Genomic DNA, 71,820 nt, shown 5'->3' on the forward strand with positions numbered 1-71,820 from the left:
CTTCCAGGTATGTAACAAAAGCTCTATCCTGCCTTTCTGCTAAAAGCTTTTGATGAGGCTGTGACACTTACTGGTCAAATGCCTTGCTCTACATGCTACTTGCTTCGAGTCTAAATATATTTTATGTTTTCCTCAGACACCAGGAAAAATAGAATATGTGCTGGGCCTATGTAGCATTAGGCTTCAGATCTGCTCCCAGGCCCAGGAGCAGAACAAGAAGTCTTTTAGGTGCTTCCAAAGGCAGACTCAAAGCTCCCCCCCGCCCCCACTCATAGAAACATTTGACATAGTGTGTCTGCTTTCTCCCCACACGCATTTTTTAAAATCAGAAAAGGAAAGAAAAATGAGAATGAAAAGAGAAAGGTGATAGAGATTGGCAGGAAGGAAGAGAAAAAAATAAGTTGAAAAATGGAATCACCTTGAAAACAATGGAGGAGCGGAGGGGGCACTTCCCCCTACCCGAGGGTTGACAATTTAAGAATGGGGAAAGTGTACAGATTTGAGGACAGAGTTTGGGAAAGGAAGGGAGCTGAGCAGGGGTGTGTGGCCATAACAGTCTGTCCTCCCAAGCTGCCTTTGTCTCAAGGTAGATTCAAGTCCAGTAGTACCTTCGAGACCAAGGAGTAGAAGCTATCAAAGTTGAAAGCAACTTTGGTCATTTTTTAAGGTGCTACTGGACTAAAATCTAACTGTTGTACTGCAGACCAGCATAGCTAACCCTCTGAAACTTTTCTCCAGAGGAAATGATCCATGTAGTCTGGAGATCAGTTGTTATTGCACCTGGAAGTTGACAGCCCTACAGCTCCCTCACAGCCATTATTTGGGAAAAAGATTTTCTCCCTTTCCTAAACTGTATTTGAGTTCTGAGACTCCCTTAAAAAAAAATGAAGGGCTGACTGACTCCCCCCTTATTATAGTTCTGATTACCAAAATTTTTCCCTCCAGTTCTTGTCCCTGTAAATTTTGTGGAAGCTGTGTATGTCTGCTATGGATAAAAGAGTGGGTGACATTGTTGAATAGAAAACTTTTAGCATTGGAAGGTCATGGAAATATATTTGGTTGGCACTAGGCTTCCCAACACTCCCGCCCTGGCGGGGAACTCCAGGATTTCCAGCCTCTTCCCCCGCTCCCCAAAAAAACGGAAGCGGAGGGAGAGGGGGGAAACGGCGCCAAGGAGCGTGGGTCCGTGGCGAGCCGCGAATCTGAATTTGCAGAAGGCAAAAAGAGAAAGAGGTGTGCGTGCGTGAGAAAGAGGTGTGCGTGTGTCAAGCGGCATGCGCAGATTTCTGCCGCATGCGCAGTGGCTCCGTCCGAGAGCGCGTGCTGTGCAGTTGAGGCGCAGGCTGAGGGAAGGCGGGCCGACCGGCTCGCGGCTGTCTGGCCTTGGTCTGTGGCGGCGGCACCCTCAGGATGTTCCGAAGCCCCCGGGGCTATGACCTGCCTCCCTGGCTTCCTCAGCGGCGGCTCTCCCTGCGCCGCCCTCCGCTCCCTGTTCAAATCCTCGCGGCGGCGCCAACAGCATCATCACCATCAATGGCGCTTCACCGCCCGGCGGAGGCGAGGAGGGGAAGCTTGGACGTTAAGGTGAAGCGCCGTTGATGGTGATGATGCTGCTGGCGCCGCCGCGAGGATTTGAACAGGGAGCGGAGGGCAGCGCAGGGAGAGCCGCCGCTGAGGAAGCCACGGCACCTCAGCGCGGATGCTTCCTCCTAGCTCCCCTCGAAAGCCGCCAGCGGGGGGTTCCGCCCCTCTCGGGTGGTGGTGGTGGCCAAGACCACCCGCTATGAGTTCGAGCAGCAGCCGGCCGGCCTGCCTTCAGGAGGACCTTAAGCAGCTGGTGAGCGGCCTTCCTTGGGTTGACCCAGTGCAGGGGTGGCCAAACTGTGGCTCAGGAGCCCCATGTGGCTCTTTCACACATATTGTGTGACTCTGGACGCCCCCACAGCCTCATTAAAACTAAAGTTACTTTCTTTCCCCCTCCCTCCCCCTCCATCTATTTGCATCCCTTCCTTGTCTTGCAGCTCTCGGACATCTGACGTTCATGGCTTGCAGCTCCCAAACATCTGATGTTTATTCTATGTGGCTCTTGCATTAAACAAGTTTGGCCACCCCTGACCCAGTGCGTGGGGGTGGTGGTAGAGTCCTCAGGTGCCTTGTGGGGAGGGCTGTACCACCTCAGAGAACAAGTGCATGATAGCAGTTGGGGGATGATAGCCTAGACAAAAAGTGGAGGGGGTTCTTTACACACACAAAAATCTGGACTGGAGGGTTTCAGTCTCTTCTCCCTGGGCTGCTGGTATTGTGTTTGCAGAAATTCCCTTTTTCTGTGCAAGGAGGAGCATTCAGAAACAATACCATCTCATTGGACTACTGTGTGGTCCCTTTAATTGTGACGGACAGAACTCCCTTTGGAGTTCAATTGTGCTTGTCACACCCTTGCTCCTAGCTCCACCCCAATGTCTCCTGGCTCCACCCCCAAAGTCCCCAGATATTTCTGGAATTGGACTTGGCAACCCTAGTTGGCACGCTTATATGTACTATGGGAAGAAAAAGATGGATGTTTTTTTCTCTCATCACTATATAAGAAGTAATCTGTTAAATATGTGGATGAAATATAAAAAATATGGAGATGAAAGGAAGCCGTTGTAGATAGTGCCAGCAGAAGTAATTAAAATATCCGCGGAGACAGGTGAAGCAAGATGGTTGTCATATAATCAATTATTAAAAATACAAGGTGTCAAGATAAAGTTGAAAACAGCTGAAGAATTGAATAATAAGTATGACTGGTTCCAAATACAACAAATAAAGAGCTTGGTGGAAACCGATATTAAAAATGAAGGAATAAGGAAAGAGAAGAAGAAGAAGAAGAAGAAGAAGAAGAAGAAGAAGAAGAAGAAGAAGAAGAAGAAGAAGAAGAAGAAGAAGAAGAAGAAGAAGAAGAAGAAGAAGAAGAAGAAGAAGAAGATGATATTGGATTTCTATCCCGCCCTCCACTCCGAAGAGTCTCAGAGCGGCTCACAATCTCCTTTACCTTCCTCCCCCACAACAGACACCCTGTGAGGTGGGTGGGGCTGGAGAGGGCTCTCAAAGCAGCTGCCCTTTCAAGGACAACCTCTGCCAGAGCTATGGCTGACCCAAGGCCATCTCAGCAGGTGCAAGTGGAGGAGTGGGGAATCAAACCCAGTTCTCCCAGATAAGAGTCCGCACACTTAACCACTATACCAAACTGAATTAGAAACTGTTCTGCTTGGAAACAATGATAAATTGATTTCAAAACTATATAAACTATTACTGAAATGGTCTACTGAAGATGAAGTAGTAAAATCTCAAATGATAAAATGGGCAATTAATGTAAATAAAGAAATACAGATGGAAACATGGGAATACTTGCAGAAGTACTCTATGAAAATTTCGACATGTTATAGTATTAAAGAAAACTGTTATAAAATGATGTATAGATGGTATATGACTCCTAAAAAGTTAGCAAAAATGAACAATAAGATGCCGGATAGATGTTGGAAATGTAAAAAAACATGAAGGTTCTTTCTACCATATGTGGACGACTTGCAAAAGAGCGAAACAGTTTTGGCGATTCAACAAGAAATTTCTAGAATCTTGGGATATCAATTTAAGAGAACTCCAGAGACTTTCTTATTGGGATTACAAATGGAGAAATTTCCAAAAGAAGATAGAACTGTAATCTGGTACTTGCTTTCAGCTGCTAGGACATTATATGCGCAGTTATGGAAGCAAGATAAAATACCAGAAAAATGGGACTGGATTGTAAAAGTTATGTCATGGAGTTAAATGGATAGACTTACAAGAATCTTGAAAGACTATGATTTAGAGGGATTTAAAATGGACTGGGATAAATTCAGAAGATATATAGAAAAAGAATGGAAAGTAAAAGGACATTGGGTGATTTTTGAGAATACCAATTAGGCTTTTAGAAGAAGAAGGAAGATGAACTATAATAACTGAGTGGGACTTTATAAAGTATAAGAAATGTGTTTTTTATCTTTTTTGTAAAATGATATATATTTTTTCTCTTTTTATTATTAAGATTCTTTTAAAGTTAAAGATACCTTTTGATATTAGAATTTTAAGTAATTGGCATCGGCGGAAGTTAAGATTTGGGGGGAGGGGAGGAGGGGAAAGAGTAATGTATGGGGAAGGTAGTAAGTGTATATTAATATTTTATTAGTATTGGATATAATTACCATATATTACCAAATAAATTGTTTAATAAAAAAAATTTGTGGAAGCTGCCTTGAGTCTGAGGCAATCACACACAATACAAATGTTTTAAACAAAACCTCTTTTTTCTATTTACTGTGGTGGTTAAACAACGGAGGCTCTTCACAAAATGGCTGCTGACAAACTACCTTGTGTTGTATCTGGAATCAGGTCCAGGGCACAAACACTATTAATAATACCTCTGCTCTAACTCTCATTCCGTGTGTTGTGAAGACTTCATCCTTCTTGCTTTTCGGCCTACCTAGTTCAGTCAGTCAACACTTGCAATCCCGCCAGGCCTGGCTGAGAGAATTGTTGCCCATCTGGGAGTCAGAGGATATCAGTTATGTTCATGGGTCAGTTCTAAAAAAAAATACTAGCCAATAGGAACAAAACCCCAGAAATCCTGGGAATTGTACTTTGGCACGGACAGCCTGCCCTGTGTGATGCAGCTGATGTTATAATAGTAATAAACGTCAGACAGAAGCCTGCCTGCATTCTGGGCCTCTGACTCTGGGTCAGGAAATTAAGGACTTTAAGGTTTGGGGGTCAGGTGGAACCTGAGGAGGGCAGGTCTTAGGGCAGGATCTCAGCTGACAGTGGGGTATAATGTCACCTGTGTTCCCTCTGAGTTAGTGGGAGCTAGCTCACAGATTTTTAGCCCAGCAAGGCTTCTCATTGGCTATGCAACTTTTTAAAAACACTTTTGCAGTAGCTGCCACCCCAACACAAGGATCTTCACTATGTGGCTGAAGTAAGCCATGGCAGCCATTTTGTATCTTGCGTCACCTTCTGAGGCAGCCATTTTGTGGTGCTTCAAAATTCCAAAGGTGCTCACAAGCTTTAAAAGTTTGGGTACCTCTGCCCTAAGCCATTAAAAAAAAAAAGTTGCTGCTCTATAGAGCTGTGCAACCAACCAGGGTGGTTTACTTTCTCTATTGCCCCAGGAGCAGTTTGTTCCCAAGAGCACACAAACGGATTTATATGAACAGGTAATCAATGATAATGCTGCTGGCAAAGAGTAAGCCAAGATCTGAATGTCTTCCCCAAGACAAGTCTCAAGGCAGGGATCTGCGGGAGTGTGGGGAATACACTGCCCTAATAGGGTAACAACATATAAACTGGTCTGTGCTGGTTAGGAAAAGTTTGCAAGCTCAGTTGCCCTGTGAAAAGCACCCCTGTTGTGGATACAGAAGGGAGACCAAAAGCAAGGGAGGAAGAGGTTTCCATGATCCTCAGACTGGATAAAACGGCTTTTTTGTATTCAGAATGATTCAGGTTACATCCAGGTTTATGCACATTCTGCAGCTCTACACAAGCCACAAGGTCAGCTATTGCTCGGATCTTGAGGACTGCAGAATTAATCTTTAAGAAAAAGCTCTGCTTCTCAGACCAGCAACATCTCTGAGGTCAGAAAGGGACAGAATAATGTCAAGGAACTAGGTACATAGTTGAATTCCTGGTTCTTCTCCAGCATCAGCAGAACACACTGAAGAGATAGGTAGGTACACAATTGCTCACTGTTCATTTTGAACTGTCTGTCAATTTGTACATCCCCTTTTTCAGGAGAGAGGCTGTGGCTCAGCAGTAGAGGACCCAGTAGAGGGGCTGGATAAACATCTGGAGCAGAGGTCCATCAGTGGCTATTAGCCAGAGTATTGTTGGAGCTCTCTGTCTGGGGCAGTGATGCTCTGTATTCTTGGTGCTTGCGGGGGGCACAGTGGGAGGTCTCCTAGTGAACTGGCCCCACTGTTGGACTTCCTGATGGCACCTGGGTTTTTTGACCACTGTGTGAGAGTGTTGGACTGGATGGGCCACTGGCCTGATCCAACGTGGCTACTCTTATGTTCACTATGTATGCGGAAGGTACATACATATATCTCCAGTTCAGGGATCTTGGGCAATAAGTACTTTGTTTGCCTGAGAACCTGGAAAGGTGTTCCATCAAAAGAGACAACACCAAAGTTAGCTGGACCAATGATCTCACTCTTGTAGAAGGCAGCTTCATAATATGGTCAGACTTTCTTATTTTGAAGAAGACTGCACCCGGCTCTTCAGGATTACTTCCAAGTAAACATGAATAGGACAAGCTTGTAAATGCCTTTAAGCAATGACAAACGACTAAGCAGCAACCATTTTCCTGACAGCCATTAAGCTTATTAGCTGCTGCCAGAGAGCCCTCTAGTGTTACTATCATGGGTGTCCCCATGCTCCTGAATGTGCACTTCTGTTTTTGCTGCCAAGATACAGCATCTTTACCCAACCACTCTAACAAAACAACATGAACAAGATAAGCTGTTTGTAGCTTGATTTTTCCATACTAAATTCCCCAGAGGAGTTATTAATATCGGAAGAAGCAGGTCACCAACTGTTACAAATTCCTCTCCAGATCAAGAGAGAAGTTTTGCAATAAACACAGCTTACTTGAAAAAAGTTGCTACTTTTTTAAAGCTGAGAGCACTACCAAAGCTCTGCAGAACAGGACAAGAGCAGGGACTCGAAGAACATGACCAAAGACTAAGCCTTGTGCATCACCACTTAGTTGCGGTCAATGGAAATGACTTACAGGCTGCATCCAGACCAGCAGCCTGGGGCACACAGGAGGCGTCCCAAACTGGGTTGGCACAAAATGGAGTGGCAGAAGCCAGTCAACACACTCCACCGCAAAGCACCCATATTCCGCACAGGACATGGTCAGATGGCTGTCGCATACCATCCGTGTAGCTTGGTTTGGGTTTCTTTCCCCGCCCCATTCATTTATTGGTCATGCACATGTGCACCCTGCACTTGGAAGCAATGTATTTTTTTTTTAAGCTGGAAGCAGCTTGGAGCAGCCAATGCGCCTCATATGCACTCCAGCATTCAGACACCCAGAAGGCAGATGCCATGTGGTGCAAAAATTTGCTCACACTTCGGAACTGGTAGCTCTTTGAGCTGCTGCAGAGATGCCTAACAACGCTGTGAGTAGGGAAGTGGGATGGGAGGCAGATGTGCACATTTGGATTTGATTTTTTGATCTGTCTGCAAGCTGTCCCTGCGTCAGCTTAAAGTGCTGGTCTGGACAGAAAGCCTAGCCTGTGGATTGTTGTAAACAGATCACATGGTATTGCTTCACTCTTATCAGAAAGCTTCCACATTGGGATTCCTTGAGTCTCTGCAACAAGGAGATTCTGTTACTATTTTTTTTCCTGTGATGAACCACCTTAAGGGTTCCACCTCTACCTAGACTTGGATCTGACTGTGAACCCTGGTCCAAAGAAATGCTCCAGAAAAATGGCATCCGCCTACCCAAAAGACTTAATCACTCTCAAGTCTTTGGAAAATATTCTGATGTTTCTTCGCCCTGTTCCCAAGGGTCTGCAGGCCCAAAATGTTGCAAGGCTCAGCTGGAAAGCTGCAGGAGAGAGGAAGTCCCACTCCATAAAGTCCACAGGGAGTTGGATACACTCAAATTGAGCCAGGAGCTCAAATTACATTGGTACCCAAACTGCTCACAGTGCCCTCACACATGTACAATGAAGCCGAAATGAGCCACCAGAAGTTCACGCTATCAATGCAAAAATGTTTTAATAGCATAAAAATACTGGTTCAGAAAATAAGTATTAAAAATTTATTGTGCAACACCTGTGTGTGCCAGTAGATTTCCAGTATCTGCATTTTCCGCGTATTGTAATAGTAAACATTATTTAACAAGAAAGCTTATTTTTATGTAAACAAGTCCACAAAGGGAGATGTGCAAACATGACATCCCATGTATCATGCTGGAAAAAAATAATAAAAAGAAGCAAAGAAAAGCGAAAACTCAATATAAAAATCTTAAATGAGGCAGGATACACTGAAATAAACTACTTCCCAAATCAGGGCTGCAACACTGAAGCTTTTGGAACATGGAAGTTTAAATGGAGACATTTAGAGTCTTTTAAAGTACAAAAGTGGATGTGTCAAGCCCACAGGTGTGGGGGACCATTTAGACGACAAACCTCCAACATGCTTTCCTTGCCTCTGGGGCCATCTGATGGTCATGCACTGGAGCAGGAGACCGTGCACATGGATTCCTACACACAAAGGCTCAATCCATGCCATTTCTACTATGCCCCCAAAGAGGAAGGCAAGGACCGTGCCTACAGGCTTTACATGTGCATCCATCCCCCAAGCTCTTGTGTGTGAATATCAGACAGCTCCAGAGGCAAAGCACATGTGATGGGGCAACCACAGGCTCCACACAGTCAGATTTGCACAAATTTAAATTCTGTTACTAAAAAAAAGACACCTCTAATCCAAATAACATCTATTTTTTTTTAAAAAAGAGTAAAAACCTGGGTCCGTCTAAAATCTCTGGTTTGGATTCCGTGGACTGAGTTGCATTAGAGGAAGGGAACTTCCTCAGTCTTTTCCCCTACCACCACTGTTGTCTTTTTTGCCCTCTGAAATTGTCCTCCTGTACTCAGTGGACCCTTCCTCCCACCCATGAACAATGCTAGGAGGCAACAGTGGGAGAGGGGAAATTGGAGAAAATCTCCTTCCCCTCCACTCCCAACAGAAATGCTGTTCCATCAGAGGAACTGCTCTTACACTGACAGAACAGCAGTTCAGGATCCAAGCCGTGGCATTTACGTCTGTCCTAATTTCCCATTTATTTATATAAAAAAGTGTGGTATGCATACTCACACACATTTAAAAAAAAACACATCAATTGGAAAGAATGTCAAACTCAGGTCTAACATTTCTAGCTGCCTTTTTGATCGAATTTCAAGCAGAGGTAGATGCGTGATTGTTATTGGCTGATCTCTAGCTGAATGAGAAGTATTGCCAACTTTTGTATACCTAGGGTATGAACTTCACATCAAGAAGGAAGTCTTTCAAAAAGCCAGCCAGAAGACCTGTGCTGCTGCGGAGGGGATTCCCCTAGCTAAGGGCCACTCTGCATATTATGTGATTTACAGAATACACCAAACATGTTTCCAGAGCCTGAGAATACGTAACGCTTTCAGTGTTTGCAAAATACTTCATGCATGCTGTCAAAATTTGGAAGCTGAGCAGAACTGACTCTGGCAAGTAACTGGATGGGAGATCTCCTGGAAATACCAGAGCTGGGACAGCAGAGGCAGGCTTTATTTAGCCACCTCTATGAATAGCCTCCAAGCCCCCAGTAGGGGTCAGTCACCAGAGGTCATGATGATTTCCATACACACATTAAAAAAACACCATGTCAAAATTCTTAGAACATCCTTGTAAGTTAGACCATTTTTAAGAACTCCATATTGCTGGGACTGAGAGATTTATGGCTTGTCCTAAAACCATGTGGCAACATTGGGGCCAACATGAGCTTCAGAATGGCTTAAACCTGGACTGCAGTTTCTTCTTAAGGGCCAAAACTGCACAACACTGGGAACTCACTACTGGGTCACCCGATTTGTACTTCAGCCTCAAACCACCACTGCATCCATGCATGGATCAAGGCCACAATGCTCAGGGAAGGTTTTTTAAAAACTCTCTCTTCCTTGCTCCTATGTATGCTGTTTTCCAGATTTAAACTAGGCTGCCTTGAGCCCTGGTAAGCAAAAAGACAGGTATAACATCACCCATCTTTTTTTTAATTATCAGGGCTAAATGCAGCTAAAGGATGAGAAGAGGAGGTGCCTTCCCTAAGCACCTGAACTCACACCTCTAAGTGCACTGAAAACTTAGAAGAGTGTGACCCTGCTTAGGAGTGCCCTGTTAATGTGATACAGCAGGGGAAGCCAAAAGTTAGCACACACACCCATTCATCCCCCAAGCACTTAGGTGTGAATATCAGGCAGTTCTAGAAGCAAAGCAGATGTGATAGGGCTACCACTGGCTTCACACAGTCATATCTGCACAGAATCTAAATTCTGTGATATAAAAAAAACCCTAATCCAAATAACATCTATTTTTAAAAAAAGAGTAAAAACCTAGGTCCTTCTAAAATCTCTGGCTTGGATTCTGTGGGCTGAGTTGCATTAGAGGAAGGGAACGTATCTGAATAAAGGAAAGGAACCCTAGTGTGGTAGCTCTGATTGACACCGATCATCAACAAAGTGGCTGCTTTTTTGAGGCTAAATTGCATATCAGGTAATCCAACAGGAGATCCCAAGTGCCCTGTATAATTTGGCTGTGTGTCAGACCTTTAATCCTGGTTCAGCCCTGTCCCCAAACTGTCGACACTTGAATCATGTAATCACAGAAACCAACTCCATGAGTTTACAATCCTATGATTCTAGTGTAGAAAATCAGTTTGGGGACAGGGTTGAACCAGGATTAAAGGTCTAGTACGGAACTGGCCATTATACCAGCTCTCCTCAAGTGCACACCCAGGGCAGGAGCACTTTCAAGACAGGTGTTTCTCTATAAAAGGAGTAGGTAAAGAAAATGAATTCTACAGTTTAAACTGCAGTGCTAACTTCCGAAAGGCAGTCTGCATTTGTACACCGAAAAGCGTTAAGCAGGGCTGTGACAAACACATATAATTATGCTTCTATCAGGTGACTGGCTTGTTGGGCGTCTGCTCTGTGGCTGTCTTCCACATAATGTGCACACTGGCCCTTTGAACGAACTGTCTGCAGGACCTCTGTTAAGGGCACCATTGTTCCAAGCTCTACAGCTCATGCATTCACATTCTGTATTTTAAAGCAGAAAGATGAAACCGATCTCTTCACCCCATGCTTATTTCGCGCAGGCTGAACCATGGGAGGGCTAACTCAGCCCATGTCTAATCAAAATATGACTTCAGGGTGCCACGGCGACGGATGTCACAGGTCCAGCAGTGGAAACCTCCTCCCAGCGAATTGGCATGGCGGATGTTGACTTTAATTGTCGAAATCCCTGTAAGGTAAAGGGGAGGCAAGACACTTTTGAGGAATCCTGGCTCAAGCTCTCCAAGAATGATCAGGGAGCTTTGCTATCAGAGGCAAAGGGTGATGCAATGGACAGAGTGCTGGACTGGAGAGATCTGGGCTTAGATCCTGGCACAGCTATGAAGCTGAAATACAAGAAAAGGCATGCAGGAAGCACTTGACCTAATTGTTTACCCCTCTTTCTGCCTTGCAGGGTTCTGTCTTATAAGCCTCAGAGTGCTGGGATTGCAACCAACATTTGAGTGCTGGAGGGAACAGCTAAAAGGATCATGTGCAGCTCTGGAGGCCTCACTTCAAAAGGGATGTGGACAGAATGGAGGGAGTGCAGAGGAGAGTGGTGAGGATGATCAGGGACCTGGAGACCAAGCCCTATGAGGGAAGGCTGAGGGATCTGGGAACGTTCAGTCTGGAGGAGAGGAGGTGGAGGGGGGACATGATTGCTCTCTTTAAGTATCTGAAGAGCTGTCACTTAGAGGAGGGGGGCAGGGAGCTATTCCTGTTGTCAGCAGAGGTGAGGACTCCTAATAATGGGTTTAAATTAAGGGCACGAAGGTACTGGCTGGATATCAGGAAAAGCTTCTTTACAGTAGGAGTCATTCAACAGTGGAATCAGCTCCTGAGGGAAGGGGGTGAGCTCCCCCTCACTGGCAATTTTTAAGCAGCAGCTTATCAGAGATGCTATAGGCCAGGGGTGCCCAAGCTGTGGCTCTTTCACCCCACTACTCTATCGGTCAGCTTGGAAAAGGCATTTGTCTCTTAAAATCACCTCTCCATGCCAAGCCAGCTAGTGGCTTGGAGAATGCACGTAAAGTTAAAGTTGCTTTCTTCTCACCTTTACCTCCCTTCCCCATCTATTTGCTTTATTTCTACTTTTCTTTCCAACTTTCCTTGCTTGTGGCTCTCACACATCCGACATTTATTTTATGTGGCTCTTACGTTCAATAAGTACGGCCACCCCTGCTCTAGGCTGATCCTGCATTGAGCAGGGGTTGGACTAGATGACCTTTGTGGCCCCTTCCAACTCTGTGATTCTATGATTCTAAAAGGATTTCAGGTACCATGTGTTGAGAAGGATCAGATCCTGGAGATCCTGCCATACTGGGCTAATGAGGGTTGTTTAATGGTATTAAAATGTAATTTTATCATGTATGTTTTACCAACTATATATTATTACCAGCCTTGATAGCCCTTGTAAGGGCAGAAAAGTTGGATACCAGTTTTGTAAATAAATAACAATAAACAAACAATGGGCTGCCTCAGTGCAAGGCAGCTTCACATGGAGAATGCTGGAGTGGGCCCAGGGCTTAGGAGAAGAGCAAATGCATGTAGGCATCAACACTTTAAGCCTGGTTTGCATATGCCAGAGAATGCGGTAGTAGAATGGTTTACCCAGGGGCAGCCCTAGCCAGCCCCACCCTCCACCTTTGCCTGCGTGGGGCCGGTGGGTGCTGCGGAAGAGGCTGGGCAACATGTGGCTCTTCCCAGCTCCCAGGGGCTCTCCTCCCAGGCAATATGAATTGCCCTGGAGGCAGGGGTGGTTGGGGAGGCACAATCTGGTGCCCTTGCCTGGCCTGCGCCCTAGGCAGCTACCTAGGGCTGCCTAGTGAATGGGCTGGCCATGGGTATACCTTACTTCAGATTGCAGGTGGTGGATTCTAGTTTTACTTCTTTGCATAAAGAAAACTCCGTAAAAATAGAGAAGTAACATTGCGAAGAGAGAGGTTCTACTTGCTCCCCTCCCCACCTGGCTTGCTGTGCTGGTTTTCCATTTGCAGGGAGCTTGTAAACATACGGGAGTATTCTGAAAATGTGATCTTCCCCTTGCAGCTTCAAGCAGTACAATCCATTCTGCCCTCCCAGCATTCTGCCCCCTTAGCCACTTCCTTCTGTGGCATTAACAGTCTGGGCTCAGTAGCAGGTGCTGGGAAATGACCTCTATTAATTTAGATATTTATACTCTGCTCTTTCCAATGGGAACCCAAAATGGCTGAGAGCACTGTTCTCTCCTCCTCCATTTTATCTTCACAAGAGCCACCATGAGAGGTCAGTTAGGCTGGGAGGGGGTGACAGGCCCAAGGTCGTCCAGCAAGCATCCATGGCAGAGTCAGAGTTTGAACCCAGGTCATCCAGATACTAGTCCAATGCTCTCCATGCCTGAGATCCTGAGGAGCTCCAGAAAGTTACCCTCACATTTTTAGCTCAGTATGGCCTGGTTTATTTAAAACTTGTGTCTGCTGCCCTCCCATCCAGCTCACAGGACCCAAAGGCAGTGAACAATCCCAAATCAATTTTGCATGAGGCAAGGGCCTGCAGTGTTCCTGGGAAGGCCAAGCTTCCCACAGACTCTCTCCCCCAACCTTGGCTTCTTTCCCATCACTCATCCTACCTAGGCTTTCAAACATCTTCTGGATTGGGAACTCATTGGCATCCACCATCACGCGTTTTTCATCCAGCATCAGGACGTTCATGGAGAGCCATTTGGAGGACATCCACAGCGGGTGGTCTAGATGCAATCATACAGACCTCTGAGTGCTCAGGGTGCAACAGCGAGACAAGCCTTCTGGGCCTTGGGTTATAAAACAAGACTGGTCTTCAAAGGGGGAACCAGAACGTACCGTCAGGAATGAGGGGCAACGGAGGGTGAACCACTGTCCAGCCTGCCTTCTTGAAGAGTTCGATCTGAAAACAGAGAAATTCTAAAACTTGACATTTTGAATCTGGTAAGCATGGTTCTCTGAACCTGTTCTAAGTGTTCTTCTCTGCTCCTTTTTATTGCACACAACAACTTTTCCTCTTCAGTTTCACCAGTCATGTGTTGTCTCATGATACTTTCCCATCACTAGATGGATCACAACTAAAAGGTAAAGGTAAAGCACCAGTCATTTCCAACTCTGGGGTGACGTCACGTCACGACATTTTCACGGCAGGCTTTTTCAGGGTGGTTTTCCATTGCATACCCTTTCCCCCAGCAAGCTGGGTACTCATTTTACCAACCTCGGAAGGATGGAAGGCTGAGTAAACCTTAAGCCAACTACCTGAACCCAGCTTCCGCCAGAATTGAACCCAGGTCATGAGCAGAGCTTGGACACCTTACCGATCATTCTTATTCCTTATCCAGGGGATAATTCTTGCAGCCCACCTATCCACAAAGGAGGTGTGAGGCTACCAGATACAGGGCCTTTTCTATAGTACTTCCTCATTCAAGAAACTCCTGACATTCAGCTATTCACCTACCACCTGATCTTATTACCTTTTAGTGCTTGAGCTGGCTATTTTGCTTGAGTTGTCTCCCCACCCCATCCCACTATGTAATGTTCTACTGCTAAAAGACAGGTCTGTGCCACTGGAACTTCCTTCCAATTTAAATTAAAGAGAAAAAATTCAGAAAACGTTCTACAAGAAATGACCCCAGAGTTGGAAACGACCGGTGCTTTACCTTTACCTTTTAGTTGTGATCCATCTAGTGGTGGGAAAGTATCATGAGACAAATCTAACCATTCAGGGTACTGTTAGAGCACAGCAAAGACAGGCTCCCAAATAATTATATAGTAAACAAGAAAACAGGAATCTGAAAAAAACACTGTAATTTCACTGTGCTGTCATCTGGAAGGGGATAGTTAAAGGGAGAGAAGGGACATCTTTGATCTGTTCTATTTTTAGGCTCAATGGGTTTTTTAAATCTTCCCCAGGCTTCTCAGAACTAAGCTCTTAACTTTTAGAAAGAACCGTGACTTATTTCTTTAACATGCTTTAAGACCTCTCTACCTTCATTTTTATCACAAGGGGGAGCTCTGGTTCTGTAGTAACAAACTGGATTATTCCAACAACTCAGCTTCCTTTCTTGGCCACAAACAGATATGACCCTGAGAGTCGCATGTCCACAGCTACTTCCTAGCTTTAAAAAAAAAATAACTTAATAGAAGATCTTCAGGATGGATTTGAATGGAACAGGAGAAGAGGCGGCTTTAAGCCTTTCCCTCAGCACAGTTTTTCTAGCCTGAAATGGCCTAGTAGAGCCAGACCGATTTCCCACTCACCTTACGCCGCTCTCACGTTCCTCTTCTCAGCAGGGCTTCCTTCCAATTTCACACTATCTGCCCCAGGGCTGCAGCTAGCGTCAGCTTTTTTGCATGGCAAACAGAAACTGGTTTTTAGAGGTTTCTGTTCGCCCCGTGAAGCGATGCTAGCTGCAGCCCTGGGGCAGACAGTGTGAAACCGGAAGGAAGCCCCACTGAGCAGAGGAATGTGAGAGCGGCGTAAGGTGGGTGGAAAATCGGTCCCAGTCTTTGTCCTGTCAAAACTAACATACAGGAAGAGCAAGATCTCAAACAGGTTGAGGCTGACCATTATCTCAAATCCAGCTGTAACCTCTATTATCAAAGACCGTGTGACCATTCCTCATCGCCTGTTCCTGTTGGCAGCAGACGAGAGGACTTGCAATTATGAGTTTCAATTAAGGGTGGGAAGGTACCAAGTGGCTATTAGGAAAAGCTTTTTTACAATAAGAGGTGTTTGACAGTAGAATCAGCTACCTAGAGAGGTGGTGAGCTCCCCCTCACTGGAGGTCGTTAAGCAGCGACTGGACAGTCAGGGATGCTCTGCACTGACCAGGGGGGTGGACTAGATGGCCTTTAGGGCCCCTTCTAACTCAGTAATTCTCTGACCCCTCTGATCAGCAGTGCTTTTCTTAAAAAAAAAAAAAGTCCATATTTTTATCCAACACAGATTGTGCCCACGGATTCACTTCCACAAAAACCAAGATCCAGGCTAAGGGCTCTTTTAATGCTCTCCTCTCCCAGAGTGAACAGCAAGGGAGGCTTTGGCAGAGCTCTCCCCTGACCATACAGAGAGGCAAAGGGCTCCTAAATTTCCCCTTGCTGGGTGTGAACAGACAGAGGGCTCTCCCTGTATGCTCCTTTGTTTGGTTTCTTCTGAGTATATAAGGACTGAACAGTGGCAAACCTGCTGCTATCGCTGCTTGTGTCAAAGTGGGGGTGGGGAAGAGAAGAGGGCTCCTATTGGAAAGGGCTGTGGCTCCCAGCAAGAGCTTCTGCTTGGCATGCAGAAGGTCCCAAGTTCAGTCCCTGGCATCTTCAGTTAAAAGGACTGTAGATGATGTGAAAGACCTCCACCTCACATCCTGGAGAGCTGCTGACAGTCTGAGAAGGCAAAATACTGACCTTTGATGGACAAACATTTAGATTCAGTATAGGGCAGCTTCAGGTGTGTTTATCTTGACTCTTATGCAAGAAAATTGCCTTTAAAAGGACTGTCCTTGGATCAGGGCTATGCTGAGGGCCAGACAAGAAACTCCCAGGGCTGAACAGGACTGCCAGTTGCTTACTCCGGCCCTGCACCACCAATCTGTTAATTTAACTTAAAATTTTAATGTGAAAAGATCATACTCTCTAAACCAGGGGTGTCAAACATGAATTCCAGGGGCCGAATCAGGCCCCCGGAGGGGTCCTATCAGGCCTCCAAGCAACAGACTCTTGTCTGTTTCCTCCTCCTTCCCTCTTGCTTCCTTCTGCATCACAGCTTGCTTTGCAAGGCTTACTCCATTGCACATGAGCTACAAAGCAAAACCTCGATTTTCTCCATTGGTTAAGGCTCCTCCCCCTCCAGGGCTCCTGGGAAGGCAGGGAAAGAGCTTCCTTTGCCCAGTTCCTTAGATCCCATGCACGAAATACAAAGACCAACAAGTGCTAATGTTTTAAGCATGTTTTATTTTAAGTTTATATATTAAAAAAACTTTAACTGTGTTTGTCTGTGTCCTTTAAAAAGTTTATATCTCTGCTACCTAATCTTAAATAGGTACACACATGGCCCAGCCAAACACAACCTGGCCCAACAAGGTTTCATTTATGTCAGATCCAGCCCTCATAACAAATGAGTTTGACACCCCTGCTCTAAACCAGGGGTGGGGAACCTTCATCCCAAGGGCCATATGCGGCCCTCGAGGTCACTTGGTGTGGCCCTCGGGGATTGCTGGACCAAACCAAGCCATGTGGCAGCCTCCCTGGGGCCTGGCTGGCCAGCAAGATCATGGGGCCTAGCCGCGTTGTGCTGCAGACTCCCCAGGGCCAGGCAGGGATCACAGGGCTCAGATGTACTGTGCAGCAGTCTCCCTGGGGCCTGGCTGGCCGGCCAGAATTGCTGTAGGGCCTGTTACTGTCACCGTTCAGTTTGCACTTGATTATCTCAGATGGTGTTGCCTAATATGCTAATGAGTGTGTGACCTAATATGCTAATATTAGGGGATGTGGTCTAATATGCTACTGAGTTCCTGCTGGGCTTTTTCTACAAAAAAGCCCTGGACCTATGCATTTGCCTAGGGCAGTGGGCCATGTGTGTGTGTGTGTACCAAATTAGGCTCTCCCCATGACTTCAAATAGAAAAACAATTATTTGCATTAATTTTGCTGGCCTGAATCATTCTCCCTTGGCGGAGCACTGTTTGTTAAGTTGATCATTTTTTATGGCCCGCGAATGATGTTATAAATATCCAGATGGCCCTTGGCTGAATAAAGGTTCCCCACCCCTGCTTTAAACTATATAGTGTTTGCTGCAGTCATTTCCCCATCGAGGAGGAGGAGGAGAGCAGCTTACCCAATCTCCAGGGAAGGATCAAAACAAGTGGCTGACAAGGGAGCACTTCTTCCTCTATAGAACCAATGAGTGTTCCAGTGCCCTCTCCTTGCCCTGCTGATAAAGTACTGCACATGTGCCAGGTGTCCACAATTCTTTCTCCCTAAGGAAACTAAACAGGCACACAGAGAGCACAGCCTGATGACTATTCTGCTAATGTATTTTTAAAGAAGATAAGAAGTTGGAGGAAGAGCCTGTTCAGATTAAAAAGCTGTAAAAATGGGTCACAACCTTTGTACCCAGCTCTCTTCTGATTGCTGGAAAAACAAGAGCTCCTTTTTAGTAGCTCCTGAAAAGTCGAAAGAATTTATTCAGACAGACAAGGGGTGGGGTGGAGGGGGAGTCCTGGAATGCTTCTGCCTTGTGTACCTTGAGAAGGACACTTCTGGCCCTGCTGGCTAGCCACACACTGGTAAGAGAAGCATTTAAAGACAGAAACTCCACCTCCCGCTTATATTCTGAAGGAGTTTAATGCTGGGAGGGCTGTACCACTTCAGGCCTGTTGCCAGAAGTGTGGTGAGGGTGAGAGAGCAAACTAGTATTCCAGTGGCCAACTGTGTTTAAACTCATTTCACTACATTAAAACATATAAATTGTATAATGTGAAAAAATAAGTACTTAAGTTATTCCAGTGCCTTTGCATTCGTTGAAAAGAAGAACAGGAACACATTTACTTCTTAACTGAGTAACAAAAGCCATAAATCCTCGGAAGGGAATATCCCTGAGGAGGTCTGATCTTCATGCCCCCTCCTAAAAGCTATAACCTTAAACCATGTGCTTGTTCTAAGCTTTTGAAGGTTACCATATAGTTCCCCCCCACCGTCCTGCACACACTGCCTTTCCTCCTCACCTCATTGCATGGGCGATCGGGATTGGAGAGCACAAGGCCTGGCCCAATGATGTTGAATGTGGCATCGATGTGCATGGGATTGGGATCTTTAAAAGAGATGGTGTGCACTCTGTACTCCGGAGCAAGGTGCCTTCGCATCCATTCAATACCTAAGTAGTTGGTCACCTAGAGCAGAAACAGAGAGCTTCCTGGCAATGAAAAGAACAACCATCTGGGTCCACAGTCTTTCATTCCTACATTTCCCACAGTTCCCCCTCAACAGCCGTTGACTTCGACACATTTCAGATATACAAGCAGCCCAGTCCTCTTGCTGTTAACAGCAAGGGGAAAGGAAAAAGTAGGGGGGGGTATCCTTTCCCTCCAAGAATGTGTGTTTTTGTGGAGGGAGAGGACACAGAGTATGTCTCAAATTGTTGAAAGTGTTCTATAACATCAATCCATAAGAACATAAGAGAAACCTTGTTGGATCAGACCAAGGGCCCATCCAGTCCAACATTGTCATATGGTGGCCAAAAAACCCCCCAGGTACCATCAGGAGGTCCATCACTGTGCCCACCCCACCAAGCACCAAGAATACAGAGCATCACTTGCCCCCGACAGAGAGTTCCAACAATACGCTGTGGCTAATAGTCACTGAAGGACCTCTGCTCCAGATGTTTATCCAATCCCCTTTTGAAGCCGTCTATACTTGCAGCAGCCGCTACCTCCTGTGGCAGTGAATTCCATGTGTTAATCACCCTTTGGGTGAAGAAGGACTTCCTTTTATCCGTTCTAACCTGACTGCTCAGCAATTTCATAATTTCTCGTATTTGACAAGTATTATCTTCTTGGAAATACACTTTCCTAATTGCCTGCTCCAGTCAGTGGTAGGGCTCCCAACACTGCCTCAGCAAATGCCAGAAGATCTGAAGGGCAGTGCATGGGGAGGGAGTAGTTTGGGGAAAGATGTGATGTCACTTCCGGGTGGAGTTCTACACTGCCTCTTCTAGTCTTGATGGTCTTTACTGTAGAGATTAAGGGAAATTTCAGAATGTCACTAGGTGGAGGCCATTTTTTTCTCCCACTCCTCAATTCCTGGAGAGAATGGGGAATTGGGGCTGTGGCTGGGTAAATCCCCACTCTGAGCAGTCTTGAATCTCCATTTCAGCCCAGGGGGTTATGGGAAGATGGCTGCCTGCTTCTAAGATCAAGGCTGAGTGTTTAGACTAAGATCTGGGAGAACTCAGTTCAGATCACTGCTCTGCTGCCTTGAGCCAGTCACACTCTCTCAGCCTGACCTAACTCACAGTCACACTCTCTCAGCCTTATCTAACTCACCTTCTCAAGAAAACAGAACAGAGGAGAACAATGCAAGCTGCTTTAGGTTCCCACTGGGGAGAAGGTGAGGTATAAATGAAATAAGAAAATGGAAGATCTGCTCTGTCTTTAGAAGCCTTCCATATGTGTGTTGCATTTCTTCTGTACTGCTGCAACATGTTTTGTGTTGTAAGCTGCTTTGAGTCCCCATTTGTGAGAAAAGCAGCATATGAATAAACAAATAAATGTCAGATCAACTAAGCTTACTGAACAGTCCTCAAAAGCAGCCCGATGGCCACAGCAGTCTACCAAGGGTGGAATTCTAGCAGGAACTCCTTTGCAAATTAGGCAAAGGAGTGTGATCAGGGGTGTGTGGCCTAATATGCAAAGCAGCTCCTGCTAGAATTCCACCCCTGCATCTAACACAGAGTTTATCAAAAGAACAGATAACCCAGGAAAGGTGCAAGCAACAGATCTGCCCACCTGACTTCTTTGCACAAAGATGTCTCTTCCCGCTCTTATGAAGTCAGCTGCATCAAAGCACGGCTCAAATTCTGTTGTGACAAATTTTCCCTGGGCAGCCAGCTTGTGCCTGTCTTCCACGGTGCGGATGGGATAATCCTAGCGAAAGAGAGAAGGGAGACAAGGCACGTCTCAGATGCTGGTCAGGTGGCCTGTTGGGTGAGGAAAGGCTGAAACAAAACTGATGCACAGAGAGACGGGGGGCCAGTTGCAGATTTTGGGGGTCCTGGGCAATGCCCAAGACCCCTCTCCTCTCTGCCTGCCACTAGGCTCCCTGCTCATATCTCCCTTCTTACCTACTGACCCACAGGACTGTGCACCCTTCCCCTAGCCCCCCATGAGCCCTCTCGCCACCCAAGCACACAAATGCTTGGACCACCCACACTCCTTTTCCCCAACAATGCCGGTCCTGTTGGCCTCCCATATAAGTGGGAAAATGTTTGGGGTTCAGCACACTTGGCTAACATTTTCTGCTCATGTATGTACGCAAAAGTGTTGGCCAAATTGATATTCAGCCTCTGCTCCACCCTGTATGTAAAATGGGAACTGCACTGTTAAGAGGATGAAGATTTGAACTGTAAAGCCACCTTCTCTTCCACCCCTTGTGCTATGTTTGCCCAAGTAGTCCAGCGCTGGCACACCAGAGATACAAAGTCAACTGCTGGTGCAGCTGTGACTAGCCAGCAAGCAGGAAATAGAAGGAAATGAGATGCCATGGGCACCACCTAGCCACAGCCACCAGGTTGTGCCATCTCTGGCTGCAGTCGCCATTTGGCCCAATATAGTTGCTTTTCCGTAACGGATTAAATAGGCTCACACACCCACATCTGGTAGCTGTTCCCCAGTCATTCTCACCCCATCATATCACAAGTTGGATATGGAGTAAGTAGGCACCAGAGAAAATCAGGTGCATATGGATCCTCACACATTCATCCCGTATGGCTGGATGTTGGAGCTCCTCTGGTGCATGCTCAAACCCATTCATCAGAAATGTGAGCCTTTAATTCCAGTTTGGCCATTCAGGGTTTTTTTGGACCAGATGTGTGACCAATAAATATTTTCTTTTAAAATGTCAACGTTTTAAAAAAGAAGATCGGACTGTGCACTCCGTGGTTGACATGTAGCACTAATCTGAATAACCACGGAAGAAGCACGCAGGGAGGCCGGATCAGGGAGGGAGTCTGATTGAAAATCTCCGCCACAAAATGCAACAGGGTAATTAGCAGCACACCCAAACCACACCAACCTTCCAGTCTGACTGCAGCCTCTGAGCCTTAATCCCAACTTAATCCCAGAGCCAGTTTGGTGTAGTGGTTAAGTGTACGGACTCTTATCTGGGAGAACCAGGTTTGATTCCCCACTCCTCCCCTTGCAGCTGCTGGAATGGCCTTGGGCTAGCCATAGCTCTCATAGGAGTTGTCCTTTAAAGGGCAGCTGCTGTGAGAGCCCTCTCAGCCCCACCCACCTCACAGAGTGGGGAGGAAGGAGATTGTGAGCTGCTCTGAGGCGCCAAGATTCAGAATGGAGGGCGGGATATAAATCCAATATCATCATCACCTGGGGTCTTCCAGGACTGAGGGAGGCAGATACCCGGAGCGAGGCTCTAGTTAAGCTGTGACCAAATTCAGAGCTGTGAATTCAGAGCTGTGACCAAATTCAGATGTTTTATAGCGTCTGATTTTATTTAAAGCCACAGGAAGAAGAAATCCACTAGATCTACCCGTGAACCTCTACTAAGTTTCTCTTGCAAAAAAAAAAAAAAACCAGCCCATGGCGGGCAGGGAATCGAGCCAGGCTGTTCCATATGACTGGCGTTTCCACCAGGAAGTGCCAAGTGAAGATTTTTAAAAACTACAAGCAAAGACAGCCATCTGTGTAAATGATAGAAGAACCGGGGGAGAAGACGTTAATTCAGGATGAACTTGAAGCCTGTGGGCCAGACTGATCTATCTAAGCATTAGTCATTTCTAGTGTTTCTTTCATACAGCCGGAACACCAAACCTGGTCATAAAGCTCGTCAGCCATTGTGGGCTTTGGTGCTGTTGTCCATTTAGCCCCACGGTGAAAGTAGTCTTTGATAATGGGCCGGTAGGCTCTGTACTCAAAGAACCGGGCACGCCAAGCCATCGGAGCTTCAATTATTTCATTCCCAATCACCAATAAAATGTCCCTCGGCATGGCTGCATACATACCTACCAAGGAAGAAAGGAAAAAGGCTAACATTCTATTCTATATGTCATTCTATTCATAGTAGCCTTGATGCTTCCAATAGTAAACTTGGGGTCTGAGCGACTGTTAGCAAGACCATAACCAAGTACAGCCCTTCTCAAGAAGGAAGGTGGGAAGTGGCTTTGCAGCTGACGCAAGGACCAGCCAATCAGGACAACACAGCCTTGTTCCAAGAAGAAGCAGAGATAGATGACTTTGCAACACAGCTGGCCCTGCTGCTAGGCAAACTAGGCAATTGCATAGGGCTCCAGTCTTCTGGGGGCGCCAAATCCGGCACCCCCACGTGACTCAGTGATTTTAGCAGTGGGCGGGGGATGCACCAGAAGTTAGCCTTCCCTAGGGTGCCAGACAGTCTAGGGCCAGCCCTGCTCTGCAACTGACATAAGGGCCAGCCAATCAGTGCTGTGCAGCTTCACTTGAAAACCAGAAGAATGGGCACAGGTTTCCATTGAGCACCATCCAATGAAGAAGATCCTGCCTGTGCCCCAAATTCTGTGAGTGTACATCCACAGCAAGCTTCCCACTAAAATTATTTACATCTGAATGATGCTCTTTGGTTTTTCTTATGCCTAAAATTGTCAGTTGTTGGAAGGACCAAACCTGGAGCAGAGTCCAGCCCAGGGCTCACCCACCCAAGGGCAGGATTTGTGGAGTCAAGGGACAGAGTTCAGTAGGGTCCAGGTCCAAAAGCCTGTTTGTCAGGGACAGAGTTGAGAGATCAATGGGGAAAGTGAACAGAAAAAATGCTAATTCATTTCCCCTCTCTCTGTGGATCAGGAAGGAAAGGGAGACAGAAAAGACAACTAAAAATTCAGGTTTTGGAAAATCTGCTTTTGAGGCAAGAAAAGCCTCTGGTGAAAATGAAAGCTAAAATTGGCTGCAAGCATAGTGCTGCAGAGAGCTTAAAGGCGCAGCATGTTCTGTGCTTTAAAAAGCACGAACAGCTTCTCTGCTATTGCATACATTGCATGAAAATTTCTCATCTGTCAGCTGGCTGGCCAGAAATGGAAAAAAACAGTCATACCGGTGGACAGCTGGTCAGTTGGAAAATCTAGTTATACCCCTCCAACTTTAAACTGGTAAACTTGACCTTACATCCCATTCAACCATAAGCACAATAATTACCAGTGGATTCAAAGTCGGGAGTTTTGTATTTGACCGACCAATCAAGTGGTTCTGGCCTTTGGACAACCACTCCTTCCATTTTCAAAATATTGCACATCTCTTCTATTTCAGCGACTGCTTTCTCAACATGATCCCGAGGGAAGCTTTGGCCACCATACTTCTGATAAAATCCCCAGTACTTCTCGTAGGTATTGGCCTATTTGTTAAAAAGTTTTTAAAAAGAGGGAGAGATCAAGAATTCAGCAAAACAGTTTGTTAACATTACATAGCATTTACCAAAGCTAATCCACCAAACAAATCTACCCAGATTTTATTTTTAATTGCAAGCTTACTTAAGGCATTTAAGTGAATAATGCACCTACACAATGCCACAGAATTCCTTAAACCTACTAAATGCATTGCCTTGCTTTCATGATCTTTTTAAGTTCCCATACCCAACGGGCATCTGGTATCCCACTTCCATTCAGATCAGGGCTTTTTTTGTAGCAGGAACTCCTTTGCATATTAGGCCACACACCCCTGATGTAGCCAATCCTCCTAGAGCTTACAGGGCTCTTCTTACAGGGCCTACTGTAAGCTCCAGGAGGATTGGGTACATCAAGGGGGTGTGGCCTAATATGCAAAAGAGTTCCTGCTAACCCCCCTGCCCCCAATTTAGATTCATTTTTCCCATTTTGAATAGCCTACTAGGTAGTACATTTTTGTAGACAACCAAGCAATAATAGAAGGATTATGCTGGAATGGTCAGCAATTGCTCTTCCATCATGAATGGTATAACAAGACTAAGAGCATGCTGTAGAAAGTTAAAGGTAGTCCCCTGTGCAAGCACCAGTCATTTCCAACTCTGGGGTGACGTCGCATCACAACGTTTTCATGGCAGACTTTTTACGGGGTGGTTTGCCATTGCCTTCCCCAGTCATCTACACTTTCCCCCCAGCAAGCTGGGTACTCATTTTACCGACCTCAGAAGGATGAAAGGCTGAGTCAATCTTGAGCTGGCTACTTGAACCCAGCTTCCGCCAGGATCGAACTCAGGTCATGAGCAGAGAGCTCAGACTGCAGTACTGCAGCTTTGCCACTCTGCGCCACAGGGCTGCTGAAGAATGCTGTAGTGGAGCCCACATCCCTCTTGCGGTCTAAATGAATAAGGGCTGCCACCGGACATCCTATAGAATGCTGGCGATCATAGTCGAGAAGTATACCGCCTATACTGGACTGAAATAGCGCTATAGAATGGTTTTAAAGTTGATATGTAAATTATGGTTTTATATGTTTTATTGGACTGATTGTTTTTATAATGTTGTAAGCTGCCCTGAGTCCGCTTGCGGAAAGGGCGGGATATAAATGGAAAGTAATAAATAAATAAATTTCCTCCCCTAAGTCCATATGGAGAGGATAACCCTGCTAAAAGTATTGGAAGGACCAAACATTAACCACAGTAAATGCTCTTAAAATACAATCCTTGTTTTGCAGTTCAGTCTTGAAATGACCCTTGTTCACCCCACGCCCTGCTACAGCAAGCCAGTTCTCTGCTCATCCTAAACTTGGCTAAAGTCTGAAATGGCATCTCTAAGAAAGAAATTTCCCATGCCACGTATTAAGGCTTTAAAAGTGTCAGTGAATAAGTGAAGATTGCCTTTTTTTTTTTTTAAGTCTGCCTTAAAATAAATCAGCCAAACTGCCCAAGCCTCAGCCAACAGTTCACATCTGTAACTCTGATCAAATTTCAGCAGGGTCTTTGACAGCCAGAAGATTAATCGCTCCAGTAGTAGCAGCAGCAGCCAAGTGTACGGTACGCAGCCCAAGAGGAGAGCTCTTCTGCCAAGAGACCACAGCCACATAGCCTTACAAGAGGCCAGGAATAAGACTGGAAGCAAGACTGTCACTGTCTGCCAGAGGAACAACTGTTTTGCAGACCGTGTTTTCAAACATTAACCTTAGGAGATTATAAAGATAACTTGATTTTTAAAAAATAAAACCTCCAATTTTGTTATACTCTAGACTGCATTTCTTCTTTCTTTATTGTGGGAACTGGAAAGGGGGTTGTGCGTTCCCCCTATTATATCTAAGCAGCCAGCAACTTTGCACGAGGACCAAAGACCCCCCAATTTATATATACATATATGTGTGTGTGTGTGTGTGTATATATATATATACACACACACACACACACATATACACACACATATATATGGAAACAGTCACAAGCTAAATTTTGAAGAGCAGGAGAGGAGAAGTGAGGCATTGACACAAAGGCTAACTATGGGGGGGGGGGGGGATGACAAAGTAAGAAGAAGAGACTTCATTTAGTGTTCTTTTAAGCTTCCAGCTCAAAGGTGCTTTGAAGATGACTAGCTCCCATTTACACAGCTAAAAACAACCACTGGAGCATAAACCAAAGCCATGTTTAAGATCATCACAGCATGCAAACTTTTGGGTTCTGCAGAACTCTTCATTAGCCTGGATGCTTTTAAAGGTGGGGGTGGGGGCGACCTCTCAGGACTTCTTTGTGAGCATTCAATGGGCACAAATTGCAGCTAATATCAGGTAGCACCCTCAGCATACTAAGAGCAAGAAGATGATTGAATCAATCAACTAAGGCAAATATTTTCCAAAAGCGAATCTCAACAGGACAACTTCTAGCCAGTCTTCTTAACTAAGTGCATGCAGAAAATGAATTGGCTTCCTCAATTCATGCTGTATTGCAGAGCTAATGAAGGTGTACACTTAAGAGCTGTGACCAAATTCAGATGTTTTATAGCGTCTGATTTTATTTAAAGCCACAGGAAGAAGAAATCCACTAGATCTACCCGTACGTTTCTCTTGCAAAAAAAAAAACAAACCAGCCCATGGCGGGCAGGGAATCGAGCCAGGCTGTTCCATATGACTGGCGTTTCCACCAGGAAGTGCCAAGTGAAGATTTTTAAAAACTACAAGCAAAGACAGCCATCTGTGTAAATGACAGAAGAACCGGGGGAGAAGAAGTTAATTCAGGATGAACTTGAAGCCTGTGGGCCAGACTGATCTATCTAAGCATTAGTCATTTCTAGTGTTTCTATCACACTGTCTGCCATTCTACACACAAGGTAACTGCAAACGTCCCAACAAAATCAACAAAGGATTACGACAATTCCTACAAAATCCAGGGGTCATTTCGTAGAAAAAGAGGTGCCGGAGCTCATTAGCACAACTCATTTGCATATGCCACACACCCCTGACATCACCGGAAGGTGTACTGAATTATATCAGCTGAGCATCTACCTTAAAATGCTTCTTGAATTATAATGGTCATAATAAAACCTTACTCCTATCATACGTTTTAGATTACTTTTTCCTATGTGGCCACAGTGGCATGAGGAAGATTTCCATCTATTTGCTTTATATGTTTTGGTTATTTTTCCATTTTTGTGGGGGGAAACATTAGAAAGTTTGTGAAATCTTAGAGTTCAGCAAAATTCTCCCAGGGGGTTTGAACCATGGAGCCCAGAAGCAAGTATTGGGGGGGGGGGGGGTAAGAAAGAAAGAGCACAATAAAATTTAGAAGTTCCGGAGCTCTGCTCCTGTGAGCTCCTGCCCAAAATGAGGCCTGACAAAATCTAAAACAGGAGCACTAAGGCAGCAGCATGACAAGCAGTTTCCAAATTGCTGCTCTACACATGCACAAAGCTCATACATGCAATGCAAAGGAAACAGTCTTCACATTACAGAAGAGATTCACATTGCTCGAGTTCTCTGTGCTTACCTATGCATCTGTAAATGCCTGATGTTCTCTCTCCTGCAGGGCAATAGACCCTGTAACATTCAGTCCTCTGCAGAGTTTCTTTAACACTTGAGGAAGAAGGGAAGCCGTGAAATGCATTTAAAGGAGGGGACATACCTTGACCTCCACAGAAAAAGGAGGGACACAGGCATTTTCAGCTCTCCCGACAATGACTTCTTCAAGCAGGTCCCATTCGTTGTGTGAGCAGACAGGGCAGTCTTCGGGAACGGGGTCAGGGGCTTTGTTGTTGTCCTCAGCAGCAGCACAGGAAGTCTGGGAGGCTGCAGCTACGTGGGTGCTCTGGAAAGTTCGCTGCACCCACCCTATGACGGCTCTTCCAAGCTTGAAGGAAATTAAACAGAAAATTACACTGAGCTAGACAAACAGTTGCCAGTCTTCAAAAGAAACCAGATCATTCTGCTAAGTGAGAAACCAGTCTACTAGTCCTCACGATGTCAGTGGCACATGCACACTAAATTTCACCCTGATCACTGCTAAATGAGAAGGGTTGTGTTTTCTCCTTTTAGTCTGCTTTGAAGATCTCACTTTTTTTTTTTAAATTAAAGTTTAGGGTTCTAGCTGCCTATGGCTGAAGCTCAGATACTAAATAAGGCTGGCCTTATTTGTTTAATTCATTTATTCCCCATCTTTCTCCCCAATCAGGACCCAAAGTGCCTAACATATATATTTTTAAATTTGTATTAAAGCTTACTCATGATTTCGTTACAAGAGTAGACATACAGATGTCCTTTCACATTCACAATAGTTATTTACAAGTAACATAGTACAGCACAAAATTCTTTGGCATCGAACATACAGAAGCAGACTTTCCATTTATATATATTTTTTAAAAAACATACCACTTTTCAACAAATGTGTTAGTTAACAATGGTTTTTCAGTCTGGACAATTTGTGCTGCAATTCTTTCTTGGACTCCAATGCCCCAACTTTTTTCAGACTATTGTCTCAATGTAGGGATTGTTTGTTTTCCAATACCTTGCCCAACACTATAGTTGCCGCCACCACCAACAATGAGCGGACATCATTTTCATCTCTTTCATTTTACTCTCACAACAACCTTGTGAGGTAGGTTCAGCTGAGAGAGTATGACAGGCCCAAGATCACCTAGCGAGCTTCCATGGGACAAGTGGGGTCTCAAACTGGGGGCTTCCTGATTCTAGTCCAACACCGTTAACCACTACAGCACGCTGGCCTGGATTAGTACTTGGAAGGAACCATCAGGGAAGTCCAGCATTGCTATGCAAAGACATGCAATGGCAAGCCACTTCCATTTATCTCTTGCTTTGAAAACCCTACGGAATCGCCATAAGTTGGCTGCAACTTGACACTTTCCGCCACCAGCTACTTATTTGCCTTGGAGAGCAGATGTAGCATTATTTGCACTGTAAACCATTCTTACACGTAGCACACTCACAGAAGTGGGGCACCGTGAGATAAGAGTACTATTATGAGGCTTGTCTTCTATGAACAGCAAAGCTCCAAGCGACACAGCTCACACAAAGACAGCTGTTATTTGCATGGATAATGCCCTGAAAATCTCTTCAGTTTTACAAGAGAAGCAGGCTGCTTTTGCAAGTGCCTCCAATGTAGGAGCCAAGCTTGGCGTTTGTCCCAGTTGGGTAGGAGAGCAAGGTTGAAGGTAAATGGGATGAGGGCCCAGCTCACCCAAACAGGGCATGGCAGGGTCAGGATGAGAGGAGACCAGGAATAGCTGCACTTGAATCCAGACATGGAGGATACAATCTCCAGGACAACATCCCCTGAGCTGGAACCTGAACTGCAGCTGGCAAAGGATACTGCTGTGTTGAACAGGCAAAGACTTAGAAGGCTGGGCCCAAGGGATTTATACCAGGACCAGTCAGATAAGTTCCTTACTATCTGGCAGTCACACAGATCTTGCACCTCATGCACAGTCCACAGTTGGACCTGGAGATCGTCGGGAATGATAAATTATCTCCAGGCTACAGAGATCAGTTCCTCTGGAGGAAATGGCAGCTTTGGAGAACAGACTCCAGGGCATTAAACCCTCCTGAGGTCCTCATCTTCCTCAGGCTCTATCCCCATATCTACAGGACTTTCCCGACAGGAGTTGGCAACCCTACCTACTGTAGCTCTGGCTCCACTAGGCCACATCTTCTGAAGGCCCCAATTCAAGCCTCAGAGTCACTTACCTCATGGATAATTTGGCAAGACACTTAAAAAAACACAATCCAGATTTCAAGTGCCTTTCTGAGACAGAGTGAGAACACAGCATGTTTACTCTCCCTCCCCCACTACCATTTTCTCCATTTACAATCACTTCTAAACCAGCTGTTTGCCCCTCAGGTGAAAGGCCACAACTTTTGACTGTTTTACCTGTGAGCCCCATTCGGCATGTCTGGAGAGGCGGCACACAAATTGGGGTGGTGATTTATATTTGGATAGGGCAACGATCACACAGGCCTCCCACCTCCTGCCACTGGCCACGGATCCGATCTGGACTTCTCCCCTCCCTCAACGATGCTGGCTTGAACCACAAGGAAAGGCAAGTGGTTTTGATAAAGAAATAAAAACTGCTTCTAATTTTCTATGTAAAAAACCCTGCAGGAGAAGCTGAGCATGGTCTCCTCTCCATCTAGCTTCCTTCATACTTATGGCAACAGAAACACTGTAAAGCTGAGAGGAAAGAGGAACCCAAAGGCCAGATTTTCTCTCACAGCAGCAGCCTCACTCTTGCCTGCTGCTGAAGGGGAAGGGCTGTTTCCAGCTGGAAAGAGGAGGGAATGAAAGCACTGGAGTGTGTGTGTGTGCTGGGGGCGGTGGGGAAGGGAGAAACAAGGCAAGCTGCCTTAAATCAACAGAAAGCATTCCATGGACTATGGCCAAACTGATGAACCAGACAGCAGCTTTCAGCATCTTCACTATCAACAAAATGCTTCTACTCGTAGCCACACCTCATTCACAGCACACGTTGCAACAACCACATCTTAGCTGGTTTGCTGTTCCAGTCTCTCTCATGTTAAATAAATGGGTTTAAAAAAAACAAAACCCACCAAGCCACTGAAAACGTAATTGCTTGATAAGGTTCATCTTGTCCAGTGGCCAAATTTGACTACTCAGGTTGAAGTGGCTGCAAGGCACCCTTTCGGGAGAAGTACTATTTGATCATTCCTAAACCTTTAGGGCTAAAACTCTTGCTTTGTATACAAGGCAGATTCTCTACCTTCCCTCTCCTCCAGCCCCAATCACAACAAAGGGCGTTTTCGTACTTACCTTAAGCCGGAGCAACGTCCCTCTTCACCGCGCAGCGTCTGCACGGTTTTCGCACTAATTGCTGCGGAGCACCTGGAAGAGCCGCAAAGTCCCGTGGCTTTTGCGGCGCAAATGTAAACCGGTTTTTGGCGGTTTACATTTGCACCGCAAAAACCGGTTTACATTTGCGCCGCAAAAGCCACGGGACTTTGTGGCTCCTCCAGGTGCTCCGCAGCAATTAGTGCGAAAACCGTGCAGACGCTGCGCAGTGAAGAGGGATGTCGCTCCGGCTTAAGGTAAGTGCGAAAACGCCCCAAGAGTGACTGACAGAAAATCCCAATAGCACTCTCTTTCCCAGAGAGCACAAAATTCCCAGGAGTGGCAAGTGAACACAACACAGAAGCCCCATAGCTTGTGGAGGAGACTGGCATTGCATTAATGAGCCAGATCTGTACATCTCACACTCAGGATCCAGTATCTGAAGAGAATATTTCAATTTGCTACATGATAAGCACCTGCGAGATATAGGACTGCAGACATCAGACACAGCTCCACCTACACCACAGACAGCAGAAGGTACGGTTTACCTCCATGCAAACAGCACAGCACTGCTGTTGGCTTATACCAAAGGGGTCTAATTTATCTGGGGGGGGGCGTGGCTTGAAGCTGACTGATTCCCTACTCTGCAAAAGCTATTGAGCAAAAGGAGCCACAGCTGTTCCACGGCAGTTGTTGGGGAAGCCTAGACAGCGTCCAAGCAAGCATGCCTGATCCTGTTGCTGACGGTTAATGATCTACATTCCCATCCCAATATGGGAGGGGTGTGCATTTCTGCTGGATCAGCAGTAAAAGGCAGGGGTGGAGAAGCTACAAAGCATACTGATGGCTAGAAATGGAACCCTTGGCACAAGCAAGTGGCATTCTCAGGGTTAACTCAACTCAAGGCTATGAACCAGGTTAGTGTATACAGTGTACGGACCTTGGCTCAAGTGACAAGATACAGCAAAATTAACTGTACAGGCTCCTACAGTCGTCCAGGCACTGAGGCAAAGGTCAAACACATCCTAATAGGAAAGGAATCCATTTGCTTGCAGATAGTAAATGGCCAGAGTTCCTCCACCCGCCTTGCTGGCTAGCAAGATCTTGCAAGAACATCAGAACAGAGAATAGGACATTGATTTTTTTGTCTTGTTTTGTTGTCTTTTGGAGTAGGAAGGAGAGTCTCTTGTGGCTGTGAACACAGAAGTCAATTGCTGGGTGTCAATCTTGGAAGTGAGAACTTGGGAGTCAGCACGCCTGGCAACTCTCTCCATGACCTCAGGTTCCCGGGGGAAGAGCCACGACAGCTCAATGGTAGAGCATCAGGTCTGCATGCAGGCGGTCCCAGGTTCAGTCTCTGGAATCTTTTAGCTAAAAAGGATCAGGGAGCAGCAGGTGAGGTGTGTGTCTCTGCCTGAGATCCTGGAGAGCTGCTGCTACTTAGCCCAGATGAGATGGATCTGGCTTAGATGGACCAATGGTAGAAGGCAGCTCCCTGAGAGTAAGCACAGAGGTCTCCTTGCTGGCATCACTACCCTGTGCTTCTTCATGTTACCATTTTGTGTATTCTAAAGCTGCTACAAACCATTAATGAAATGCTACTCCATTCATATACACACTGATTGCTCTTTTTATAGTATTTTGCCGTTCTGGTTTGTTATGAATGTGATAGCAGGCTGGTAAAACAAGAAAAAGGGAACAAGATTGAAGGAAGGGAAGATATTTTTTTACAATCCTGATATTGTACGTCTTCGGGATGACTCTCCCCCCTGCACCACCATAGCACAAGAAAAGATTCCTTCCTTTCTCCCAAATTCAACAGTACACTTTTCCCATGGTGCAGAGTGTTAAAGCTGCAGTACTGCAGTCCAAACTCTCTGCTCACAACCTGAGTTCGATCCCAGCAGAAGCTGGGTTCAGGTAGCCAGCTCCCGGTTGACTCCGCCTTCCATCCTTCTGAGGTCAGTAAAATGAGTACCCAGCTTGCTGGGGGGAAAGCGTAGACAACTGGGGAAGGCAATGGCAAACCACCCTGTAAAAAAGTCTGCCGTGGAAACGTCGTGATGTGACGTCACCCCAGAGTCGAAGACAACTGGTGCTTGCACAGGGGACTACCTTTACCTTTTCCCCCCTGCCTAAAGCCCATTTTGGGGAGAGTTCTAATCTCACACTAATCCGTGCTTTTGGGAACAGCATATCACCCTGTTCTGGAGTCATTCATTCAAAATAAGTATGAACTCAGGTTTGGAGGAGGGGGGGACCCAACTTTCAAAAACAGCACCTTATTCTACCTGTTAACAGTTTTGACCATTTAAAAAAAAACATTTTTTAATCACCTCAACTGTAAAAACTGGCAGATACAAAGTGAATGATGCAGGCTGGTTTTAATTCCTTACATTTCAGCTTTGTAAGCAGTCTATTATAGCTGTTATTCATTAGATCCAGGTGGGTAGCCATGTTTGTCTGAAGCAACTGAATAAAGTTAAGAGTCCAGCAGCACTTCGTTGGTCTTAAAGGTGCTACAGGACTCTTAACTTTATGATGTTGTTAATTGTATATTTATATATTTCATACCCCACCTTTCACACCATGGCAGACCCGAAGTGGTTTACATCATTCCCTTCTCCTCCATTTATCCTCACAACAATCCTGTGAGGCAGGTGAGTTTGAGAATGTGTGTGACTGGCCCAAAGTCACCCAGCAAACTTCCACTGCAGAATAGGGATTTGAACATGGAGTCTCCCAGCTCCTAGTCTGACACCCTGTTTTAGTAGTGATATTAATCTGCTGGTTAGCCATGCTTCCCCATCATATCTCTGTAGCCAGCCATCTCAAGCAACTCCAGCAAGCCCCCTTTCTCCCTTATCCTGCGTGCCCCATTCAGACATGCATATAGCTCTGCAGAATAGAAGGAATGATTCAGGAGACTCCTCCAATGTGCAGGATCCAATGCATCACACTCAAAACTGCAGAATTTGGGGGGGGGGGGCAGGAGTGATGTCTAACTTGCACAGGGATCCTAAACAGGTCTATTCAGAATCCTCCTCAGGTCTATTTAACAGGGTTCACTCGCAGGATTGCCCTGTTGGTTCTTCAGCACAGGAAGGGAAATGATCACCAAATACCTATATTCTTTCAATAACCAAGTAAACATTAAGCGTTTTACATATTAAAGAGAAGTGAATTTAAAGAGGGAGAAAGAGTCTTAAGCAAAGTGACTTGCAAAATAATTCAAAACGACCTTCTTTTTTTCAACTACTGATATTGCTGTATATATGTTTGTGTTTAGAAGTGTGCTTTGGAGAGCTAGCGTTTCCATTAAAAGTCAACCTCTCAAATGCCACTTTCAGAAACAAAACCTGCCTCAGGTTCAAAATGTCAAATTCTGAAATGCTGTCACATCTCTTACTTCCCCACCCCAAGTTTTATTCCAGTTCCGGGATGAACGAATGAATGAATGAACGCGGTGAATTCCATTTTGTGGCTCCATTCTTGAGAATGCCCGAGAGCTGACCGCCCTGCCCTGAGATCCGTGGTGTGTGCAGCAGAGAAGGGAAACGCACTCTGCATGTGCTCAGAAGCAGTCTCCTCGTTTATTAATTCCCCCCTCCCCAAATTCCACGCCAGTGGCTTCCTGTTCCAGAATGCAGAAAAAAGCAACACCCCCCCCCCGCCCCAAACCACACATTTGCCTGCTTTTGATTGCACGAAATCTGTTCACTGCAGGAGAAACCACCCAACAAAGCCCCCGCTTGGTTCTTGGAAGAGCTCTGCCGCGGAAGTCCCTGCTGGCTGAGGGTCCCCCTGCGAGTCCTTCCACGCCCACCTACCCTCGACCCGATGTAGTGCACGGCTTCGGCCCCCCGGCTCCCTCCGCGCAGGCACCGCACGCGCAGCATCCCTCGCTCGGCTCAGCGCTTCCAACGCGAAAGATCGACGCAGCCCCACACTCAGCAACCGCCGCGCAAGCCGAGGGGAGACGCGCCTCAGGAGCTCTTTATATGGGCCTCCCCCGGCCGCGCTGCTGCCTCCCGATTGGCTGGCCGATTGGGGGGCCCTGGCGGAGGGGAGCCTGGCCCTCGCGCCTCCGCCGCCATTTATAGCTTCTGCCAGGGGCGGCCGGCGGGGAAGGGAGGGGTCGCTCCAGGGCCCACCTCGTCCTCCTGCTGCCCAAGGAAGACGCCGGCCTTCCGAACCGCCCCACTGCTGCTCCTCGGGGCAGCGGCGCCGACCAACAGGCTGCGAGGGTCAGAGTGGACTAACCCACTTCAGATGGAGCTTGGGGAACACCCCCCCCCCCCCAAAAAAAACCCCCACCTCCTTAATGTGTAAACAAAAGGGCACTGGTGCTTAACAAAATGCACAACCTGAGTAATATTTTGCAATAAGACCAATATGTTGTGCAAGCTTTTGAGTTCTGCAGAATTCTTCATCAGGCTGTTCCGGGGAAGTGAAACCCTTCTGCGAGGAGTTGTGTCATTTGGGTTGGGTTTGCCTTCTGTAAGAATTCCCGGACAGTAGCCCCGTCAGCCTGTGGGGGCAGAAAGGATCCGGAGCCCAGCAGCAGCACCTACAAAACAAACATACCAATTTCGCACTAGACCTTTAATCCTAGTTTAGCCCTGTCCCCAAGCTGACATTGTACACTAGAAGCACAGAGTTGGTTTCTCTGATTCTATTATTCTTGTGTAGAGTCAGTTTGGGGACAGGGCAAAACTAGGATTAAAGGTCCAGTACGGAAACTGTTATTCTGGGTGTTCACTAGGGATACGTGAGAGTCCCTAACTGCATCCAAAGAAATGGGCTGTAACCCAGGAAAGCTCAGGCTGGTATGATAATTGGTTAGTCTTTAAAATGCCACAGGACTCCTGCTTCTTTTCTCTGAAAGTTCTCTGTAAGGCGAAAAGTAGCAGTCGGAGGGAGAAAGATTGCCGCCCTAGTCTCCGCCCTGCTGCGCGACTCTTCCACTGACAGGACACACCATTACGATTTCTCAGTAGCTTTGCTCCGCCCCCAGGCTTCTGTTAACACAAGCATTCAATTTCCCACTACTTGCTCGGCTCTCTCCAGTTCCCCTCAGTTTCTTAATCCTTAAACACCAGCATCACATTCACGCAACCTTTCTTTTTGCTGTCAAGTCACAGCTGATTTATCGTGATCCAAGAAGGTTTTCAAGGCAAGAGATGAGAAGAGGTGGCTTGCCATTGCCTGCCTCTACGTAGTAGCCCCCAATTTCCAGTTTGGTGCAAGAGCTAGTTTGGTGTACTGGGAGAACTGATGTATCTGGGAGAACTGGGGATTTGATTCCCCACTCCTCCACTTGCAGCTGCTGGGGAGTCCTGCAGCTGGGAGTCCTGCAGTTGCTTTGAAGCCTTCAGTTTCTGACTGCTAGAGACAGGGGCAGAAAAATGATGACTCAGCATCTCATGCACTTCTTTTTCCAAATCAATTGACTTTCCCACTTGACACCATTTTCCCTTGACCTTTGGAACGGTTACCTATTTTGTGTTACATAAAAAGTAAATGTTTGCATTTAACAGAATAAGTGGGAGTTCTTTCAGGAATTACAGTCGAAATGTAGCTGCATCATGAGATGTTTCTGGATTTTTCAAAAGGCTGTTATAATGGCTAAGAAAGAAATCCCTAAAACTGTCACTGTTTCTGAGAGCTTGATGCTTTCTGCATGTGAGGTTTAAATTTGTCTTTGAATCTTCTTCAGGGTGCGGCTGCACCCATTATAAATATGTATTCCTGTGATGCTCCCCCCCTCCACAACCCAAACCAGAAACAGCTGTGATCCGAAAGGAAGGGCTGGGACAAGGACAAAGACTAGGCTTCTTCACCTTTTCCTCTTGAATCATTTTCCATGCTCAGCCCACAGCTGATTTAACCCCCACTGGGGGGGAGGAAACTTAGCATCTGTACAATGGGTTGGATTCAAAGAAAATTTCCAGCTTCCTGCTGTCATTCCCCAAGGGTCCCCTGCCCCCTAGGAGTAGCAGTTTTTGGCAATCAGTTTGGTGAGCTGCAGTGGAAGGGGGAACACAAGAAAGACTCAGAATGATTTTGCACTAGGGCTTGTTCCAAGTGGAGAGCCCTTTTGATCCTGGCATTTCTCTCCGTTTTCCCACAAGTTGCCCCAGAGCTGCGAGTTGGTGCACCATCCTCACATGGCAAGCAGAAACCACTTGGAAGAGGACCATGCTTGCTGCGGAAGAGTGCAGCGCCAACTCGCAGCTCCAGGAGCAAAAGGGCTCTCCACCCAGAACAAGCCTCGTGTGAAATCAGTCTCATTCTAGTATCAGAAAATTTAGTCAGAATCCAAACCGATGTCTGATAATGTATGATGCAAAACTCACCAATGCTTAAAATGCACCACTGCAATTTTTTAAAATATATTTTTGTACAGTTTCCAAATACAGTCACCTACCACTTTACATAGTACAAAACTTCCAGCTGGTATCAGAAACTGCAAAGGGGGGGAGTCAGTTACAAATTTTAGACATCCTATACAAACACCATGGAGATTTGTAAAAGACTTCCACATAGCAACATTTGCAATTGCTGCTTCCACATAGAGGTTTTCACTCCTGTTTTGTGTCTCAAATAAAGTCCCGATGCTGGACAGTTGTGCTTGCAAAAAAAGGAGGTAGAGCAGGAGGAAGCTTCTGAAATGCAAAAAGTAGCACTCAGTCCCAGGTGGGTTTCTCATCTCCACTGCAAATCATGGGGGTTGGACTAGATGACCCTGGAGGTACCTTCAAGCTCTATGATTCTATGTTAGAAGCAAGGGCAGCTTTGGACTGTCACACAGGACAACATCTTTGCAGTCTGTCTGGCATGGTTCTGACCTCTCATCCTCCTCCTGCACTGTTCTGAAATCTAAATTTATTTGCTGAGTTGCACTTCTGTGGCCCAAAATGAACTGTTATGTAAGACCCACCTTGTCCCTGCCAGATAGTGAATTCATTCACTGATAACCTTGCAACAGCTGGGGGGGGGGGAATTCAGGCTGCTCATTTTTTTTAAAAAAAGATCTGTATTGTTAATCTTGACACCAATTCCAGTTTTGCTCTGGGCATTCCCTTAGATAGCCCCAACTTAGGTAATTAATGATTGGCTTCAGAATGAATCCAAAGGTCCCTCTTTCCATCCTGCCTTGCATGACTTACCAGCTAGTTTCAAAACTTTGGATTGCCACTTAATAACCTGGCCTATATATTTTTCCTGACTCTGCATGTGTCCATGGGGCTGTGTGCATTTTCTGCTTAAAAAAAAAAGATCAGAATTGCATACCAAGAAAACCTGGATCCTACAACCGAAATCAATTGTGAAAATGCATAAATTTTCTTAAGGTTCAAAATGTCTACATTTTGTTCTTTTAAAATGTATATGTTAATTATTTCCAGTGTCATCATTTGTCCTGTTCCTGCAAGTCACAGGAAGGGGCAAACACGAGGCAAACCCAAATGCTACGGTGGTAAACAACATGTTTGAACTCCGCTACTTTTGCACTCCAATGCAGCAGTGCTGAGCATGCAGACAGTGAAGGGTCATGCTTTGACCAGTGCTCCTTCTACACAATGGTTTTTGTTGTGTCCTAGGCTGAAATGGGAGAACTGTTACTTTTGGAGGGAAGCTGAACAAGCCAAAGCTTGTACTCCACACCAGGGTTCCAGAGAAGGCCTAAGCGTGCCCAATCAGGTGAAGGATTGAAACATAAGTAGCCAATCAACATCTAGGCTCATACTGTACCCTGATAGGCCCTTAGGGCCCTGTAAATAGCCAATCCATGTAGATAGTTAAGGACCAATCAGAAGGGCGCAAGAATTGTATAAAAGAGCGGGAAGTTTGAATAGAGCTCAGTCTGTGTGTGTGTTCCTGAAGTAAAGCTTGCTGAAATCACTCTCCGACTCTGGTCTCTTACTGCGCCGACCCCAGTACTTTACACTGGCGACGAGGATGGGATGCCAGTAAGAACCAGCAACAGAACCAGGAACACGGAAAGGGGGCTAAATCCAAGCCATCTGGGTCCGCACCTCCGCTCTGCGCACACCCCAGCTCGCAAGCCGCCCAGACACGCTGCCAAGAATGGAGGCTCCAGCCAACCTCCTACAGCCCTTTAGCATCGATCGCCCCGAGCTGTGGGACTTGTGGGTCGAAGGCTTCCAGTCATACCTGACCTTCCGGAAGATTACAGAGACTACCATGCAGAGAGCTCTGCTTATCAGTACGTGTGGCACGGAGACCGTGGACTTAGCCAGGGCTCTTCTCCAACCCAGGAAGCTCTCAGAGACGCCGGTGGACGACATCATCAGCGCTCTGGAGAAGTATTTCCAGCCCCAGCCAACCAAGCTCACCCGGCACTGGGACTTCCGACAAAGGACACAGAAGGCAGGCGAAACCACGATGGCGTTCTTGACAAGCCTGCGCTGGGTGGCAAGCCGATGCAGTTTCGCAGACCTCAACGAAGCCCTTCTCGACCAGTTTGTATGGGGCTTGAGGGACGAAAAACTAGTACAGAAACTCCTGTCCCTCTCCGAGTGCGACCTAACAAAGGCAATCGATGTGGCCACCAGCTGGGAGAAGGGCAGATCAGCAGAGCCACGGCTGACAAGACAGGCTGCGGCACACCAGATCAACCCTGAACCATCTACAGAGGACTCAGACGAGGACAAAGCTCTACAAACCGGCTATCGTTCAGCAGGAAGGAAGACCACCCATGCCCCACAGGGCATGAGACACAAGACACCACCTGCATGTGCAAGCTGCGGGGGCCAGCACGAGCGAAAGACCTGCAGATTCCGGAATGCCACCTGTCGAAGGCCACATCGCCTGTGCCTGCAGATCCACATCCCGAGCACGCGTCCCGCAAAGATCTGCACACTCTGAAGGCCAGCCAGACTTTGAGACCGACGCTCTCCACGCCCACCCATACCTGGTACAGTACCTACCCTCGCCAGTCAGGCCCTCCAAAAGCCGGGTCAATGTAGGGATCGGGGGGGGGGTGCCCTGCCAAATGGAGGTGGACTCTGGGTCAGCATCATCTATTATAGCGGCAGAGACATTTTTTAAAATCCCCACCAGGCTGAGGCCTCGTCTCAGGGACCCGGGGTTTACATTAGTGGACTTCCAGAAGAATAAGGTGCCTATCTTGGGAGTGGGCCCAGTCCCAGTCCAATACAAGGGGTTCAAGGGCCAGCTACAAGTGCTAGTGGTCAAGAACCACCTTACAAACCTTTTGGGTCTCGACTGGTTCAAGCCCCTGGGAATAGAGATCAGGGGGGTCAATAAGACTGTCGGAGTGGACTTTAACAAGGTTTGCGAAGAGTTCCAGGCCGTTTTCGATGGCACCTTGGGCTGCTACACGGATCCCCTGGTTACACTACACCTCGACCCCACAGTGCGGCCTATTAGGCTTAAAGCGCGGCGAGTTCCATTCGCGCTCAAGCCTAAAATTGAGGAGGAACTGGATAAACTGATTGCACAGGGAATACTAGAGCCTGTCACCCACGCAACCTGGGAAACTCCCATCGTGACTCCAGTCAAGCCCAGTGGGGAAGTGCAGATTTGTGCAGACTATAAGTGCACCCTCAACAAGGCTCTTCAGGCCCACGCATACCCTGTGCCCATCGTCAGCCACGTCTTAGCCACCCTAGCCGGCGCAAAAATTTTTGGCAAGTTGGACTTGGCCCAAGCTTACCAACAGCTGCCGGTGGATGAGGCCACGGCCAACGCCCAAACAATTGTGACCCACTCTAAAGGGGGGCCTTTAGAGTAAAGCGGTTGCAATTTGGCGTGAGTGTGGCTCCGGGGTTGTTCCAGGAACTCATGGACTCTCTTTTAAAAGGACTTCCCGGAGTCACTCCATTCTTCGATGATGTGCTGATCGCGGCAGCCTCGCCTGAAGAATTCGCCGCCCGCCTTAGAGGAGTTCTACAACGTTTTGAAACAGCTGGCCTCAATGTCAAACGGGAGAAGTGCCTCCTGGGCGTGGATCGGGTGGAATTCCTGGGGTTCTCCATCGATGCCCAGGGGGTCCACCCCTCCGACGCCAAGCTGCGTGCCATCAGAGATGCTCCAGCGCCCACCAACAAGCAAGAACTCCAGGCCTTCCTCGGCCTCCTAAACTTTTATCATGCTTTTCTCCCCCACAAGGCAGCGGTGGCCGAACCCCTGCACCAGCTTCTAGACAAGAACCGACCCTGGGCGTGGGGCCGCCAGCAAGCTAAAGGCTTCCAGGATATCAAGGGCCTCCTGATGTCCAACTCCGTCCTTGCCCATTTCGACGAGACCCTGCCCTTGGTCCTTGCATGCGATGCATCCCCTTATGGCGTGGGGGCAGTTCTGGGCCACCAACTCCCTGATGGGACCGAAGTCCCTATCGCGTACTACTCGCGGACCCTCTCGTCGGCGGAGCGGAATTACGCCCAAATCGACAAAGAAGGGTTGGCAGTCGTGGCCGGCGTCAAAAAATTTCATGATTACATCTACGGCCGGCCCTTTACCCTCTATACGGACCACAAACCCCTCTTGGGCCTCTTTGCATCGGACCGGCAGACCCCTCAGATGTTGTCCCCACGGGTCCTCCGTTGGTCCATTTTTCTAGCCGGCTACACCTACACCCTAGTGCATCGCCCGGGCAAGGCAATGGGCCATGCTGACGCCCTGAGCCGCTTGCCCTTGCCTGACGTGGATCCTGATCCAGCCCCGGCTCATCAGATCCTACTGATGGACATGCTTCCGGACAGGCCATTGCTCGCCCGCGACGTTGCTGCCCGCTCCACTCGTGATCCAGTCCTCTCCCGTGTCTTGGACTGGGTGGGGAGAGGGTGGCCCAAGGGCTCGACTGGGCCGGAATTTACTCCGTTTGCAGCCCGGAAAGACAAACTATCCACCCACAAAGGCTGCCTACTATGGGGCAACAGAGTCATCATCCCCAAACCCTTGCAAGACCAAGTGCTGAGAGCCCTGCATGAGGCACACCCGGGCATAGTCCGCATGAAGGCTCTCGCACGGAGCTATGTCTGGTGGCCCGGCCTCGATGCAGAAATTGAGGCTTGGGTTAAAAGGTGCCCGACATGCCAAGTGTCAAGGCCTGACCCCCCACGTGGCCCAGTGCAATCATGGGAATCCACCAAAACCCCCTGGTCAAGACTGCATATGGACTTTGCTGGCCCTTTCCATGGGCGGACTCTACTCATACTAGTGGATTCATACTCCAAGTGGTTGGAGGTGGTCCAGGAGCCCTCGCCATCGTCGCAGGCGACTATCACAGCTCTGAGGGCCATCTTTGCAACCCACGGGTTGCCGGAGACCATCGTCACCGACAACGGCACAGCATTCACGTCCGCAGTGTTCCAGGACTTCTTGGCCAGGAACCTCATCAGGCACATTCGCTCTGCCTCGTTTCATCCAGCCACCAACGGCCAGGCAGAGCGGATGGTGCACACGGCAAAGGAGGCCTTGAACCGTCTGGGCCCCTCAGACTGGCCAAAAGACATGGCGTGTTTCCTAATGGCCTACCGGACCACACCCACTGCCTCCACAGGTCGCAGTCCAGCCGAACTCCTCATGGGCCGCCGCATCACCACCCTTCTGGACAAGCTGCACCCTGACCGAGCCCCAGACAGGCGACCGGCGCCGGAACACCTTAAAGCCCCCAGAGGGTTCTACCCAGGTGAGACAGTGTGGGCACGGAACTATGCCACCACTGGCCCCACCTGGCTCCCTGGAAAGGTGGACCACGTCACCGGACCGGTCTCCTATGCAGTGGCCTTGGAGGGTGGACATCTCCTGAGGCGACACATCGACCAACTCCGAGGTCGCCTGCCTGCCGGGGAGCCAAGGTCAGAGGCTCCAGATACGGACAACGTAAGTCCCCGAGAGCCTGACACAGAACAGGGTTCCGTGGAGCCCGCTTTGGCCCAGCAGGAGGAGACCCCCGACCGCGCAGCTGAACCCAGGTCTCCCGAGGCCGCCGTCCCAGATGTCTCCAGCTCTGCAGCCGCGGAACCACCAACCGAGTCGGGACACCCAGTCCCCTCGGAGCTCCGACGCTCGATACGAGACCGCCGTCCTCCGGCATATCTCCAGGACTATGTCACCTGATAGCTGGAACTATGGGGGGAGGGGTGTTGTGTCCTAGGCTCAAATGGGAGAACTGTTACTTTTGGAGGGAAGCTGAACAAGCCAAAGCTTGTACTCCACACCAGGGTTCCAGAGAAGGCCTAAGCGTGCCCAATCAGGGGAAGGATTGAAACATAAGTAGCCAATCAACATCTAGGCTCATACTGTACCCTGATAGGCCCTTAGGGCCCTGTAAATAGCCAATCCATGTACATAGTTAAGGACCAATCAGAAGGGGGCAAGAATTGTATAAAGGAGCGGGAAGTTTGAATAGAGCTCAGTCTGTGTGTGTGTTCCTGAAGTAAAGCTTGCTGAAATCACTCTCCGACTCTGGTCTCTTACTGCGCCGACCCCAGTACTTTACAGTTTTGTTCCACTTCAGCATCCAAACCAAAGCAGGTTTCTTTTTGAAGCATCCGCATAAAGTTATCCCCTAATAGTTCACCTCCTGTGTTTCCCTCCATTCTGTAGCAATCTTTCCCCAAACATGGTTTGGGAGGATCTTTTTGGAAAGCTCTCAGTCAAGCTGTGTTTGCACCCGTGCAGACAGGAGGGTGCATATTTTTGCAAGTAGGGTTGCCAGGTCTGTGTTGACCTGTAAGCCGTCCTGAGCCCACTTCAATGGGGAGGGCAGGATATAAAAATAAATAAATAAAATACCTGGAGACTTTGGGGATGGATCCAGGAGAGGACAGAGTTTGGGAAGGGACCTCAGCATGGTACAATGTCACAGAGTCCACCCTTCCAAGCAGCCATTTCCTCTAGCGGAGCTGATCCCTGCCTGCTGCAGCACAGCTGTAAAGTGGGAGATCTCCAGGCCCCACCTGGAGGCTGGCAACCCTATTTGCAAGTCCCCACCCACAGCAGCACCCTTTTCCTGGTTTAACCACCACCACCAAGCTTGTATTTTAAAAGGTAAAGGTAGCCCCCTGTGCAAACACTTGGGTGACGTTGCTTTCACGTTTTCACAGCAGACTTTTTATAGTGGGGTGGTTTGCCATTGCCTTCCCCAGTCATCTACACTTTCCCCCCAGCAAGCTGGGTACTCATTTTACCGACCTCGGAAGGGTGGAAGGCTGAGTCAATCTTGAGCCAGCTGCCTGAACCAGCTTCCGCTGGGATTGAACTCAGGTCGTGAGCAGAGAGTTCAGACTGCAGTATTGCAGCTTTACCATTCTGCGCCACGGGGCTCTTTCAAGCCTGTATTTACCCTCCTGCTATTGGAAGGCTTTGCACTTTTTAAAAACAAAACCGACAACTGGTTTGTCAAGATAGTAGAAGAAATTTTGAGTCCAGTGGCACTTTTAAGACCAACAAAAGTTTATTCCAGGTATGAGCTTTCATGTGCTGGCATACTATCTCAGATACAAACGCTCATGCCTTGAATAAACTTCTGTTGGTCTTAAAGGTGCCACTAGATTCAAAATTCATTCTACTGCTTCAGACCAACATGGCATGATTCCCACCTGCTGCCCACCTGAATCTTTTTTCAAAATAGCATTATGACTTTATAACCACTTGTGCAGTAGCTCCTCTGGATCCCCAGCTTTCATTAAAAAAAGAAAAAAGTATCTCTAACCCTCTTTGTTGAAAATATATGCTTTTCTCCTTCAAAAAATGTCACTGTGGAAGGGTTAAATCCATTCTCCCCCTTCTATTTGCTAACTCAGCAGCGCACATACCCCCTGGGAGCTCCATTTATGAAACCCTCAGTGTCTTAATAAATAATAATAATAAACTTTTATTTATACCCCGCCCTCCCCGCCTAGGCAGGCTCAGGGCGGCTAACAAGACGTGGTAAAACCATGATACAGATAAACAATAGATAATATAATTAATAATTTAAACAATAAAACCAATAAAACAGTATGACATTAAAATACAGTCGAATGGCGTATAAGATGGCTTGATATTACTGATCTTATCAGGAGTTCTGTCTTTAAAAGCTAGCTGGAAGAGGGCAGTTTTGCAGGCCCTACGGAACTGGTTAAGATCCCGTAGGGCCCGCACCTCCTCCAGCAATTGATTCCACCAGCTCTACTGATTCCAGATCAACCTGCTTGATTGCTAAAAGTGACTTAAGATGCCTTGACACCAGAAATGTGGAGTTCCAAGATGGGGTCTGGCCCCTGAGGCTGCAAATTGTTAGGCATATTTTGCGTGGCTGTAGTATCAAGTGCCACGCAGAATCTAGCCTTGGATTGAAGGCGGAGCAGGCAGCAGTTTTCTGGGGGAAGTGGGGCTGGAGGGAGGACGCCAGCACACTGGATCTCTCCCCATCTGCATTTATCCCTTGGTTCTTGTGCAGGAAAGTTAGATGGTCCAACTTGGTATGCAGAGAGGTTAAATTGTTCCACAAAAGCTCCAAAGTTCTTGCTACAAGGGGGCAAAAGTCGGCTAACAAGGAATTAGGGTCTTTTGTATTGTCAGTCACTCCGGAATTAATCTCGGGAAGGCTTGTAAAACATACCTTGTCCTTGGGTTGATCGACGCTATTACCATTATTAATTGGACTGTTGGAGCCAACAGCCTTTTCTGTTGGTGAGGGCAGTTCATTAAGGTCATCATTATAAACATTAACATTGTCAATATCAGCCAAGACCTCAAAACGGTTGCGAGTTGGAACCTGGGTGGAATAAAAGTCTCCAATTTTTAATTGCTTGGGAAGTGGGAGTGAATCATCAGTATCCCTTGGGCGTTTGGTAACTAGGCGTCTTTCTACGTCTTTCTGCCAAGTTCCTTGGCCCTGGGTATAGCCTCAATGGCAGCACTGCACACAAAAATGTGGAGACGAAAAAGAGGCAGCTCTAAATCTCTCCCACGTTTAAAAGACTTCAAATTCACTGTTATTAAAAGGGGAGCTTGGAGGGCAGCTGAGAGGGAATAATAATAATAAGTTCCTAAGTAAACAAAGCTCCCACTTAGGGTTGCCAAGTCCAATTCAAGAAATATCTGGGGACTTTGGGGGTGGAGACAGGAGACTTTGGGGGTGGAGACAGGAGACATTGGGGGCGGAGCCAGGAGCAAGGGTGTGACAAGCATGACTGAACTCCAAGGGAGTTCTGGCCATCACATTTAAAGGGACAGCACACCTTTTAGAATGCCTTCCTTCCACAGAAAATAATGAAGGATAGGGGAACCTTCTTTTGGGGCTCATAGAATTGGACCCCCTGGTCCAATCCTTTTGAAACTTGGGAGGTATTTTGGGGAGAGGCACTAGATGCTATATTGAAAATTTTGCACCTCTACCTCAAAAAACAGGGCCCCCCCCCAGAGCCCCTGACACCTGCGGATCAATTCCCCATCATTCCCTATGGAAATCGTTCATGGAGGTGCACACTGGCTGTGGGGGTGGGGCTTCCCCCGCCGGCCAGCTGGCTGGGGGAGGGGGGAAGCCTGTAAAACCAGGGGATCCCCCGCTGGGACCTGGGGAATGGGAAGCCTACTCCCAATTGATAGCCTTGCAGAGTCAAAGACGATAAAGACGCCAACCAATTATCCAATTAAGCAAGGGAGGTTTGCATTCCTCTAAAACTCTGCTTCCGTTTGAGAAAGTTAAGATGAGAAAGGTAAAATCCTCAGAGTTAAAAAAATAAAGTTAAAAGTTAAAAGAGGCTTGTCATAGACTTATCGTTGCAGAGCCGTAGAGCCGCACGTCTGCCTCCCACGCCCAGCCCTGTGGCAGTGAATTCCACCATTGGGGGGCCTTTGTAGAGAACGCCTGTTCTCTGGTAGCTTTTAATTTAGTTTCTTTTGGCCCAGGAATTTCAAGAAGATTTTTTGAACTTGATCGCAGTGCTCTCTGGGGAACATATGGAGAGAGGCGGTCCCTAAGGTAGGCAGGTCCTCGACCATATAGGGCTTTAAAGGTAATGACCAGCACCTTGTAACGAACCCGGTAAACAATTGGCAGCCAGTGCAATTCCCGCAGCCCAGACTGCACATGTTCCCACCGAGGCAGTCCCAGTAGCAGCCTGGCTGCTGCATTTTGCACTAGCTGCAGTTTCTGGGTTCGGTACAGGGGCAGCCCCATGTAGAGGGCATTACAGTAGTCCAACCTCGAGGTGACCGTTGCATGGATCACTGTTGCGAGGTCGCCGCGCTCCAGGAAGGGGGCCAGCTGCCTCGCCCGTCTAAGATGAAAAAAGGCGGACTTGGCAGTAGCTGCTATCTGGGCCTCCATTGTCAAGGGAGGCTCCAGTAGAACTCCCAAGCTCTTAACTCTGCGCACTGCTACCAGTTGCACCCCGTCAAAAACTGGGAGAGAGACCCCACTCCCTAAACCGCCGCGACGCAGGCAAAGGACCTCTGTCTTCGCTGGATTCAATTTCAGCCCACTCAGCTTAATCCAGTCTGCCACGGCTTGCAGCGATCGGTCCAGATTTTCCGGGGCATTGCCAGTCCGGTCACCCATCAATAGATAGAGCTGGGTGTCATCAGCATACTGATGGCAACCCAGTCCATGTCTCCGGGTAATCTGGGCAAGGGTGCGCATAAAGATGTTGAATAGCATCGGAGAGAGAACTGCTCCCTGCGGCACCCCACAGTTAAGTGAGTGTCTCTGGGACAGCTCTCCTCCAATTGCCACCCTTTGTCCCCGACCCTCAAGGAAAGAGGAAAGCCACTGTAAGGCTGACCCCTGAATCCCTGCGTCGGCAAGGCGGCGGGCCAGCAGCCGGTGATCAACCATATCGAACGCAGCCGATAGGTCTAACAGCAGCAAAACCGCCGTGCTGCCTCGATCCAGGTGCCTCCGGAGATCGTCCATGAGAGTGACCAAGACTGTCTCTGTCCCATGTCCCGGGGGGAAGCCGGACTGGAATGGATCTAAGGCGGAAGCGTCCTCCAGAAACCTCTGCAGCTGCAGCGCAACAACCCTCTCAATAACTTTGCCCAAAAAGGGCAAATTTGAGACCGGCCGGTAGTGTGCCAATTCGATCGGGTCTGATGTAGCCTTTTTTAGGAGAGGGCGGACCATTGCCTCTTTCAGAGGGGCAGGAAAGCGGCCCTCTGAAAGAGATCTATTTATGATGTCCCGTATAGGACATCTTAACTCCTCCAGGCAGGCTTTAATAAGCCAGGAGGGACATGGGTCAAGATCACAGGTTGTTGCACGTGCAGCAGAGAGGACTCTGTCAACTTCCTCCAAGCTGAGTGGGTCGAAGTGATCCAGGATCAAACTGGAAGGCAGGCACGGAGCCTCGAGTATACATACTGAATCCAATATGGCAGGGCAGTCGCGGCAGAGCGATTGGACTTTATCTGCAAAATATTTCGCAAAAGCCTCACAGCCTATCTCTAATTCCTTAACATTTGGTTTGCCCTGTGGCAATGTAGTAAGTGTTCGAATTATCCTAAATAATTGTGCCGGGTGCAAATTTGCAGATGCAATCTTAGCCGCAAAGTATGTTTTCTTTGTGGCCTTTACTGCCATCTCATAGGATCTCATACATTCCCTATAAGATGCTCTGATCGCTTCGTCTCGAGTGCGCCGCCATTGCCTCTCTAGCCGTCTGAGGCCTTGTTTCAGCTGGCGTAATTCCGGTATACCACGGCGCCAGCCTAGTCTGGGGTCGCAGAGGGCATCGAGGTGCAATTTCTTCAATAGCCCTGGAGAGTCGGCTATGCCAGACCTCAACCAGGGCCTCCAAGGAGTCGCCAGAGGGCCAGGGATCCCGAAGAGCCATTTGGAACCGTTCCGGGTCCATTTGGCTCTGCGGGCGAGCCAAAATAGGCTCAACGCCTAAGCAGGTTTGGGGTGGAGCGTTCACACGAGCCTTAAGGGTGCGGTGGTCTGACCATGGCACCACTTCTATGGTTATATCATCCACCACAACCCCAGCCACAAAGATCAAGTCTAACATGTGCCCAGCCTGGTGCATGGGGGATGTCACAAATTGAGAGAGTCCTAGTGTCGCCATGGATGACACTAGGTCCGTCGCCTGACTGGAGGCCGGGTCATCCGCATGGACATTGAAGTCACCCAGGATCACTAGCCCTGGGTGCTCCAATGCCCAGCCTGCCGCCACCTCAAGCAGGGACGGTAAGGCGTTGGCCGGTGCGCTAGGCGAACGGTACACCAGCCAAATCTCCAACCCCTCTCCAGCCTCCCACGCCAGACTGACACATTCAATACCCTCAATCTTTGGAGCTGGGAGCGCCCTAAAGGAGTAAGCCTATTGTGTGAACAGCGCCACTCCTCCCCCCCGCCCGCTAGTCCGTGATTGGTGGAAGACCGAATAGCCCGGGGGAGCTGTTTGTGAGAGGGCTACAGTATCGCCCTCTAGTACCCAGGTTTCGGTCACGCAAGCCAGGTCCTTGTCCTGTTCGAGTAAAAACTCTCGAAGGACAGAGGTCTTATTATTAATGGACCTGGCGTTGCATAACACCAATGACGCAGGCGGGTCTGGCCTGACCCTATTACCTGTCACCCTCGGGATGGGACACAGACTGGAAAGAGGCCGAGCACTAGCAGGTCTCCGTCCCCTTCCCTTGTATTGCTGTCTGTTCCCACCGCCATACCTCCCCCTCCCCAGGAGCACTGGAATCCCTAGGCTAGTCATCTCCCGCTGGTGGAATAGATGTTAACGTAGCTGCCGCCACTAGTATCTAAAAACACTGTCCTTAATTGGCCCCCCAATTCACTCTGCTCCCATCAATCCCATTCTCAATCGACCCAATTAAGCCCACCCCATGATTCCCTTATATCAATTGGTAAAATATATATATAATCAGATCTAATGGTAAAATTGAATATAACCCCCCCCAATAGTACTCCCAATTAATTTACCACAAACAAATCAAATCCAATTAATAACAGCTAATCCAAAGAGTTGATTGATTAAAATTACACTAAATGCAGCAGAGCCTAAAAATAAATAGATGGGGTTACAAGGAAAGTGCTAATGTGCCAGTCCGTGCAAGATCTTCTGATTTTGAGCATAGTCCGGAATAAGTGCTGGATAAGTAAAGTGCTGGTTGAGTAAGATATAAAGTGCGTGCAGGGTAAAACATAAAGTGCGTACAGTGCAGAGCCCGGTTGCTTCAAAACCGTGGCAGTTGTAATATGAGGAGCAGCAATTCCACATCCAAGCATCAGATGATGCATATCACAGTCCGGGTCCAAGGGGTCCCTGACAATATCTCCCGTGTAACCTGGTAGTCCCGAGGGGGGGGTGAACCCTCTCATGACTCCCAGTCACACAAGGTTAATCAGTCTGAGACCCTTGTTCTGCCCAGCTGTGCGGTGTTCGGTGCCCAGTGGCCCCAGATAGTTCGCACCGGCTCCCTTCTGTCGGCTTATGGTGCCACCGGACACCTCAGCTCTTCGGCCACTCCTTTACTCAGTTGCCGCTGTAGTGTAGTCTGCTCACCGGCCACTCCACTCACTGCTCGGCTACGCACCAGCTGGGATGCAGCCTAGGACGGCGTCTCAGCCACCCCCAGCTCAGCACTCAGAGAACTTGCTCGCCGGTCGCTGTACCCGACGCCTGGCTCCGCCCGCTCACCACTCAATCGAGACCGCTGTCTCCGCCATCTCCGCGTCCTCCGGCAGGCCCGCCACGCCCGACTCGCTCCACGGGTCCGTCGGCAACCCGTCTGCCCGCCACGGAACCCCGGCACCTCACTTTCCTTCCCAGGTAGGATTATGTTGTCAGTTGCGCTGAAACATTGGACTGGTAGGCGGTCAGAACTCAGGTTATTTAGCTGTTTAGGGAGCTCTGGTGTTGAGCTCTACCTCGCCACTGTCGCCATCTTCAGAGACATAGCCCATCTTCAGAGAAATGATTTGCAAAGATTTATGAATAGAACAGTGTTCAAGTTAATTCCTGCTTTTTCACCAGCTATTCAGATTCTCAGTCCAACAGAGAACAGCGGCAGTGTGGACTTGACCAGCTGCCATCTTCTCAAACATGCACCTTCCTCCCTTAGGGGCTCCAATGGCAGATTTTGCAGGCAAAGTTTGAAAGAGTCAAAAATCTCCAAAACCCTCTGAATACCTCAAAACCTGAGTTCCTTTGAAATGGAAGTGCAGATAAGCCTAGAAGCAAGCAAAAGGTAGATGGAGAATAGACCAGGGACTAAGCTGGCATGGTCTCCCAAATGCCAACAGTCGTTCGACAAGCTAAAACAATTGTTCACTAGTGAACCCATCCTGGCGCACCCAAACGAACTGAAACCCTTAGTGGTGCAATGTGACGCCTCCAATGTAGCTGTCGGAGCAATATTGATGCAGAAAGATGCAGAAGGCAGATTAAAACCATGTGCTTATATATCAAAAAAGTTTTCTAACGAACAGCGCAATTGGTCGATGTGGGACAAGGAAGCGTTTGCCGTGACATTCGCGCTGAAAACATGGCGCTCTTGGCTAGAGGGAGCGCGAGTGCAGTTTGAAATATGGACAGATCACAAAAATGTAGAGGCGCTAACTGGGCGCCGAAATTAACCGCCAAGCAAATTCAGTGGGTGGGGTTCTTTGCCAAATTTGATTTTACTCTAAAACACATACCAGGCTCTAAGAACTTTTTAGCGGATGCCCTCTCCCGGCTGCCTCAGCATGAAAGTCAAAGAGAGGAAACCATAGACTCCCTCATCCCTCCGTCAGCAGTAGCGGGGGGGAGTGACTACCCGGTCAGGGAAAAAGACCGGGAACCCAGAACCATGGGGGGGGGGGCAGTAAGCTGATCACTGAAATGGAACAAGAGGGGGAGGAATGCCCCGAAGGACTAGTGAAGGGGGAAGGAGGATTTTGGTACCACGAAGGGAAACTTTATGTCCCGAAAACCCTCCGCCAGGAAGTACTGCAGCACTGCCATAACAGTAAACTGGCGGGACATTTCGGCTACGTAAAAACGCTGCACTTAGTAAACAGGCAATTCTGGTGGCCCCAAATGAAAAAAGATATCTCAGACTTTGTAGCCTCCTGCCCTGTGTGTATCATGGCCAAAAAGAGAGGAGGAAAACCTCCCGGTCTACTCCGCCCCACACCCACCGCTGAGCAGCCGTGGTCAGTAGTATCTATGGACTTTATAGTCAAATTACCAGCCTCTCAGGGATGCACAGTGATTCTGGTGGTGGTGGACACTTTTTCCAAACAGGCACACTTCATTCCTTGCAAGCAAATACTCACCACCAAGAAGCTGACCCGCTTGTTTTTCCAGCACGTTGTTAAATTACACTCATTCCCCGATAAGGTCATTAGTGACCGCGGCCTGCAGTTTGTTGCCAACTTCTGGCGCGAGTTTTGTAAAATGGCGGGCATAAAACAAGGACTAAGTTCCGCCTACCATCCCCAAACGGACGGACAGACAGAACGTGTGAATGGGCTTCTCGAACAATACCTACGGTGTTATGTGAACTACCAACAATCTAACTGGGTGGAGCTGCTCTCCTTTGCAGAGTACGGGTACAATAACAGCGTACACAGCTCCACCAAAACCTCGCCATTTCAAATTGTGAATGGCTACGAGGGAAAGCCATTCCCCTTACTACCGGCTCCCGAGGGAACAGCGCCACCTACCTCTGGTCAGCAATGGTGGGAATCTCTGGCCAAAGGGTGGAGAGTAATCCAGGAAAACCTGGAAGCTGCCAAACGGGACTATAAGACACATTTTGATAAAAAACACTCCCTTGAGTGGGATTTCAAAGTGGGAGATACAGTGTTTCTATCAACCAAGAACTTGCCATTGCCACAAACCTCCAGAAAATTAGCATACAAATACTTGGGTCCATTCAAGATCAAACGAGTAATAAGAGGAAATGCTCGCCTCTGTCACTGGTGTTATGTAATGCCAGGTCCATAAATAATAAGACCGCAACCCTTAGGGAGTTCCTGCTACGGCAGAACATGGACCTGGCTTGCGTGACCGAGACCTGGGTGAGGGACGGGGAGACAGTAGCTCTCTCCCAGATGTCCCCCCCAGGATACTCGGTCTTTCACCAATCACGGATGAGCGGGCGGGGGGGAGGGGTAGCATTACTCATACGGGAGGATTACTCCTTTCGGGCTCTCCCGGACCCAAAGATTGACGGGATTGAATGCACCGGTCTGGCATGGGATGTCGGAGAGGGGTTGGCAGTTTGGCTGGTGTACCGTCCGCCCAACGCGCCAGCTAACGCCTTACCATCACTATTGGAGGCAGTGGCGGGCTGGGCGTTGGAGTACCCGAGGCTTATGGTCCTGGGTGACTTCAACGTCCATGCCGACGACACGGCCTCCATTCAGGCGATGGACCTAGTGTCGTCCATGGCGACACTGGGACTCTCTCAATTTGTTACGACTCCCACGCATCAGGCCGGGCACACATTAGACCTGATCTTTGCAGCTGGGATTTTGGTGAACGATATCGCCGTAGAAGCGGTACCATGGTCGGATCACCTAGCCCTTAAGGCCCGTGTGGGGATGCCGCCCCAACCCTGTATGGGCGGAGAGCCTATTTTGGCTCGCCCTCGGGGCCTGATGGACCCGGAACGGTTCCAAACGGCCCTGAGGGATCCCTGGCCCACTGGCAATTCCCTCGATGACCTGGTGGAAATATGGCAGGGCCAGCTGTCCAGGGCTATCGACGAAATTGCACCCCGGCGCCCTCTGCGCCCTCGTATGAAGCTGGCTCCATGGTACACCTTGGAGTTGCGCCAGCTGAAACAAGGGCTCAGACGACTAGAGAGGCAATGGAGGCATACTCGGGACGAAGCAACGAGAACATCCTATAGAACGTTTATGAAGTCTTATGAGATGGCAGTCAAGGCTGCAAAGAAAGATTACTTTGCAACCAAGATTGCATCTGCAAATTCGCGCCCAGCACAATTATTTAGAATAATTAGGGATCTTACAACGTTGCCACAAGGCAAACCAAATGTTAGAGAATTAGAAATAGGCTGCGAGGCATTTGCGAAATATTTTGCAGATAAAATCTCGCTGCTCCGCCAAGACCTGCCTACCACATTAGATACAGTGAGTGAAATTGAGGCTCCGTGCCTGTCTTCGGGTTTAGTGCTGGACCACTTCGACCCACTCAGCCTGGAGGAAGTCGACAGAGTCCTCTCTGCTGCTCGCCCGACAACATGTGATCTGGACCCTTGCCCCTCTTGGCTGATTAAATCCTGCCAAGGGGAGCTTAGATGTCCTTTACGGGACATCATAAATAGATCCCTTTTAGAGGGGCATTTTCCAACACCTCTGAAAGAGGCTTTGGTCCGCCCTCTCCTGAAAAAAGTTACAGCAGACCCGGCTGAATTGGCGAACTACCGGCCGGTGTCCAATTTACCGTTTTTAGGTAAAATTATTGAGAGGGCCGTGGCGCAGCAGCTACAGGGGTTTCTGGATGACGCTTCTGTCCTAGACCCATGTCAGTCTGGTTTCCGGCCGGGCCATGGGACGGAGACGGTGCTGGTCGCCTTAGTGGATGACCTCCAACGGCAACTGGATCGGGGCGGCGTTGCGGTACTGATGTTGTTAGACCTGTCGGCTGCATTTGATACAGTCGACCATCGGTTACTGACGCGCCGCCTCGCCGACATTGGGGTTGAGGGGTCGGCCTTGCAGTGGCTTTCCTCCTTTCTCCTAGGTCGGGGACAGAGGGTGGCTATCGGGAGCGAGCGGTCCCGGAGGCGCACACTGGATTGTGGGGTGCCTCAGGGAGCAGTTCTCTCCCCGATGTTGTTTAACATCTATATGCGCCCCCTTGCCCAGATTGCCCGGCGGTTTGGGCTGGGTTGCCATCAATATGCAGATGACACCCAGCTCTATCTACTAATGGATGGATGGCCCGACTCCGCCCCAGGGAACCTCGACCGGGCATTACAGGCTGTTGCGACATGGCTCAGGCTGAGTGGGCTGAAGTTGAATCCAGCGAAGACAGAGGTCCTATGCGTGGGTCGCGGCGCTCTGGGAAGGGAAATAGCTCTCCCGACCTTTGATGGTGCGCCATTGAAAGCAGCGCGCCAGGTAAAGAGTCTGGGTGTTTTACTGGAGCCTTCACTATCGATGGAGGCCCAGATAGCAGCCACTGCCAAGTCAGCATTCTTCCATCTGAAGCGGGCAAGGCAGCTGGCCCCTTTCCTTGAGCGCCGGGACCTCGCAACAGTGATCCACGCAACGGTCACCTCAAGACTAGACTACTGTAATGCCCTCTACTTGGGGCTACCTCTGTGCCGGACCCGGAGATTGCAGCTAGTGCAGAACGCGGCGGCCAGGCTGTTGTTGGGACTCCCAAAACGGGAACATATACAGCCGGGGCTACGTGGACTGCACTGGCTGCCGATTATATATCGGGTCCAGTACAAAGTGTTGGTCGTTACCTTTAAAGCCTTATATGGCCGAGGACCTGTCTACCTGAGGGACCGTCTTTCCCCATACGAACCCCAGAGAGCACTGAGGTCAACCGGGAAAAACCTAATGACTGTCCCTGGGCCGAAGGAAATTAAATATCAGAGTACCAGAGCACGGGCCTTTTCGATCGCGGCCCCTACCCTGTGGAACCGACTCCCAGAGGAGGTGCGGGCCCTGCGGAACCTTGAACAGTTCCGCAGGGCCTGCAAGACCACCCTTTTTAAATTAGCATACTCGGACTGCTAGGAAAAACGGTAACCAAGGGTCCGCCAATGCGGTCTAAAGATCTATACCGCATCACAACTGTATTATTGGATTGGTTTTAAGTTAATATTTTAATGTTTTATCGCTCTATATTGTGATTTTAAGGTTTTGCTTGTTATTGTATGATTGTAGAATGTTGTTAGCCGCCCTGAGCCTGCCGTGGTGGGGGAGGGCGGGATATAAATGAAATAAATAAATAATAATAATAATAAATTCAGTGACTGTAGAACTGGACCTACCAAAGATGTTTAGTAAAATTCACCCTGTTTTCCATTGCAGCCTCTTGAAAAAAGATCCTGGGCCTACGTTATGGCATCCTCGCCCCATGACACCTACACCTATTCAAGTGAAGGGTCAGAGTCATCATGAGGTGCAGGAAATATTAGATGCCAAGATAAAACGAGGGGTGTTATACTACTTGATCCGTTGGAAGTACTTCCCTCCCAGCTGTGACGAATGGGTCAAATCACCAGACCTACGCGCTCCCTTACTTCTGAAAAAGTTTTACCTACTGCACCCAGACAAACCCCGAGCACGAGCTTAGGGGGAACAGTATATCAAGCTCTGTAACTCTAATATATTACAAATGTAGAATACTAACCACATGGACTCTTTGTACTAATCCCAAACTCTTTATTATGCTGTAGTTATTGTGGATATCAAACGGAACAGCGAGTAATGTGTAAACTTTGTTGATGTTACCAAAGAACAAAAGAATGTGACTGTTGGTAGATGACATGGCCGCCAGGCATCTTCCCAGGGCAAGACGATAAGCTGTAGCCCTGGTGTGAAAGTTTGCACCTTCAACCCCTTGATGTTATGGGAATGGGGATATTGTTTAGAAAGTCTTTGATGTAGATTCTTTAAGAATAGTAACCGCCTGAATCCAGGCATTAGTCTCAACTTCTGTATCCAGCTATGAGTTTCCAATAAAGTATACATTGTTTCAATTAATACTGCCTTGAGATTCCATCGCCTGACACTTATAGATTTTCAAAATTAATTTTTCATTATCTCCAAGCAGAACTTTTCCATTTCTGTTTGTTCTTGTCTTATTCCTTCATTTTTAACATCGCTTTCCACCAAATTTTTTATTTGTTACATTTGAAACCAATCATATTTATTATTCAACTCTTCAGCAGTTTTCAATTCTATTTTACCGCTTTGTATTTTTAGTAATTGGTTATATGACATCCCTTTATCCTCTCCTGTCTCAGCTATTATTCTTATTACTTCTGCTGGCACTATCCATAGTTGTTTTCTCTCATCGCCATATTTCTTGTACTTCATCCAAATATTTAGTAGATTATTTCTTATATAATGGTGAGAAGAAAAACGATCCAACTTTTTCTTTCCATAGTACATATAAGCGTGCCAGCCAAATTTATTTCCATGACCTTCCAACGTTAAAAGCTTTTTATTCAACAGCGTCAACCAATCTTTTATCCACACTAGACAAACTGCTTCATGATATAATCTTAAATCTGGTAGTTGAAATCCTCCTCTTTCTTTCCTCCTCTCTCTTTCTTTCTTTCCTCTTTCTGGAGAGCCAGTTTGGTGTAGTGGTTAAGTGTGTGGACCCTTATCTGGGAGAACCGGGTTTGATTCCCCACTCCTCCACTTGTACCTGCTAGTATGGCCTTGGGTCAGCCATAGCTCTGGCAGAGGTTGTCCTTGAAAGGGCAGCTGCTGTGAGAGCCCTCTCCAGCCCCACCCACCTCACAGGGTGTCTGTTGTGGGGGAGGAAGGTAAAGGAGATTGTGAGCTGCTCTGAGACTCTTCGGAGTGGAGGGCGGGGTATAAATCCAATATCTTCTTCTTCTTTAGCGTCTGTTAAAACTTTCATTTTAATCCTTGGTTTTTTCCCGGCCCATACAAATTCTGAAATCTTTCTTTGCCATTTATTAAATTGTTTACTGTCTTTCACAAACGGAATAGTTTGAAACAAATACATTATTCTCAGCAAAATGTTCATCTTAATTGTAGCTATTCTACCAAGCAATGACAAATTAAGCTTGTTCCATTTTATCATATATTCGTCCATTTTACGCCACAACTTTTCATAATTGTTTTTAAACAGATCAATATTCTTCATTGTTATTTCCACGTCCAAATATTTTACTTTAGGGGTAACTTTACATCCCGTTAATCTCTGCAATTCCTTGTGTTTACTTACTTGCATATTTTTACACAATTTTTTTTACTTTTCTTTATTAACATAAAGTCCCGCCAATTCTCCAAAATCTTGTATTTTGGCTAACAACAAAGGTGTTACTTGCATAGGATTTTCATTTATAAACATTATATCATCTGCAAATGCTCTATATTTATAGGAAAATCCTTTAATTCTCGTTCCTTCAATTTCTTCATCATCTTGTATTTGCAGCAATAAGATTTCAAGAGTCATTATAAACAACCATGGTGAAAGCGGACAACCTTGCCTTGTACCTTTGCTGATTGCATTTCTTCTGTAAGACCTGCATTTATACATAACCTTGCACGTTGTTCAGTATAAATTGCTTTTATGATTCTTATAAAGTTTTCCCCCAACTTTATTTTCTCCATTACTGCAAACATAAAGTCCCAATTCAAATTATCAAAAGCTTTCTCTGCGTCCGCAAAGAATAATGCAACTTCCTTCTCTGGATGTCTTTCATAGTATTCTACAATATTTACAACAGTTCTAATATTCTCTTATTTGCCTTTTAGGGAGAAAACCCGCTTGGTCTTCCTTTATAAAGTTTATTAGATATTGTTTAAGCCGTTCTACTAAGATTCTTGTGTATATCTTATAATCATTGTTTAATAATGAGATTGGTCTATAGTTCTTTACATTAGTGACATCTCTATCTTCCTTTGGAAGCAATGAAATTACTGCTTCCTTCCATGTATTTGGTATTTTCCCATTTATTCTTATCACATTTATTAATTTTTGAAGTTTTGGTATTAATTCTTCTTTAAACGTTTTAAAATTTTTTGCTGTAAATCCATCTGGTCCAGGTGCCTTTCCAATTTTCATTGCATTAATCGCTACTTCAATTTCTATTTTTTCAATTGGATCATTCAAAACTTTCCATTTAATCAGTTAAGGGTGCTATTTTAATCTTCTGCAAATACACTTCCATCTTTTCCTTCTTTACTTTAACACCTTTAAATAGTTTAGCATATTATTTAAAAAAATCTCTCTTTATTCCTTCTTGATCTACCGTCTCTCTTCCATCAGCCACAATTTTATTAATAATTTTACTTCCTCTCTTTTTCTTCAATTGCCAGGCTAAATATTTTCCAGGTTTATTCGCTCCCTCGAAAGATTTCTGTTTTAATTTCTTCAAATTCCATTCCAATTCTTTATTTAACAGATGTCTCATTTGTGCTTGCAATATTGTAATCTCCCTTATAATTTTCTTTTCCCCTGGCCTTTTTCTTAATTCACCTTCTTTTTTCTTAATATCATTTTGAATGTCCAACATCTGTTTATCTTTTGCTCTCTTGTCTTTATTATTCAATGTTATTAATAATCCTCTAATTACTGCCTTGTAGGCATCCCATACCGTCTGAAATTCTATATCTTCTCTGTCATTTACTTGGAAGTACACTTTGGTTTCATTTTCTAGAGATGTCACTATTTCTTTATTTTGTAGTAAATCTTCATTTAATCTCCATCTTCTTGACTTTTTCGACAGTTTTATAATCCACATTATTGGGTTATGATCAGCTCCTATTTTAGGTAATATCTCTATTTTCTTTGTTATAAGTCCCAAATCTTTAGTACCCCACAACATGTCAATTCTAAAGAAGGAGCTATGTCTAGCTGAAAAGAAGGTATAGTCTCGTACTTCAGGATTAAACTTCCTCCATATATCTTCCAAACTCTCCTGTTTAACCAATTCAAAAAAAGACTTTGGCAATTTCCCTTCTTTATCATTTTTCTTCTTCCCAGATCTATCTATCGTGTTCTGAATTGTTCTGTTAAAGTCCCCCATCAATAAAATTTGCTCATAGGTCACTTCATCAAGATGTTGTGTAATATTTTTAAAGAAAATGTCTTTAGCACCATTTGGAGCATAAAGTCCCAACAACAATGTTTTTTTTGGCATTCAAAGTAATTTCTACCATTATATACCTTCTATCTTTATCTTTAAATACCAATTTCGGGTCTAATTCTTGTTTAATATAAAAGACTACTTCTCTCTTCTGTTCAGCCAATGTAAAAAATTCTAGTCCCAATTGTTTATTCCATAGAAATTTATAATCCTTTTGTTTAATATGCACTTCTTGTAAACATACTATATTACAATTTTTTTATCCAATGAAACGTTGCCTTTCTTTTTTGTGGTGAATTTAAGAACATAAGAACATAAGAGAAGCCATGTTGGATCAGGCCAACGGCCCATCCAGTCCAACACTCTGTGTCACACAGTGGCAAAAAATTTTATATATACACACACACTGTGGCTAATAGCCACTGATGGACCTGTGCTCCATATTTTTATCTAAACCCCTCTTGAAGGTGGCTATACTTGTGGCCGCCACCACCTCCTGTGGTAAATTTAGTCCATTTACATTCCAAGATATCAATTTGTAATCCATTATGGTGCAAATTCTTTATTTTCGTCATAAAATCTACGCAGTTCCTGTGTATTTGTGATTGTAATCCTTTTCCCTTGAAGTTCAAAGTTCAAACCTTCAGGTATTATCCATCTGTACCTCATTCCATTGTCACGTAATTTTTCTGTCAATTTTTATATGCCTTTCTATCAGTTAGCACTTGTCTTGGCAGTTCTTTCATAATTCTTACTCTACTGCCTCCCACTATCAATGACTTTTCAAAGTTTTTATTCATGATCTTTCCCACCATTTCTTTTGTCATAAATCTTATGACCACATCTCTTGGCAGATTGTTCTTTTTTGCATAGAGTGAATTTACTCTATACATATAGTCATACATATTTCTATTCCCTTCAGGATCTTCCTCCAAAAATTCTGCAATTATTTTTATTATGTATTCTTTCAAGTCTGATTCTTCATCTTCAGGTATACCTCTCAGACGGATCTGAGTTTCCATCAGTTTGCAGTCATGAATTGTCACTTTTTCTTGTAATTTTAACAAGGTGGAGTCATGTGTTTTCACTCTCTCTTCCGCTTCTTGTACTTTCTTTGTTATTACCACAATGTCGTTTCTGAGATTCTCTATTTCTTTTTTTAATTCTTTTTTTGAGTCCTCAATATCCTTTCTGATTTCTTTTTTAGAGGCAGTTATCATTTCTTTCACCCCCTTCATTATTCTAGCTTCCATTGCATCTAATTGGACTTGCATTTTCTCTATTGAAGCAGACCTAGCACGAGTTTGTTTCGGGTCTGACATGTAAAAAAAGATCAAAAATTTTGATCTCACCAAATTAAATTTGAAACATCAGGTTTGATAAAGTGAAGCTTGCCCTTTCCAATGCACCCAATTTTGCTGTCCTCTGAGCCACCCGGGCTCAGATATTAATGTTTAAAGTTTTTATTTCTCCCAAAATGGCGGTCGCAACTTTTGCTTCACTTTAAAAAAAATTTCTTTTTTCTCTTTTACCAGTTCAAATCTTCTTATCTACTATCCAACAGTAGTAATTTTTAATTGCCAAATCTGTTAACTCCACCAATTTTTAATGTTCCAGTCACTTTAAAAACGATGTTAAAACTTAGTCCTCCCAACAACAATGGATACCGATGTTTCTCTCTGGTACTATAATCCTAGAGTAGGCTGTTTACTTCGTTGACTTCTTTCTTCTTCCTCCAATATTTCCTGCTTTTCTTGCCTTCAAATCTCGTTTCACTGCTAGAGAAATTTCACGATATCTGACGTATTTCCTGTGTTGACTGTGAATGCTGCAGATCTGTAACGATGGGGCTGCCTCTCAACCACAGATAGACTAAACAATAAATTCCTTTCTTCTTTTAACACTGTCTTTTAAGTTTACAAAGTTCAAATTTAGCCCCTTATCTTCTTCTCCTTTCAGGCTTTCAGTATTTCCAACTCCCACCTTTTACTTTTGTTTTGTTTAACATTAATTAGTCCCGGAATGAAGAGATAGCAATCAATACCTTTTTTCCATAGTTTATCCAAATCAACACCAGTCCTTTGTAGATTAGATGTTTAAAATTGTAAAAGAAGGTTTGGATCCTGTCGAGCTTATGCCAAATTGATGACTCTGGAAACTTCTGCAGACGATGAATATGCAACTTCTCTCTGGAGATCCCTCAAAGTCTTAAAGGAGCCTCGCCCCCCCCCCGGGACTCCCTTTCAGCCAAGGTAAGTCTCCTCAAAGTATCTGTGCATATCTTGGACAATTCTCTAGCTGAGAAATGTAGGCAGAAGGCATTAATTTGCCTTTTACTACCCTGAACAGAAGTGCCAGCCTGCCCCCGTTAGGTAAAGCAACTCAGCTCGCCATTTTCCAACCCCGGAAGTCACCCAAACCCACTTATTTGTCTTTTGGTGGGCTACGATATCTATAAAACTCTCCTCCTCCACCTCAATTCAAATGAATCCGCTTTCTTCCTGTAAGCTTTCTTCACTGTCTAACTTACACATAGTAATGGGGAATACTGTGGCAGGAATTGGCTTGCTCCGGGTCACCAGTGCTTAAGGATCCTTTCCAGCTGCTTCATGGTTGCCCTTCCCAGTCTCAGTCTCCCTCTGATGTCTTGCTTGCAGTCTCCCTTTGGGTTGATGATGGAGATAAGGAATAGAAAAACTTTAATAATTCCAATTTATTCCTCCTGAGTGTTACAGCTGTAGAATTTCCCAGTAGTCATTACTTTTGTCTTCTTAATATTCAGCTGTTTTGGCACTTTCTGCTCTAATCTTCCTTCCACCAATTTCCACTCCACCTTCAATCTAAAACTAAATACAATCTAGCTTTCTTTATGGTATGTTTTGCATATATTTTAAACAGGCAGGCAGGTGAAATGCATCCTTGTCTGACATCTTTGCCCAGGCCCATAGCTACAGTGGCACCCGGGGGGGGGGGGGGGCAGGCAGGGCTGTAGCCAGGATTTCCCGTTTGGTGGGGCCCACAGCAGGATTTGTTGTTTGGGGGGGACTGTTGTTTGGTTGCCCTGGACTCTCAGCACTGTAAGCTGCCTTGAGTTCCACAAGTCACAGCAGCTCTGCTCCCCAACCCCTTTCTTATGTGCCCCTCTCTGAGAGAGACCTCTTGACTTCCCCCCCACCTCTCTTCGCTCTGCAAGGTGTGTTAGGGAAGGGGGGAGAAAAAAGTGAGAAGACCAGCAGCAGTGCTACTACTTGTTCAGAGTGGTGGTGAGCAAAGGGGACAGATTGCGGGCCCTTCAATGGAGGGGCCATACAGTTGGAAGGGGGGGTTGAAAGGATGGGCCTGGCGCCTCCTGGGCCCCACTGTAGCTACGGGCCTGGGGCTAGGCCATCCATTCAACCCCCCCCTTTGCTCACCGCCACTTGCTGCAGTTCTGAACAAGTGCAGCATTGCTACTGTAGCATTCCTGCCAGTCTCCTCTCTGCCACATCAGTCAAAACAAGCAGCAGAAGCTTCCACTGCTGCTCCAGTCAAGCAGCACTTTCTTACTGGCTTGCATGATGATGGACATGCTCTGACCAGGCCCCTGCAGCGGCTGGCTCTCCCCAGTGCTCATGCCCCAGGGACAGGACTCACTCCTGGGATCACCTCACCACGCTGGCATAGAAGAGTGCCAGGAAAGAAAGCAGGACCAGATTAACAATTAGGCCAAAAGGCACTGGCCTATGAGCCCCCATGCCTTTAGGGGCTTTGGGCCAGCTTCCCCCCCCCCTGATTTCCCCCCTCCCAGCCTGCATGCGCAGCCAGCAACTGAGCCTGATTTGCCTAGTGCGGCTGTAGTATGCCTCTCTCTGCTTCTCCCTCACAGCTTTGTCAATGGGGCTTTTGAGAAGGGGCCTGCAGGCTGCAGCAGGGGCTGCAGGCGGTGGGGTGGGTGTTCCAACTCAGATAATTTGTGAGCCCCTCCCCCCAATTTTGACTGCCTCAAAGTGCTGGGGTGCCAAAGGAGGAAGCCTTCCTTGGAACAGAGAAGCAGAGAAAGTGTTTCCTGATTTGAGAAGCAGAGAAAGTGTTTAGGGCCAAACTGCGTGGCCCCATGGCCTCCCAAAACAAAAAAATGCTTCCATTGCCCCCCCAACATGAAATTCTGGCTACAGCCCTGTGAAACTTGTGTATGAGGACTCAAGTGAAGACTTATATGGGTGTTTCTGCCTCTTCATTGCATTGAACCACTATATTATAGAAACCATTCTTTTCCCCATATTCTCTCCTAACAGCAGCCCCTTGTTCAGAGTATAGGTTGAGCATCAAAACAATAAGATGATGTGGCGTATCCACAGGTCGTTCTCTTATCTGCTAGGTGATACCGTAGCTCTATGTGATCCACACAGTCAAAAGCTTTGCAGTAATCTATGAAACACAAGCTGGTTTTAAGCAAACATTAGATGATGAATAAATTCAGGCTGCAGTCCAAAGAATCTAAGATAGTAAGCCTTGTTTGACTCAACTTAATTTTGAGTAAACATGAGAAGGACTGTGCTGTCAATTATTCTAATATGTGACGGCTTACAGTGTGCCATTTCCAAAGGCCACAGAGTGCTGACCAGAGAAGCAGAGGTGGAGAAAGCCATCCGGCGGGATATATTTCATTCATGCCAACATTCTTGCAAAACCTGAACTGTCACAGTACTGAAAGAGGAGCCGTTGGACTGTAGTTTCCTGCAAGACTGCATTATAGCAACGGCATTTGCAGTCCCGGTGGCTAAGGAAAGATTTCAGGGACACTTCAATCTCTTAATATTTTATGCACACGATCTTGAATTCTGAAAGGCTAATGGTGTATGAACTGCTTGGTAGTTTTGCTGTGCGAGTTAGTCAAAGATAAGCAAAGGAATAAACAAAACAGACCAGAGTTTTGTTCTCATTCATGGTGGTATACAACAGGGGTAGGCAACCGCTGACACACGTGCCAAACAGCCACACGATCAGATCATTTTGCCTGGCATGCAGAGCTACTCCCCTACTCAAGCTCAGGCAGAACTACTCAGGCTGGTGGGGTGAGACAAAGTAACGGCCATGACATCACCTCTCCTATTCCATGGAGCTCCCAGGTGAGCCCCCAAGGCACTGTTGAAGCTCCTGGGCTTCCACTGTACCTGGCCAAGTACACTCATTTCTCTTCCCTCTTCTATATGGCGGGCAGCACAGCAGTATTTTCTGATGTAAGTGCTGCAATTTTTTTTTTTAGCACTCAGGACAAAAAAGTCTGCCTATCCCTGGTACAAAACCTTTCCTGAGTTCATGGAATTGCAAACAGCAGAAGATGGTGCACAGGATTTCAAAAGGGAAATGAATTGAATTTCTTGAAAAACAAAAAGAAGGGACCAGGGGCAATGTTACCGCAGGGGCTTGGCTTAGACCCAGCTAGAAGTGGCACAGTCCCAAGAGGGAATGGGCCAGGGCAACAGCCAGGACTGTAAAAGTCAGGGGGGCCCCTTTCCCATCCACTGTGGGGCTTGCCGCTTCTCAGAAGCTTTCTGAGTAGGAGCGAAAGCTGGAGGTTCTGAAAGTGGCCAAGTCTGGGCAGCCAACCCGAAAATCTTGGAATCAAGAAGGGGCTGCATCTTGCATGCAAGAAGGGGAGGGGGGGGGTCCTTCCACCTCCCTCTCCCCTACCCTGGTGCTTTGCAGCCAGCAGCTCCATACATCCTCCCCCTCCCCAGCCCATTCTGTGTGGCTACCTATCTCCTCTCCACCCTCTGCTTTTGCTCCTGCAGTGCCCTGTGTCCCGCTCAGCTCTCCCAGCTCTGGCTGCCACTGATGATGCTTTGGCAGCTCAGCCATGGCAGAAAAGAGAGAGACAGAAAAGCAGGTTGCCCTCTGGTGAGCCCCCTGGAGGCCCCAGCTGGAAGTCATAGGGTCCCCCCATGGCTACAGGCCTGGAATGGGCATACCTTGCTTGGGGCCACTGAATACCTGGACCCAGGCTTGCTTACAGCTGCTTGGAGATTAAGCTACACTTTGGAGGATTCTGATCATGGACCCCCCTCTTCCCCTCCCCCCAAAAAGATGTAGTTTGGCCCTTATAGAAAAGTGTTCAGTAGAGTCTGCTTTCTGATTCTGACTTGAAACTGGGAGGAAGAGTTTGCCAACTCTGGCTTGGGAAACTCCTGGAGATTTAGGGTGGGAGCCAGTGTGGAAAACAAGACTTAGAGAGGGACCTCAGCTCTTAGAGAGTGCCGTAGGAGCACAACCAGCCAATCCTATGCATTCAGCTGTCAGTCTTGCAGACTTCCACAGGAATTGACTCTTCCATGTGTCTATCGGCCTGTAGCCTATGGCCTGTAGCCTATGGCCAACCTGCAGCTGAAGCCTGGAGATCTCCTGGAATTACAACTGCTCTCCAAATGAAGAGATCTGGAGAAAATGGCTGCATTGGAGGGTGGGGTCTATGGCATTGTACCCTGCTGAGATCCTTCCTCTCCCCAGACCCCAGTCTCTGCCCCCAAATCTCCAGGAATTTCCCAAGCCAGAGTTGACAACATTAATGGCTGCATTCAGTCATCACAACAGACGTCTGTAGTGTCTCTCAAGCACCTTCTTGGCTCCCCCGCCCCCGCATGCCTTGTGCCCCAAGGGTTATTGAGAATTTTCTGGCTTGGGGCATCTTGAATGAAACTCCACCTGAGAAAACTGGAGTTTTGTTCCCTCTCCCCAAAACAAGGATCCTGAATGAAGTGGTTCCAGTTTGAAAATCTCGATTTGTAGAGATGAAGGAAAGTCCAGTTTGCTCAGGGGGTGGTGTATGAACCTCATAGTGAACTGGAGTTTGATTCAAGCCTTTCAGAACCAGGAATTCTTCACCCGTGCTTTACACAAGAGGAAAGGAAAAACATGGGAGGCAGCAGGGAAAATATTAGCATGAGAAGGAGCTGAGTCCATATCTGTCACAAACAAAAAGATGCTTCTTGGGCATGTGAAACTGGCCCTGGCTGGTTGGGCTTTCCTTGTGCTTCTGCAGCCAGTCTGCAGGGAAGATCTCTCCCCCACCCCACTCTTCCTGGGCTGTCCGAGAGGTGCAGGGTGGCTGGGCATTCCCTGTGCTTTTGCAGCCAGTCTGCAGAAGCACGGAAAAATTTCCCCCCCCCGCCCCCACTTCCCAGCTATCCAGGAGGCACTGGGTGGCTAGGCATTCCCTCTCTCTCTTTCCCTTCCTTCCTTCCCTCCTTCATCCCTCCCTTTCCCCCTTCCTTCATTCCTTCCTTCTCTCTTCCTCTCTCCCCATCTTCTGTCTCTCTTTTCCCCTCCCTTCCTATTTTTTCTTTGTTTCTGTTTCCCCTCTGCCGTCCCCCTTCCTCTCTATTCCTTCCTTCCTTCTCCCTCCCCATCTTTCTTTCTTTCTTTCTTTCTTTCTTTCTTTCTTTCTTTCTTTCTTTCTTTCTTTCTTTCTTTCTTTCTTTCTGTCGTTACCATGTTATAACTTTCTTTCTTTCTCTTTTATTCTTATTAGCATAACTCATTTGCCTATATCACACCCCATGATATCAGGGGGTGTGGCATATGCAAATGCATTATGCTGCTCAGCTCCTGCACTTTATTCCCTAGAAAACGACCCCTGAACCTGACCATCAGTTTGTGGATTAAGGAAGCCAGTGAGACTCCAGCTGACTATTTGCCAACATTGGTATAGAAACCAGTGGAAATCTGCTGGTCTTGCAGCGTCTCCCCTCTCCGTCTGGGGATGTGCCCAGCAGCCTCTTGACAGCGATCTCCTCCAAGAAGGTGGGCCCCAGGCCCAGGCCTCTGTCATGTGGCAAAAGTCTGTGTTTCACATGGCAGCGAAATACTATCAGGAGGTGGAATGGCAGGGTGGGGAAGGGAGAGAGAAGAGTTCAGAACTAAAACTGCCTCTAAAGTTTCTGCAACAGATAGGCCTGTGGAACCTGCTTTCTTCAAGGAAGAACTCTACACAGCTATAAATCACCTGAAATCCAACTCTAAATTGCACTTTAAAAATAACGTGAAATACTTGGTAGCCTTCTATGGTCTCCAGGGCATGCTAGACAGTGAGGACTTCTCAAACAAGCCAATTAAGGAACAGGAAAAAAATAGACAAGGTGGGTGGGGGCCAGAAACGTAACAAGGCACAAGCTTAGCTTAAAAGCAATGGGGCATTTATTGTGTTATGAGGTCCTCTCATTTTACAGATAGTGTAACAGCTTATTTATTTGTATCCTGCTGGTCTCTCAATAGGGACCCAAAGCAGCTTACAACACTGTTCTTGCTTCCTCCACAACACGACAACCCTGCAAGGTAGATTAGGCTGAGACAGAATCACTGGCCCAGTGTTACCCAGTGAGCAGGTGGGAATTTGAACTCAGCTCTCCCAGATCCTAATCTGACACTACCATGCTGGTTCTCATTGTTCCTTTTAAGTCTTATGGTTTTCCGGTACGTTTTATACCATTTAGCAGCCTTCATAGCCCTGACAAGCCCAATCTCATCAGACCTTGGGAGCTTAGCAGGGTCATTCCCAGTTAGGACTTGGATAGAAGACCACACAATTATAATTACTATTGTAACATTTGGTTTATTCACCAAATATTAGTTTAATACATCAAAACCTGTCTGCCATGAGGTACAGGTCACGCCCACCCTATAAAACTATCCAAAAATAAAACAACTGCATATCAAACATGGACAAGTCAACATCAGATGCAGTTTTTATGTTTTTAATGGTTCCAAACCATTTAAAGTTTTAAAGGGAATCATCAGCACTGCCTGTTTCTACACTTGAAAGAAGACCCTCTCTCAGGGCACATCTTTTATATATTTGAACAGTTTATTCATTATATATATTATATATGTAAACAATTTATTCATTTCCATGTTTTACAATTGACAGTGGCAATGAGTAGTTTTCACACAGTATTTCCTTGCCGTTGCCTAGCAGCAGGACTGCTGACAGGTACGACCTACTGGGATCATGTCTCTCCACTATTTACAAGAACTACTCTGGTTGCCTGTTCGCTTCTGGGCACCATTCACAGTGGCTATTTCTACACTCAGGGTTGATTCTGATTTTATGAGCATTGAATCTGCCCGCAGAAAACTCCTGTTCAAAAGTAAAGTGAGGAGCAACTCTGGGGTGAAACCACTTTTAGTGCCAATTCAAGAACATGAGTGTAGATGACTTAATGCAGAGGTGGGGAACTTCTGTCCTGAGGGCCGTATACGGCTCTTGAGGTCACTTGGCCCTCGGGGATTGCTGGACCAAACCGAGCCATGTGGCAGCCTCCCTGGGGCCTAGCTGGCCAACAAGGATCGTAGGGCCCAGCTACACTGTGCCGCAGCCTCCCCAGGGCCAGGCACGGATCACAGGGCCCAGATGTACTGTGCGGCTGCCTCCCTGGGGCCTGGCTGGCTGGCGAGGACCATGGGGCCCAGCTGTGCAGCAGCCTCCCCAGGGCCCAGCAGGGATCACAGGGTGTCATGGGTGCTGGGGGCCCTGCAGAAGAAGCCGAGCCTGCAGAAGAAACTGTGCCCCTGCCACCTGCACCAGTGCCCCTGCCTCCTGCTGGAGAAGATCCAAGCCCCCCTGCCTCGCCCTCTCGGGTGGCTCGTGTGCGTGACCGCCTTCGTCAGGACCTCAGGGATCGGAGGAGGGTGGCACGCTCACAAGCAAGACGCTCCCTGAGCCCTGAGTTTTGAAAGGATTCTGGCCCTTCTAGGAGTGAGGGTGCTTGAGTCCCAGCAGGATCCTGGCTGCCCTCTGAGTCAGCAATTAGCCCAAATGGGCAACAGACAGCAGAGGGCTATATAGCTGTAGGCTTTGAGAGAAGGCTTTGTGGAAGCAACTAGTCATCTACCTGTCGTCCTAGCGTCCACTTCGGCTTTTGACTTTGGACCTCCTGACCTTGACTTGACTTCTGGACCCCCTGACTACGGCTTCTGAACCTCTGACCTACGATACCTGGACAACGATTTGGCTTTGGCACTCTTGCTCACCGGTTACAGACCTTGGACTGCCCCTGGACTTCGCCTGGCCTGGCCCCAGCTCGTGACACAGGGCCCAGATGTACTGTGTGGCGGCCTCCCTAGGGCCTGGCTGGCCGGCCAGAATTGCTGCAGGGCCTGGAAAAGTAACTGTCACAGTTCAGTTTGCACTTGCTTATCCCAGATGGTGTGGACTAATATGCTAATATTAGGAGATGTGGTCTAATATACTACTGAGTTTCTGCTGGGCTTTTTCTACAAAAAATCCCTGGACCTATGCATTTGCTTAGGGCAGCGGGCCGTGTGTGCCAAATTAGGCTCTCCCCACATGACTTCAAATAAAAGTACAATTATTTCCATTAATTTTGCTGGCCTGAATCATTCTCCCTCGGCAGAGCACTGTTTTTTAAGTCGATAATTTTTTATGGCCCACGAATGATGTTATAAATATCCATATGGCCCTTGGCAGAAAAAAGGTTCCCCACCCCTGACTTAATGCAAAGCAAGACAGAAGTGATGGCTGTATGCAATGTAGATGAACATTTTAAATGTGCCCTGAGAGGGGGTCTTCTGTCAAGTGGGATTTTCACATATGTAATATATATAATGAATAAACTGTTCAAATAGAAATGAATAAACTGCTCAAATATATAAAAGAATGTGTTGCGTAATTTATATCTTATGAACTAATCAAATAAATATCATATAAAACTAATTGTCAATTGACAAAAATGTGCCACAAACCATCGTTACAACAAATTAAGTGCTAACAACGAAGAAATAAATACAGATGTCCATGTCACAGGAACACAGATCTATACATTTCATGAATTTCTCACAATTAGCAATGACTGAAGCCGTAATAGATAGTTTCTTACAAACACAATTGTAAACGATCACTTGAAAAAGTTCGGCTTTTCAGAGAACTCAGCTACTTCCCAATGAACTCAGTTTTATAAATGATCACTTGAAAAAGGTCAGATTTCGAGAGAATTTGACTGCTTTCCAGTGAACTCAACTACTTCATAAATGATCACTTGAAAAAGTGCAGCCTCCTAGTGAACTCAACTGCTTTCCAGTGGACTCAGCTGATGAGAAGTTGCTCATTTATGGCAATTCTTCACCACAATTATGTCACTTTCAGCATATCTCATATGCACAATACTCTCAAAGGCAAACATGAACCATTCATATCCCAACCAATCCAAGCCTTTTGCAGGAGGATTAAACCTCTTATGTCTACCTATTATGGTTGGCAAAAGGCTCTCCTACCATAACAGGTAGACAGTTTCATGCTCCTTACCACCTTTGTTGCTTCACTTCTACCCTGCCTTTAATCCCCATGAGGATCCAAAGCAGCTTACGCTGTTCTCTTCTCCTCCATTTTATTCTAACAACCTTGTTAGGTAGGATAGGCTGAGAGTGTGTGTCTGGACCCAAGGTCACTCAGTAAGTTTCCATGGTAGAGTGGGGATTTGAACTTGGGTCTCCCAGATCATTGTCTGACACTCTAACCCAGGGGTGTCAAACTCATTTGTTATGAGGGCTGGATTTGACATAAATGAGACTTTGTTGGGCTGGGCCATGTCATAAAATATAATGACAGGTAGCAGAGATATAAACTTTATAAAGGACACAGACAAACACAGTTTTTTAAAAAGCTAACTTAAAACATTAGCAGCAGCTCCGTGGCCCAGAGTGGTAAAGCAGCAGTACTGCAGTACTGTGGTCTGAACTCTCTGCTCACGACCTGTGTTCGATTCCAACGGAAGCTGGATTCAGGTAGCCGGCCCAAGGTTGACCCAGCCTTTCATCCTTCCGAGGTCGGTAAAATGAGTATCCAGCTTGCTGGGAGGGAGGTGTAAAAGACTGGGGAAGACAATGGCAAACCACCCCGTAAAAACAGTCTGCTGTGAAAACGTTGTGAAAGCAACGTCACCCCAGAGTTGGAAATGACTGGTGCTTGCACAAGAGACCTTTCCTTTTCCTAAAACATTAGCACTCATTGGTCTTAAAGGTGCTTTCTTTGTATCTCTCCTGTGCGACCCCGGGGGGGAGCCTCAGCCAATAGAAGGAAAAGAGGCTTGGCTCAGTAGCTCTGCTGTGCAATTGAGAGAGCCTGGCAAAGTAAGCTCTGTCTCCCCCCTTCCTCCCCAAGGGAGGAACCGCAGCCAATGGAGAAAATAGAGGTTTTGCTCTGTAACTCTTGTGCGACTGATTGAGGCTGGC

At 47.0% G+C, this 71,820-nt stretch overlaps 1 protein-coding gene across 1 annotated transcript; it reads right to left on the reverse strand.

The window, feature by feature from the left end:
- Window positions 1-10,552: 10,552 nt before the first annotated feature.
- Window positions 10,553-34,764, reverse strand: GATM (glycine amidinotransferase). Its single transcript, XM_060260007.1, has 9 exons — window positions 34,662-34,764; window positions 27,658-27,882; window positions 23,781-23,976; window positions 22,428-22,618; window positions 20,388-20,525; window positions 18,609-18,773; window positions 13,727-13,790; window positions 13,498-13,614; window positions 10,553-11,079 (listed from the first exon to the last, which is right to left on the reverse strand). Exons 1-9 carry the CDS (start codon window positions 34,728-34,730, stop codon window positions 10,967-10,969), a joined length of 1,278 nt encoding a protein of 425 aa, XP_060115990.1. The 5' UTR covers window positions 34,731-34,764; the 3' UTR covers window positions 10,553-10,966.
- Window positions 34,765-71,820: the final 37,056 nt, after the last annotated feature.

Source organism: Heteronotia binoei, chromosome 19 (assembly GCF_032191835.1).
Source record: "Heteronotia binoei isolate CCM8104 ecotype False Entrance Well chromosome 19, APGP_CSIRO_Hbin_v1, whole genome shotgun sequence".
NCBI classification, from domain to species: domain Eukaryota; kingdom Metazoa; phylum Chordata; class Lepidosauria; order Squamata; family Gekkonidae; genus Heteronotia; species Heteronotia binoei.

Coding starts and splice junctions, on each gene's coding strand:
- GATM (XM_060260007.1), bottom strand. CDS start 34,730: ATGCTGCGCGTGCGGTGCCTGCGCGGAGGGAGCCGGGGGGCCGAAGCC. Junction 27,883..34,661: donor TGCACTACATCGGGTCGAGG/GTAGGTGGGCGT, acceptor ATTTCCTTCAAG/CTTGGAAGAGCCGTCATAGG. Junction 11,080..13,497: donor GAAGATGTTTGAAAGCCTAG/GTAGGATGAGTG, acceptor TTTACCTTACAG/GGATTTCGACAATTAAAGTC.